A 72,089-nucleotide genomic window follows, 5' to 3' on the forward strand; every position below is an offset into this window, starting at 1 on the left:
AACTCTATTTTACATTTTATTTATAACATGTTATATATTATTTACCGTGCTTGATCCCACGCGAGTTTTTAAATATTAAATAAATAAGTATACCTAGTGCAATTTTAAAATACGCAACAATATACCTATACACATATATTTTATATACCATCACAATCCGTTCTTCCCGTTTCAATTATATATTATTTAATATTCGGCGTATCGATTTCAGTTCCATCATCGCGTTGACACAGTTTCTATTTTGGGGTATGCAGTACTTATACCAATACATATTATAATAGGCTATATGCCCATATGGCATTCTTTCATGACTACAAAATATAATACACATATTATTATATAGGTACATGTATCTTGACGCCGTGTTTTTGCGCTCTACAACCGAATTAAAATCGAGTAAACGAATTCTTTGGAATCATGATAGATGACGACGAGTTTCAAGAGGTAGGTATAATAGTTATCGATAATATCGACTAAACGACATCATCATTTACTACAGACGATTACTGACGTCTTCCGGTCAAAACGTAATGTTAGTATATATGTATATCGCCATTTTTGTGTTGGAACCTAATACCTTACCACACTACAACCGCAGTTATATTATTTTAGATAAAACATTTAAAAAATGGTGGTATGTCCAGTGCTCCAATGTACGGTGGGTCAACCATTAAACCCAACGAGAAAGCGCACATTTGCAGCACGGCACGTTGTCCTATATTGTATAATAGTATGTATAATACTACATAGCTGCTATTATAATAGTATAATTGAAAGTCTGGGCACGAATATAAAACGAATTGGATAAACTTGTTAGATAGTATATATAGGGCTAAAATGGTAATCTAACCAGAAACTCAATTAGACGGAGTTTAAAAAAAAAAGTAAATTAAAATTCGACCTTTTTCCCCGTGACCCTCGTCAATCGATTATTAACTACAACGCTGTTAATTGCTAAAAGTGTATTTTACTGTCATGTGCGATTATAAGACATAATGTGCGATATAGTATTGGATATCATAATAAGTCATGCGTACTTATAACTCATTATTATTTACAGATGATCGATTCTGTCGTTTGCGATATTATTGATTCTTAAAATGTCGTCGAAAAAAAAGCTGTAAATAACGCTTGAACGGAATAATAAATTCCTAATATACCCACATATACAATATACATACGTATAGAATAATATAGAATATAGTTATAATAAATTGTATGCGAAAATGTGAAACGCAGATCGCCGTGATTGCTATAAAAATATAATCTGCAGTGGCCAGTGCCGTATTAAGGAGTGATAATATAAGTGGGCACTGGACGGTTGTACCGGAAGATGATTTTTGAAAAACAAAAAAGTCTTGTTTTTCTAATTTTTAAGAATATTTCCTAATGTTTGAAAATATTAATTTATTATACTATCCACTAAAATGACATATTGACATATCTAATGATTTAAAAATTTATTAATTGTCAATTATTATCATACTATATTATTATTATCGTTATTATATTATATTGTAAATTGGACATTGTCCGTATAAAATAAATAAATAAATAAATACGATATATAAAATTGTTTAATTGTAAATTCTCATGAAGTAGTTTTTATCTTATATTTTCGCGTAGTACTAAGCCAGTTCGTTGACTTGTTTTAGGTACGTATAGGTAGATACAATAGGGACTCTATTTTATAATTCTAATTTGGTTGATTTCTTATCGGTAATACTGTAATAATATTATGTTTGACGACTGTCGCCTGTCGTGTTCAGACGTTCAGAGTAATATCGTTTTCAAGTCGTGCATAATTTTAGTCATTTTACTTGAACAGACAACTGACAACCAAAAAAAAAATAAAAATCGAAAATTAGATTTTGTATTATAAACTGTAATTTGTAGTTGTTCTTGTTCTGTATTTTTTTTATTGACGACTTGACTCTAGACTTGTGTACTATTTTGTATAATTTTATGTGGGTTATATGTGGTGCTGATTTTTTAAGCATTTGAATAAATTTATCATGAAATATAAAAAAAAATGTATATTGTTTATGCCCTCCCCCTCACAAAAAAAAAATCAAACCCAAAAGCCGCCACTATGGTACGTACTACGCAGTACATACAAAAATCCATATACATATATCGTATCCATGTCTTCAAAACTGTCAAATTAAAATCAATTACCCCTTCCTTGTTGGATAAATCCATTATGATTTAACTTTGTAAAAAAAAAAATAGATTAAATAACACACTTTTGTAATACTGTGTTACACGCAGTTTAGTAATTATTATTATTTTAATATAATAAGTATAGCCAGTATAGGTATAAATAGTAAATGATATAACACGTCAACATATGCGCGCATTTATATATATTATTATATTAATATTTTTGAGCCAAAACTTACTTGTCAATTTAAAGCCAATGTTTGAATGTAACTGCCGAAAGAGTCCGCCTTCGGTTTAATTGATATCATCTCTTGTATCCTATTATGCCTCCATAATATCTACTAGGTATATAAAGACCAAGGCACAACCTGCTGCTCCTCGTGCAGATCGTAGATGTATAATATAGGTAGGTATATAGATTATAGGAGGTAACAACTTATCATTTGACTTACGTCAGACATTTGGTTATAAGTTGTCTCTCGTCTGGTAATTGGTATAATTAATAAATTAAATACCTTAATATAAATATACTATAAATAATTCGTACAAGTTAAAGTCTTCAAAAATAACCAATTAATTTATTACCTTATCGTTAAAACTATCTTAACCAGTAGGTATAATCGGACTAGTATATTTTTTAATAACAACCCGAGAAAGCAGTGACAGTGACAGAAAAATTATTTAAGAATTGAGATTCTCAATCCATATTAATATATTAATTCTACTTTCTTCGACCATAGGCTGATGAGTCGAGGTGCGCAAAAATCTAATAAGTTGTGCTAAAATATTACTTAATACAATAATAAATATAGACTATGTCAATGTACTGGAATCATGAATGCAATAATTTCATTGTTCAGATTTTGAGACATCTTTTATAGATTATACTAACGGTCCAATTCTTGGAACTTTTAGAGAAATGCATGTACCAATTGTAGTTATTCCCAGTTCCCATCTCAACAATAATTCATCTGTAGCTATAATACGTCTTCTGTCGCTCACTAATGAGTTTATAATCATCATCCCATTATAAGTAGAAAGTATATAGCTACTATATTCATTGCAAAGTATATGTGAAAACATTGACTGACGACTCGTCTACCAATAGGTTTATAAAATATACAATAATAATATATAAACTATCCAGTGCTTGAATTGAGAAAAAATTAAAAGTGAGATGCAAAAGTTTATAAAAATATGCGTACCTACTTGAATATTTAAATGTATTATTGAGTAGGATAAAATAATAAGGGGTACGCATAAATATTTTTTAAAAAGAAATGAGTCTCCGCACTCTCCGTCCACACCCTCACATCCTCCCTAAATTCAAGCACTGAATATATAATATTATGTTTAGCTCAGGAAAAATTTAGCTGAACACTCGAAAAAATATTCTTTCGTCGTCGCCAATCGACGGAACACATCAGCGATTTTAACAGTGTCTATTGGACGGAATATGTTTTAATTAATGCACACGAAATAGAATTTTGTAATCTACGATACATTCCCTAATTATTGCCTGCTCTAGTATTTTCCGATCTGTATTAAATGGGCAAATATACAGAATCACTACATTGGTATCTACATTATTATACTAATAAGTAATGATAAACTTTTTATAGATATTTGAAATTCAAATTTGGACGAAATTACATATTTTAACAATGAATAACAATGTAAATTATTTTGTTATTATAATTCAAAAATATTATTCATGATGACTTAAAACAGTTATAATAACTTTTACGTATTTTAGTAAAATAGTATAGTTTATTTTATTATATATTAAAGTAAAATATGCAACGACATTTAAAAAATATGTAGATTAATTTTAAAATAATATTATCTATTTATACCATAAGCCTATTTTTACACTGTTTTACGATTAAGTGGTATATCAACTCAAAAGTTAATAACAATAATATAATAATACGGTATAAATATGCATTATTAAAATAGCTAAATACTAATAGTATAACAAATACAATGTATTCAAAAAAAGTTAGTAAATAACATTAATACCGTCATAATACTATATGAAATATACTCACAATAATTCCTGTACGATATTGGCTGACAGACCGTCTCCGCTTAAAATCGTTTTTTGAAAAGATATATCATTGAATTCAAATTTAACATATCCATTAGCGTGACCTACTCGTCACCTAATATAAGTACAGTAGAGTGGTACCAACTCGCACACCTTTTTTTGTATATTATACACTTGCAAAAATAAATATTTGAAAATTAGGTGGCTTGCAAATGCTTATTTTCAATTTTAAAGTTATTAAAAATTGATACTGAAATTCACTGAATAAAAATAAGTTTGAAGCTTTTAATTTTTATCAAAGAATTGAAAAAAAGTTTTTTACAGAGTTACAACGTTTAAAGTTTCGAAAGTAAAACCTTATTAAAATAATCATATTCATAAACTCATTGACCATTGTTGTTACTTGTTAGACATTCTATAATTTGTTACTTTATTATTTAAGACCGAATATGCAATAGAACGTTTAACTAAAAAAGGGAGGTAAAGAGGAAATTGTAAACCGCTCACCTAAATTCAATTTATATTTCCAGTCCAAAAATTATCACAGAATTTCCCTTATCAAATATTTATCATGAAAAAACAGTTTTAAACAATAAATTATTTTTAGATACATATCTTCGGTAAGTGGTAACCACGGTTTTACAAGGGGGGCGTGCAAAGTTCCTAGGTTCTGTACTACACGTTATACCAGAATACTTTCTAGGCGCAAATAGTGTTTGAAATATGGGGAGGAGGGCTGTAGATCAGGTCTATACTGGATACTATAATAATATACATAACGCTTTTAAATTATCAGTTATCACAAAACATCATTAGTTTTTGGAGAGGGTTATAGAAATTCTATGGGGGCTAAGCCCTCCAGCCCCCTCTATTTGCGCCTATGCGGCTATATAGATACCTACTTATTTTTATGAGTTTAGCCCAGTGTTTCTCAACCTTTTTTAAGTTACCACCCCCTTGAGTAGCAATCAATTTTTAACGCCCCCTCCCCTATGTGAGAATTCTATAATTAAGGGTATGGGCAGAGATATAGGAAGGGAGTTGATGATTTGGAAAATTAAAAAAAAAAAATTGAAATGATCTAATATAACTCATATTTTCATTTATGTTTTATTATAGCGAAGGAAATATACCTATGTGAATTCAATTTAGATGTATTGTTTTAAAAAAAATAATCTACTCCTCTGCGGCTCTGCTGGATAAAAGGGTTTGGAAAATGTTGAGTTAATCAGTCATACTAGTGGCATTTGTCCGTCAGGGAACCGATCGTCAGATCGTTATTCGTTGTAGTCTTGTAGATGTGACCCAAAGTGGCCTAGAAGTCAAAACTATTGTTAACGTAAGTCGTAAATACGTTATCTGCAATCATTATGAAATCACGTACCCCATCCACAAATTTACGCTTATGTGTCCTGTCTGATCTGGTTTTTTTAATATTATTATGTTTATTTTAGTTTTTTTTTTGAGCCACTTCTGGCTTTTGGTTATTAACGCCGTCTTATTTTTATAAATTTCTAGTTACGTTTAATCGGTAATAACCTATTTTTTCCCATTATTAATTCTATTATCAAACATTTTCCATTTAAAGGGCCACTTTGAGCAATATTAATATTATTACAATAATAAAAATTAATTTTATCATGATTATCTATCATAATTGAATACAGATTAAATAAACCAAGTGACCAGTGGCGCCGAACCTATATGCTAGGTACCCCCTACCCTAGCATTGGTAGTTTTTAAGTATAAAAAATTGAACAATTTTTATAATTAAGAAAAGAAGGAGCAATGGGCATATTATTACAAATATGAAATAACGCGAACTGCTCTATTCATAGTCATATAGTGTGTACCACGTGTGATTGCATTAGAAAAAGCAATGAGCAAACGAGTAACAGAATTTAGTAAGCAATGGACATATATTATATTTATGTAAATCGTTTCTATTCGTACTGTATATCTGCATAATAAGATCTAAGTAAAAATATAAAATCTAAATCAGTTTCTTTGTCAATATCCTTTTTTGATGATCATTTTCATGTTTCAAGTTGCAATGTTCTCAGAAAAAAATACACACATGGTTATTATATCAATTAATTTCTAAATCTATCAAGAATTAAAAATGAAATTTCTATAATTTATACTAAGAACTTTTAGTCCACACAGATGAATGAGCAACAATTGTTTATTATTTTTTTTTATGACAGCTATTGGCATTTTAAAGAACTCATGAAATTAATTGTTAAAAAAATAGAAATACGTTTCATATCAATCATAAAAAAACACAAAAATTGTGCATTACACTAACAATTATTACAGAAATAGAAACATTATTCAAGAATTGTTTAAAAAATATCTTTGAAATAATTCAATCCAAATTAAATTGTATCAACTTTAAATAACCTATTAAGCTGGTTCAGTGGCGTCATTTCAACTTTTTTTAATACGCATGGCATATAGGGCAGATCATTTAAGCGCAAACCACTATAAATTATTCCAGCCAATCAATTTATAAAGTGGGCCAAATTACTACAATATTGGATTTTAAATACGCAAATGTATACCCTACAGGTTCAAATGACGCCACCGAGTTGGTTACATTTGAGTTCATAGATTTATATGATCAAAATTGTTTGCTTCTTATTTTAAATTAAAATATTGTAGTATTGTTTATTGAACATTTCAATATTCTTGATTTTTCAAACATATGTTAATTTTCAAAATCAGTATGTCAATAAGTCATATTATATCCAATTAAAAAAATATACGATTAGGTTCATTTTTAATACATATATTTTAATGAAGGTACTAACTACATATAGACAGATGATTATTTATCCACCCATGGGTTACAATTAAGAAAAGATATATAGATGTAAATAATCATATTTAAAACATAATCATTTTTCCCATATAATATTATTACATTTTTGTTTAATTAAACATAAAAAAAATTGTAAAAAAAAATTATTTTAGGTGGGGAGGGGGAGCATATAATACATTTTTCGTTTTGTATAAAATAAACATAAAAAAAAAAAATATTTAACTCAAAATAATAAATTATTACATCTGGTATTTATGATCAAAATGAAACATTACTCAGAAAAAAAAATGATATTTGATACTATTGAATAAACAAAGGGTTTAAGGGCTTAAAAGGAGAAAATGATACGTCTGTATGATCACCTTTCTCCCAATGGGTAATGCTCATTAACGACTATAGACAGGTCGTCAAAGTGTAAATGCACATGACATAAGTCAGTTGGAGTTCCAGTAGGGAGTAGCTCCTTGGCTATAGTTCTGCTTAACATTCACCTTGCTGGCTGTAGGATTTACGGATTGGTTACGACTCATATTGCTTGTTCCGTTGCTTAATTCTTGCTAAAATCATACAAAAACAAAAATAAATAATAAACACCATAATGTATTTAATAATTTTTTTTTTTAACTTACCCCTTGCCTATTCGGAACTCTCATATCAATCTAATTACAACAAATGGAAATTAAAATTAATTTTTAAATTAAAATACAAAATAAAGTAACAGATTTATTTTTTTAATTCAAACCTGATGGTGCAAAGGTGCGATATGATGAGGTTGTGGGTTGCCAGGAGGCAGAGGAGAGATGAATACTGGAGCATAACTACCGGCACTATGATGACCGCCAACTCCACCATTATTTAAAGTTACAGAAAATGGTGGCGGAGATTGAAATGACTGTTGTTGTTTGTCATAAGGCTAAATAAAAAATTGTTTAATTTTTATGGTTTTAATTCAATCAATATAGAATTTACGGAATGATTTATTTATCGAACACACATTATTTTATAATTAATTAATTTTTTTGAAAATATTTGTTATAGTCTTAATTTTTGAGTTTTTATTTTTGAATGACCACATACATCTATAATTTCAGAATATTATAAAACAAAATAGAGTATTTTGATAAATAAAAACCAAAATTTGAACTAGTAGTTTAATTAGAAGTATAAGTATTTAAGGTTTAGGTAAGAGATTAAAAATATTCTGCTTTAGAATATGAAATTAAAAATTTATGTTGTCATTCAATGAAGTAAGAAACAAAAAATTATAATAATAAAAAATATATATTTTTTTTATGTTGTTTTATTTTGAATGGAAATTATGTAAAAAATTTTTTCAAAAACATTAAATATTTAAACAAATGACTGTTTGATAAATGAATTGCTCAGTATATACTTACACTAGCCTTATTTAATGTTGACTTGCTCGAATACATAGCAGCGAGATCAGACGAATTTGTCTTGCCCTGAGCTTGAGATGTCTGTTGACCGGACACACCTACTTTGCTTGAACTTCCATAGTCATTACTTGAACCAGTGACTGAAGATGATCCCAGAGTTTCATAAACATTGTTATAACCAGCAGGTGCAGCTGCAGTCTTACTGTACCCAGACATTGTATTTGTAGCTCCTGTGCCGTGACTGGTTGCACTTGCTGCTGGCGCCATCTGATAACGAACCGCGTCGGTGTGTTTTTTCAGTGTTTCATTTTATTATTTATTTATTTTATATATTAAAATAAACATTCATAAGAGTTTTATACTGATATTATTTTTTTTACTTTTTTTGAATTTGTAACCCAAAAAGAAAAAAAATGATATATTTATGCATAAATATAAATATACATATACTATATAATATGTATATAAAAAATTATACGCAATATGTTTATGTATATATACACTTATTACTGTTTTTGGTTTTATGAAAAAGGATTAAACAAAATGTTTGCTCCCCCAAATCCTGAGAAATTTTTGATTCAATGTTTTTACAACTAATACTAAGGAAAAGGATGTCAAAATAAGTTGAAACTGGATAAGGTGATTTGGATGATTAAACATTCATCAAGTATTTTGTTCGTCCGTTGTGTAGCAATAGATCTAACAAAAAGAAAAAAAGAAAAAATCATACAGAAATATGCTTAAGAACCGAAGTTGCAATAAAATTAAAGTGGTGATTTCAAATACACACCCTTATTTACATCTTAAATCTGTTTCTTAGAATTGAACCTTAAAATGTGTTAATAAATATATTAAGTTAATAACTTCTTATTTGGTAAGTGAATAGTATATGATAAAATTTTAATATACATATAATTTATAATATATTAATACTCGAGAGTTCAATATGAGAAGGAAACTCGTTGACTATAAGTCACACTGTTAAATGGTATTAAATCAGATAGTATACTATACACATTAGCTGCATTTACAGTAATAGGTTGTTGAGGTTCCTTCTTATATTAAACATAATAGATATAATGGTATTTTTCAACTCAATTATTTATGTCTCAACAATGTTTAACTAGGAAATAAAAAAAGAATTTCTGCAAAGTATATAAAATATTACAATATGATAAATAATAAATATTTATCCAAAATAATATATTGAAAACTGAATAATAATTTAAATGATGAAAAAAATTGACAGTAATGAGTTGTACAATCATTTCTGTAAACCTAAATCGATTAACTCGAGAAATTAAGTTTGTTTGAATTTATTCGAATGCATTACTCACTAAAGTAAAAATATTTTGATAACACATATAAAACTGAGTTTAGATATTTCATATTTTGTAAGATCCTTGGAGGACCAGTTTAAAAAAGATTTGTATGATTATAAAGAAGAAATGAAGACTACTTGTTTGTATAATATATATTATTTAATTAAATGTTAGAAATAAAGACACACAAACAACCAAATGTTTAAATAATTATTACACGATATTTTTAAAAACATGACATTAATATTTAAAAAATAATAAAAATGTATTTAAAATATTGAATAATTATCACAAAAAATGAAAATAATAATAAAAATATTTAATTATAAATTCAAAAATGAAAGACTTATTTTTGTTTCCTGCAGATTTTCAGTTATCAAGACTACTGTAAAAATATTCAATAGTTACTTTAAATTATATAAATTTACATGAAATAAAACAATATATTTCCAAACACCCAAATATTACCATGCAATTTGAGGATTAAAAAAAATTATAATATTAAAATTTTAGAACAAAATAACACCATCACATTATTAAAAAATCAAAGTTTGTTTTAAATATTTGAACAAGCATTTTGATTTTACATTTATAGTTAATTTTTGTTTCTTATCAAAACTCAATTAGCATTTATAAAGATAATTTAAATACTGGTAGATGAATTTCATAGCCCCGATATTAACAAACCAACTTAATTAAATGTTTAGTCTTCAAATTAGTTCATATTAGTTTAGAACAAACATAACTCATACATTTATATTATGTTATTGCATTTTATAACTTTTATTAATAGCTAATTTATAACTTTAGATGATGCTATATAAATATAATTAATATATTTTAAGTGCATTTCTTTGCGAATATACTATCAAAACAAATAATATCATAAGATAAATAATTTATATCGAAGAATATTAAAAATGTTCAGTTATATTTAAACAAATTTTTGTTTTTACTATAATTATAAAAAGGTACATAAACAATATTGTTAATAATAATATATTTTTAATTATTCAAATTATAATTTAAGGAAGCAAAATAATTTTGTGATCTTGAAAATTAAATTTATAAATAATAATAAAAAAAATATTCATTATATATAGAATATAGATTAATTAACTTACCGGGTACATTGTACCATACTGGAACGGATTAGCAGGTATAACAGATTGTCCATAATAATATGTATAGCTGGGAGTAATGGGTGGATTCAATAATGTTTGCTGATGAGCCAAAGTTCCAGACTAAAGATAAATTAAAAAACCATTAATGTCATATGTTATTTCATAAATAATTGAAATGAAATAATTCATTCATTCAATGTTAATTATTACAAATAATTGATAATATAAATAATATCAAACATATCAACTCATCCCAAATACAATTAACATCAGTAATTATTAATTAGTTTGTTCATATTTATAGCTTATAAATTTAACAAACAATGGACATTTTGTAAAAACAACTAATAACTATGCTAACATTTAAGTAGTGTAGTTATGTTGATTTATAGTATGATAATTGATATTTTCCAATAAAGACTGAATAATTGAGTAATTTACAAGGGATCTTCAATGAAAACATTATTTTGATTCAGTATCACATTTTTTTAAATTAATAATCGATGTATATAATATATTTATTTTATAAACTATCACACAGTACTTAAAATACGAATTGGTAATAACTAGGGAGTAAATATTTATGTAATAAAAGTCAAAATACATATTAAAGATTAAAACATTAAATATTTAATGCTTTAAAGTTATATTTAATATTACTTTTAAAATATAAAACGTACAATATACAAAAAAAAGTATTGAATAAAAAATCTATTGAACGAATTAAATTAATTATCAAGAATATTTTTTATTACTGATTTTATATTTATATAACACACATATCAATAACAAAAACCATTTACCAATTTAAATCTTATAAATTATGACAGATTTAACATTTTTGCCACAGAATAATGATTATTGGGTTAATATAAAGTTTATACCTAACAATTTATAAACATATCATATTTTATTCAATGTTATGTGTTGTAGTGATAACAAATTCATGATAAGATATATCATAACAGTGATATAAACTCATGTGTTGATAATGCAATAATACAAGAATAAGCAATTTTATGAAAAAAAAAAATTAAAAAATATTGATTAGAACACAATTTGTGTTTTCATTTGTCATAACTTTGTGATGCATCTGAATATTTATATTATTTATTATTTAATCAATATTGTTATATATTTAATTCTAACATATCAAAAAATTGGTTTGAATAATATAATATTATGATTGACACTCAATTATAAATATATTACCTGCTGTGAAAGAGTAGATGAAACTGGTGAAGCATTATTGTCTGTGCGTGCATATCTTGAATCTGTTAGTGATGAATAACCTGCAACGTTGGAAATACCAGTTCCAGCAGTTTCTCTTCCAGTCAGACTTGATGATACATTAGGATACATTGGATCGGGTGAATAAAAGTTAGTCTGAAAATATTAAAATAATATTATTTATATTTCAAGTTCAATATGTTTCTTAGTTGCTATATATTTTACCATATGATGAGGTAACCTTGATTGCACCATTTGTAAATGTTCCTCGCTATACATTACAGGATGAGATTGGTGATAGTATCCAGGAATACCCTGTTGGCTTAATATATACTGAGCACCAACAAGCGGAGCAACACCAGGAGGCATTCCTGATAGTACACCACTTTTATTTGCTAAAATAATTTTTTAAAACATGATTGATTTTAAATTTATAATAAACATTAAAATATTATAAATGAAATTAGTTTCTTGATAGACTATATCTAAAGACATCCTACAATAAAATAAAAAAAGAACAAACTAAAAAAATTAAATTCAATAATTTACTTGTTGGTGTAGTCGTTTTTGAAGTCAATAAAGTACTCTGTGCAAGTCCAATGCTTGACGTTGTACCACTTATATTATTTCCATTTGGATTACTAGCACTCGATGTCAGTGAGTTATTTGAAGGTTGAGACTGATCATACTTAAAAGAACAAAATGATGTTAATCAATATTGAGAAACACTAGTTATATAAAAACATTGTTGTAAGCTGAATAAAATAATTCTTTTTATTACGAAGTATTATTTTTAGTTAAAATATTATAATTACTAGACTATCTATAATGCAGTATTGATAATGGGGGGGGTTTAGATATTACAAATAAACTAATCATTAGTTTAATAGTATTTTAAGCTTTAAAAAGCACTTGTCATTTACTTATTCTAATATAATTTTAAGTATTTTAACAGACCCTGATTATAAGTATTAAAAGTTTAAGAGAACAGAGTAATGAGTCAACATATTTTTGGGCCACTTCACTTCATTCACCTAAATTTTAAATACTTGGCAAATAATAACTATTTGTTCATAAATAGATGAATTGATATTCAATATATTTGAAGTCCCAAAAAATATTTTATTTTGCAAAATATGAAAAATTAACTAAAAATACATGCTACCACTCAAAAACATTCATTAGCTATAACTTTAAAAATAGTGAAAATTACAATATTTTGTTTTAATGTTGTTTTTATATTAATTTTTACTTACCAGACTTTCTTTAGTAGAATTAGTAGTTGAAGTCAAAGACACAGTTGACTTAGACAAGTTTGTATTCCCAGTTTGATGTAAATTTTGGTGTATATAGTTAGAGTATGTTGATGGGGTATACATTGATGCTAAATTTGCAGCTGAAACAATAGGAGGGTAGGAAATTCCAGATGCCTGATATGAGTGAGGATTTGGGTATGAATAAGAAGGAAACTGAGGTTGTGCTGCTGTTTGGGGGTAATTAGCATTTAAAATTGAATGATTAGACTGAGACAATTGAGGAATGTGGGGATTTGTACTATTTACACCAATGTTGGATGCAGTTGTACCATACAAACTTGTGTGACTGGATAAACCCTAAAAAATTGTTTGAATTATTATATTAAAATAAAAACTTAAAAGGATAATTTAAATTGTTTTTAAATTCCATTTGACCCGGTTTAAAACATCAGTTATCAATATTTTCCTGTATTATTAGTTTTAGGTTAAATATATTAACTATAACGTACTGTCATTAGCAATTTAAAGTTTAGTAAAAATTTAAACAAAAAAATAATAATACAAAGAACCAAAAACCAAGATTGAAAATTTTAGATACATACTTGAGGATTATTAGAATAAACTGAAGAGTTATAGATTGATGTTGGTTGTCCAGTATTAATATTTTGGTAAGGATTAGCAGCTGTGGCATTTTGTTTAGTTAGATAATCAGCAGGAGGAGGAACACCTGGGGGTGGCCCAATTTTAGTTGATGGCTGAGGTGTTTGATTTACTTGAGGTGATCTTTGAGTTTGGACTGAAGCTTGATTAGAAATTGTTGAATATTCAGTCTGTGTTAGTACAGAATCTACTTTCTGAGCAACTGAGTCATCATATTTAACAACAGGTGGCAATGAATTTTGATCTTGTGATGGATCACAAAGTTGTGGTACATCACCAGATAGATCAACTGCACCAAATGATACATCTAAGAAGTTGATATTGACACTAGAATCTTCAGGTGGCATTTCAACAGCACTTAATGGTATCTTAGATGGAGGGGGTATGCGAGCACGTAAAGTTGGTTTTTTCCCTGGACCTATTGAATTTTCTTCAAAAGGTGAAGAAACAAATTCCACTAAACCATAACAATTTAAATTTTAGTTTGGTTATTAAATAATAGTTCATTTTTTATATTTTTACCTGGAGGATGAGAATTAAATGTAGTAGCAGCTGGTGGAAGAGTAACTACTTTTTTTTGTTGACTTTCTTGAGTTAATGAGGACAAGTATTGAGACTGTTCAGGAGTCAATGTTTTGCTATTTGCAATTGACGCCGCAAGTTTTTCAGAAGCTACATTCTAGAATTAATAAAAAAAAATTAATTTTCAATATAGTACAAATATGTTTAAATAACTAAAATAACTACATTAGCAGCTGCTGCTTGCTGGTTCGGTGCTTGCACAGCATCATTCCAATCTTCTACTTCTACATAAGCATTTTCATTTGGTTTTGATACTTCAACTTCATTGTTAACAGTACTCTCAGTACCACCACTAGGTGTAAATACTTTAGTGTCAGCTAATGAACCAGTATACTCTTCATTGTCCCAGTCTTCAGGTGATGGAAATGTACCCCAATTTTCTGAAAAATAAATCAATCGATTAGATTTAAAAATAAAAATAAAAAATAGAAATTACTCAATTAGCTAAAGCATATAATTTCATAAGAATATTGTTTTTAACTTGTAAACCAATACGACATATTTTAAAATGGTAGAAATAGATTCATGGAATCAATATGTGTTTAAACTGTTAAAAAGTTCATTAAATCATAATATGATTAAATTATAATGACATCAAGTTTAAAATATTATAAAATAGTTACAATTGTTAAAAAAAGTTTGTTATTTTTTGATTAATTATTAAACTATACCTATATCCAAATTAGATATTCAACTGACTGAAAAACAAAATTGTGCCAATGCATTTTAGGATTTTTTAAAAACTGCATGATTAGAGAAAACCTACAAAACGATTGTACATTTTTATATTGACAATTTTTGATGATGTATTTTTAATATTTCTTAATTTATATAATTAGAATTATAATAAATTATGAAATAATGACACTTGAAACAATTTCAATTGAATGAGGTCATTAATTTAGTAAAATTAGTAATATTAGGAAATGACCAAAATATGTTATAAGTTATAATTAGAACATGGATTTTAATGTTACAAAAATAAGAAAAAATGCCTTTAAAAATATTACTTGATGCACTAATAATAAGACACAGTAAAGAATTCCATGACAAGTGTTTTTAAAATAATGTTAAATAAAAATCTATTTATACTATTCAAATTTAAGTAATTTAGCATTGTCACAATTTTTATTAATCTCAAAAAAAAACTTGTATTATCTGCCTGAATATTACAACAATTTTGTTTGTCAAACCAGTGTACAGTTGCTTTTATCTGGTACTTAGGTAAATTTAAATATTTCCAAGAAATATGTTTTTTTTTTTTAATACAAATTTAAAGTTCTTTGATGTGTAAAATAAATGTTGTACTTGAAAAGCAATATTTTTGGGAAATCAAAAATAGTTATTTTAATCTTCATATATATGTATATGTGCATCCTAGTTGTTGCTGAATATTATTTTTATTAGATAACAAAATTACTGCAAATCATATTTTGATTTAGATACTTGTCTTGTATATAATTGATTTGAAAGTATCTATATAAATATTTTATAAACTGGTCTTATGATATATTAAACAAATAATTTAATGTTATTCAACTTATATATATATATATATAATACATCATTATGATATACTAATTTGTATTTATAGAAAATTTTTTATGATTACCTACTAAAAAAATTAATATTTACATTTAAGTTTTACCAGTAAATGATCATTATTGATAATATAAAGTAAATTAGTTTAATCTTTAACAGTATACATTTTATTGATTGTAGAACACCCACAATTATACAATTATAGAAAATCAAATATTTAACTTATTTAATGGTTTAGTCGTCTAGTCTTCAGTTTAAACAGTTAAACTATAGAAGAAAAATTAAATTAAGAGGATGTCAGCGCACTGTTTGTTTTCACTCTCTAGTCCACGCGCAACATAGACAAAACGCATTTATGCAGTATGAGTAGAACTCAATCAATTTTCGTTCTAGAGTAAATATAACTATTATAAAATTAAATGTTAAAGTTAAAGGTTATTTAAAATTGATGTAATTTATAGCTATTTCTAAACGATATAATTAACGTTGAATTGGGAATAATGGAAAAAACTCATCATCTTATACTCGGAAATATTATCAAAATTTAATTTTATAATAGGTATATTTACTCTAGAACCAAAATTGAGAAAATTCTACTTAGACTGCGTAAATGAGTTTTGTCTATGTTGCGCATGGGGTAGATAGAGAAAACAGTGTGCTGACATCCTCTTCTAAGATTATATGTATTAGTGATGGGTCAAACTGTTCAAATCTCGAACCTAAACCCTTGAAGTTCGGTTCTGTTTGAAATTTGAACTCGGCATGAAAAAAATTCGAACTGAACTATCAAGCATTTTTTACCATTCGAAAATTGAACTTGAAAATATTTGTACAATTCATCAAAAGTTAATTTTTTTCAAAAAAATAAAAATTGATAATGATTATTTAGAAATAATTAGACTATTGGCGATAGAAAGTTATAAGCTGTAACGGTGTATTACCTTTCTTGGATTCTTTAGCAGTAGGATTGTACCAAGTGTCAATTGGTTGACTGAATCCACTATTGTTGCCACCACTTGGTCCTGAATTACCACGTTCACTGTTTTGGAACATACGAGTACCTCTAGATCGACCATTATAACGAGGTCCATTCATGCCTCTTCTCGAACCTCGGCTATCAGAACGGAAGCTACGATTCTCACCACTAGCACCATCTTCAGTTAAATTCTTTTCATTTTCTTTGTTTTCACGTTCTCTCCCTGTAAACATAAAATAAAATAAATGTATTCAAAACAAGAGAAAATTACACTAACATTTACGTGATTCTCCAAATCTCTGACCTCCTTCGGTCGGTCTAGGCCTATTAGTAAAACCTCCTCGGCCTCCACGACCACGACCCCGTCTCTCACTAAATCCACCATTGTTTTGAGCAGTTATACTGGCTGCTTGTGTAATGGTTTCGTCCCATTCAGCATCTAGTTAAATAAAATAATATTTATAATATGAAATTAAATGATAAATTATATTAATAATCACCTCCATCTGCTTCACCGTTTTTCATCAAATCGTCTTTTTCTTTTTTGTTTACACTACTAGCTCGATTTTTTTTCTTCTTGCCTGATGTTGACCATGATTCCTAACAACACATATGGTACATTTAGTTAAATTAAGTTAAGGAAAATACAACAATAATGATATATAATTTGAACTTAAGTATACCTGTGGTCCTTCCAAAAGTGCATCAATAGTTAATGCAATATCTAAAGCATTGTCATGGAGCGCAATAACTATTTCGTCTTCTGTTTTTTGAGTTATTTGCATCACCTAACAATGAAAAACAATTTATAATATATATCTAATGGTTAATGTAATAATTTTATTACTAAAAAAAAATCACACACGCACCTGTTTTATCTTGTTGTTGATTTCTTCATCAGGTTTAAAATCAATAATTTTAGCAATTCTGAGTTGCTCTGCTGTTGGCTAAAACAAAAATGTATAAAAAACAAAGTTATTAGTGCTTGTCAATTATATTTCAGTTACTCAACATAATTTTAAATGTTAAAAGTATCCTTACTAGTTTAACTATTAATTAATTGTTAATAAAAAAAATGAAAAATACAGATTTTTAATAGATATTAAAGATATTGAAAAGTTTGATAATATTTTGACAGATAAACTTTCTTTGCATTTTGTTTATCATATATACAATTACTTGAACATATATTATTTACAGTGTACTTATTTTATGGAGTTGTTTACTGCAAACCAAGTATATTTGACAAATAAAAAAAAGAAATTAAAAATAAAATTAAGAATACAGTTTTTTTATGTTTTGTTTTAAACATTTCAAAAACATCTATGTATTTTCCAAGGTATTTTCTAAGATATTGAATTGTTTTTAATAAAATAAACATATAGGTAGGAACCTATATTATTATTTAATAAATAATAATATTTACTTATTATAATACTACTATATTTAGATTTGTACTAAATTAATTCTTAATTAATTAGATAAAAATATCATTTTAACCATATCATCAATACATATTTTTAGAAAAGTGCAAACAGGTATTTCAACGCATCTTCTTATGTACCTATAACTTAAGCCTATTTCATAAATACCACATACACATACAGATGTGTGAAATGTAATCTTTGCTATCATACAATATGTATATAATTAAACAGAACTTAAGGAAAAGGACAAAAAAAAATATGTTGGATTAAAACTAATGATTGTATCTTAGTCTATAAAGCAATGCTATTACCTAATTTTCTTATAAATAAAAAAATTTAAAAAGCATTTTAATTTTATTGTTGTATTACAACAAAATAGGCAATTATAATTTTAATACTAGATATTGAAGCAGTATAAATATCTCCATTAAACATAAAAACTAAGGTACCTGTCTAAATGTTGTTGTTTCATAACAATACCTGTAGATAAGTATGTCTTACTCGAAGAAAAAAAGAAATGATAATATTTTAATTTACATAATAAAGATACTTTAATGTTACAAATGACCCTAATAATTAAATAACAAACTAAAACGATAAAATAATTTTTAAATAATGTTCAATAAAATAAAATAATTATCTACCTCTAGTTAAATAAAATATGAATTTTGTAAATAACTAACTGTGGATTCAATATTATTTCTTTAAATTCAAAGTTTAACACAATCTAACAAATACTGTAAGATATAAGGTAATCAAAGATAGACACCTAACATATTCATATTATTTAAACACAATATACAATAAATAAAAGAGAATGTAAGCTAAAAATTAAAAATTTACCTGCAATTTTTCTTTTTCATGTGTTTTGTTAGGTACTGCATCCTTTGTGTCGGCGTTCTGTAAAGTTGTATTGGTAGTGCTATTCTTACCAGACGTCTTGGCGTTGCGATTCACAACACCTTTAACGCTGCTCATTATAATGTATTTATATTTTCACTAATGGTTCACCTATTCCTTATGTACAACGATATTTACAGGGTAATCTGAAATCATAAAACAAACTGTTGAATAGATTTGATGCAATTGCTACAAGGTCAAGAATAAAACCCGTGAATAAGCGATATGTTTAAAGAACGACTGATCAAATGACAAACATTGCAAGCACCCCCCTTCTAGCAATCAAGAGCGACAAAAAAGATATATACATGTTATAATAATATAGGTAAAGCAGTGAATATCAATCAACACTACAACTATTACAACAAAAACAACAACAATATTAAAATCATTAATAATAATGTAAACATTTACAGGTATATTGTGGTACAAAACGAAAAACGTGAAAAACCGACCGGACTCCCTTTGTCGCACACGTCCAAAATTCTTTTCTCATATAAATACGTGTGAAACACACCGGCGGCGTCAGCGACAAGGGTGGTGGCGGTGAGGAGCGTTGCGGCAGTGGTATTGGTCAGGGGGTTGGTGGTGGGGGGAGTGGGTAAAAACACGCTAAGGGAGCATATGTGCGGTTTGGCGCGATAATTACGGAATTCCCCAATACAGGGAAAGGGACATAAAATCGCAAACCCGTCGCGGTTTTCCGATGCGGAAACATCTTCATACGACAACGGGTCGGTCGGCGTACCGAGGACATTACGCGACAGCGTTCCGCGCGCGAAACATGTGGTGGGGACTGGCGTGCTGGAGAGACGAACGGCGGACGACGCCATTCCGACGACCGAGAAATCGGCGAAAACCTGCGGTACCGCGTCCGCCGATGTCGCGATCGACGGGCCCAGCGATGGCGGAGCCCGTCGGCAGACAAAATAATATGTTTTGAGACGTACTTACCAAAATACGATACACATTTAAAACTAAACACGGGAACGCGATCGATGCATTTAACCTCGGTATCAGACTAACATTATTTTTGTACACAAAATGTAAATAATGAAATAAAAATACATTGGTGTGTGTGTTTGTGTGCCAGTGGGAGTGCGTGCGTGCGTGTGCGCAACAACGATGCGCATGTGCACGCCGGCTAGAACGAGACGGACCGAACCGGCCGGCCGTCAAGCCGACAGAGACGCGATGAGTCATGGAAGAAACGGCGTAGCTGCCGCCACTGACAGTACTCTTTCCGCCATGCTATAACCGCGACCCGGATACCACCACAGTTCACAATAATATTTTGTATTGTGTTCGGGGAAGACAAAATGTTTTCTTTTCTCTACGGCTAGTACGACTTTACCGGTTGGCGGTTTCCCACGGGGATAAGGAGCATCGGCCGCGGTGTTTCCTATAACTCTTTTCCTAGTATTCTATTATTTCTTCCTTAATATTATTCCTCTGTCGGATAATCGTGAATAGGACGCACAACGGCAGAATCCGTTGGTCCGTGTTTTGATAAGTATTTTCGACGAAATTAATACTTGCACTTCGATTTTTGACGGTAGGGTTTTCGTAGCATTGTCGGTACTCGGTAGTCCGTGCATCCAGCGCCAGATGGAGGTACCGGCGGTACCGCTGCTGCGGACTTGCTGACTTGTCTTGACAGTTGACACCATAGACATTAGACAAGAATACTAACTACATAATGGCTAAAATTATGTATTATGTAACAATATTATATTTGTATATTTTATAATGTACTAAAAACTAAAAATTTATTTTGTACTTTGCTGATATGCTATACCGTAGTAGTAGTCCAGTATACTATTTACTGTACACACATACGACATACCCAGTACTCGTTAAAATAAACACAATCACAACGTGGAAAACTTTGTGAGCTGGAAATAAAAATTTTTACAATGAATACCTTGGAATTCTTCATTAATTGTGTTATACAAACATGCAAAAATGAATTTATAATTGCAGATATTGAATATTTATTATAGTATTTTACATGTTTACCAAAAGTAACTTCAAAAAGTTTAGAACATAATATAAAACAATTAAGAGAAAGAATACTTATATTTTATATCTATAGAAAAAATAATTAATTATTTTCATGATGAAAAACTTGAAATTATTAATTTTTGTATTAAAGAAATTGGAAATGTAATTAATATTCCCAATAGTGTAGATGAATACTTATTAGTTTGTTACGTATGTCAAGTTGGGTGACTAAAGCTAGCCAATCTAGGTGACTGATTTTCAGACGACTAGTGATGACAGTGAAGTAGTGACAAGAAACATCGTATACTCGGTTGCGTTTTAATGAATACCAGGCGCCAAACGTTTATAATGCAAGCCAACAACAAGATAGCGCAATGACTATGAATTTAGTTTATACACTTTCAAACCAAAACCGTCCAATTTGTCGTTAAAAATATCAGAATTTCATTTTTTAACGGAAATAAATTATTAAAATCCATAGCAATCTAAAAAGTGTGTTTGGCATAGTTCGAAACTTTTTAAAATATAATTTGTTTAATAGGTATATAATGAAATTATGTGAAATAATGATTTAGTGTATAGAAGTTAATAGTAATATTATTATTATTACCTAATTCATATTATTTTGCATCAATTAAAAACAGATAATATAATTTATTATTTATATAGTTAAATTTTCAAGTAGGTGACCCTTAAAGTTGTTTAAAGCTGGTTATTTAAGAGTGTTCTAATTGTTACATTGTTTTTGTGAACGATAACTTGCAGTTTCTCCCCACAGTTTATACAATGTTATTACCGGTTCAATGTTATCCTTTAACGATAGACGTGCGCAGACTTCTGAGTCAGCCGAGTTAGGTATGGCTAAATTCAATCTGACCCCCCCTTCACCTGGCATGATCATACAGGAAAAAAATTATAGACATTTTCAAATACAAACTTCGAAGTGACCCTTTTCACATTTTGTTGGTGACTGGAAAATGTAAACAATCTTTTTTCATTATTTTAACACATACAATTCATCAATACCTATTGATTTAATTTTAACCAATTATATAATCTAATAAAACAATTTAAAAACGATCAAAACATAATTTTTTTACTTTATAAGATAATAATTCTGCAATAGTCAACTTAACACATCTCAATAGGCAACCAGTAATCTTTAATCATGCATTTTAATTTATTATGTTATTAATTGTTTACGGCTATAATGCCTTATTACTTTAATAAGTACCAAGTACCCACACACGTATAAAAAAAAAGCTCAGGTGAGACTAAAGTCCAATTAGTTATACCCGTGCGCACGTCTATGGATTTAACATAAATTTAATCCAAAATTTCTCTTTAATTAATATTGATATCAGTAAATACAATTGTCAGTTTTAAAGAATTTAATAAATAATAGTTTGTGAAAAATACATTCCAATTTAGTTTATTGAAAAGTAATTATAACCTTCGTTTGTAAAAAGTAGGTACTAAAAACTGCATCATCTTTTTCAAATGAGTTTTGTTATTTATTATAACTGTATGATTTTAATGATTTCTTTATTTGTATTACAATATTTATTATACAGTTTACCTCTATTAGGGCTAACTTAATTGCTTTCTCTTAAATAAACTTAAACCAGCACTTATAATGTGACTATGTGAAACGTGAATTTAATACTTAAATGGAAAAACTTTTTTTCCCGAATAATATTATTACCTTCTTTAAACTTATATTTTTATATAATATATTAATTTTAACTTAATTGTTTCAGTTAGTTCAAACATCAATCTATTTAATTTAATAATTATAAAATATATTGAACATTTCCATAATAAAATTTAAAAAAAACTATATTTATATACCTAATATTAATAATTATATATTTTTAGTTATTTTACCAATTAAACAATTATACTTACTTATTTTTAGTGATTTTAAATATGTATTAGTATTGGTAAATTACTTTAACTATGTTTTTTTGGTAAATTTAAACATTAAACAATTTAATTAGTATAAAATATAGTAAATATTAATATAAAACAAATATATTTACATAATAATAATAACAACTAGATTATTTAAGTTATTTTTACCTAGTAAATAGCTGTACTTATTTTATTTTATGATTTTGTATCAATAAACTGTATAGGTGAAACATATATTTAATAAAGTATATATTGTATTCATAGAATTACATAGATCTTTAAACAAATAATATTTTGTTACTAACAATATGCATCTTTATTCATTTCAACACTATACTTATAAAATCAATAAGAATATTGCAAAAAAGTTCAACAAATAATATTAATACAATTTTATTCTTTAATAATCTGATTTGGTGTTCATTTATTTTTTAATTTTTAAACAAATATAAATCATATAGGTATTCATTATTATTTGAGTTGTAAATTTCAAACAAGATTATATTATCATGCAGTTTAACGTTCAAATTGGTTGCCACCATTTAAATTCCTCAACCTTATATAATAATGTTAAACAGCAGCATAATTAAAATAAATATAAATTTAAACATAGAAACAGAAGAACTAGATGTTTGATAAGAACAAAAATTGAAAAATGTGGTACCTAACTAATCAATGTATCAACAAAATAAAAAAAAAGAACACTTACAAGATTAGTTCAGTACGATACATGAAATAACAATAAAAAAGTCTATAAATACAATTCAAAAAAATAAATATTATGTACAGTACTACTAAAATTATTATAAAAAAAAAATACATCCTTTCAACAGTTGATTATCAATTGAACTTCTTTTTGCTGCTGCCAAACGTCTTTCGAGTTGAAATACAGCCGACACATTTTCCATCCGCTTTGTGACAAATTCTTCGTCACCGGGTAGTCAATGATCCACACTAATATTCGGTTCCTATAAAAAAAAACTTGTGTAAATATCAAATATAATTTAAACTTATTAAAGACACAATTTTGTTATTTTTAAACTCTGTGTTGGTATTCTTTTATTTTTGAATTTAAAACAATTTTAAATTTTATATTTATTATTTTTTCAGTTATAAAGTTCAAACAAGAAGATTATACTCTACTGCCGTTTAACTTTCTGTTCGGTGGCCATTGTTTAAATTCGTCACTCTCTTTTAAGAACGTTAAACAACACAATAACTATAAAAATATAAATCTAAACATACAAAAAGATGGAATAGCTATGTGATAAGAAAAAAAATTGAAAAATTTTGTAATTTATCAATGTATCATTAAAATTAAAATAATAGAACACTTAAAACCGTAGTACAATACATTATCTGAAAAAAAACCATAAAAATTACATACAATTTAAGTAAATATTTATAATATACTGTACTATACTGTTCAAAAAAATATAGTATTTTAGTATAAAACAAACACTTCCTTGCGACATCACTTGATATTCAGATGAGTTTCTTATTGATGCTGTCAAACGTCATCCGGGTTGAAATTATACAAGGATATAGCGTAATAATTCCAGTTTTTTTGTTTTTCCAATATAATGACAAGATCTGAAATTTTTTATTTTATTTTATTATTTCTATTAACCACCCAAAGTACTAAATAGATCATATTTGCTAAAAGAATAATTCATGTCAAACAGAAAATAATCTACAAAAGACAGAATTGTAAAATCATTATACATTTTTTGTTACGTCCTGGATCTAAGTTGTACTAAATGACTTTATTTTATTCTTGGCAATTTCATGCATGGGACCATTGATCGGTAACCTTTTTGAACTCTCAAGCCACATTCACAAATTAAAAACAGTTTGCGGACCAGATAAAAATAAAAATTTTATATTCTTAAATTATTTACTATGAAAAAAAATATTGTCTAGAACTTTAAAATAATAAATTATAAATAAACAAAAAATTTTTAGCGTTTTGTAATTTAAAACGGTTCGTGTACAATAACCCGCCGGTTGCCGACCACTTCATTGGACGATCGGAAATAAAATATAGGTCTAAGTACTCTAAGTCATCGTGGTAGGCGGGTAGCAGTTAAGCAATTCGTACATTTATTTTATGTAAAAAAAGTAAAATTATTACTACCCTAAAATTATAGGAAAATTAAGCTACATAAGTATCCTTTGACGCTTTTCGGCGAAATCAAGCTATGCCATATTAAAGTTCAAACTTGCACCGCCACCGAAGAAACAGCTAGTTTATTTCTCCATTTGTCTTCTTTAAGCTTCGGAATGGAATTATTGAAATATTTTATAAAAAAGAGAGTACTTGTCATGTACTGAAGGCTGATGTTTGACGACTATTCAATAAAATGATTAGAATTGTTAAAATCGTCTCCTACAAATGACGACCATTGTCGTTTGCCATGGATGATACATATTAAAATAATGATAGATTATACATGTTTTTTTTATAGAACTCTTTGTGATATTATAGGATTTATTTTTATACATTACAGCTGTCTTGCATATGAACATTTTGGTACCTATCTAATTAATTTCATACGTAAAATCATAATAATTGTATATACTGAATTTTATTTTAAATTTAAATTTTATTATTTTAATAGTTGTTTGGTAAAATTTATCACAAAAAAATAAGACCATCTTCGACCAGCATAATTTTACATTGTACACAATGCTTATACATTGAATTCAAATAGTACAGATTCGTTATAGTGACATACTTAACCTAGTCTACATGTAATCACCTACTATAGTAGCTACGTATACAGCAGTTTACGGTTTGGCTGAACTAAATGATTAATCATTTTAAAAATATTTAAAAGTTTAATCATTAAATTAATATTACATACTAAATAGTTAATCGATTATGATCTACGTATAATAAAAAAGGACTTACAAAATCTGCAATAAAATTAATTTCTAAATACAACCAGTTATTCACATTCGACTCGTTATACACATGTGACTATATCATTCCCGTTTCGGTACCATCCTGTTTAGGAATAATAGATACTCATACTATTTTTTACTGATTTTAAAATTAATCGATAGGTTCTAATTAATATTCTCAGATAATTATTGCGATATTAATATATATATATAATAAATGCATCTATTTATGGTATTATGCTATGTTTATTTTATCCTATAAGTGTATAGTCAAAATATTTTGAAAATTATAATATGTATAAGAAATGCTAACATTAACATTTGGTAAAATTTTCAAATAACTACATACAGTTATTTATAGCTTTAATAAAAAAAGAACTACAGTTATTCGTTTTTAAATTACTACAAAAAAACAAAAATGGGTTGAGGAAAAATAGTTATCACAGAAATATAAAATGAATATCAGAATATCCAATGTCATAAAAATTCAAAAATCAGACAATTATAAAATATTAATGTGTTTTTTCGGGAAAATTTTTAGTTTTGTTCGGGATAAAAAAACTTATAATAGTCGTGTACTCGGTCGGTTCAAAATGAAAAATGATTTTAAAAACAATTAATATAAATATAAATTATTATTCTATAAAACTGGTCTGATAATATGACGATATTATGTATTTTCGGTCTCAGTATCTCACGTATTTTATGCATCGCGCTTTCGGGAATAAAATATGCATACGTATACGTATATATACGTCACCCGGCGGGTAGCAGATTGTTCGGTGCAATAAATATGTATTTATTTTATGTCTAAAAAATTAAATTAAAGCTCCAAAAGTATAGAAAATCAAACTCACGTAAACATCGATTTTTTGTAACACTTAGTTGTGTCATATTTAATGTCCAAACGTTCAGTAACCACATCGACGACGCAGGAACAGCTTTCATCGTCCATCTTTATCGCGTTTCGAATTGAAGATATTGAGATATTTCATAAAAATAAACCGAACAGAACGACATATGCGTGTAAATATTATATATATTAAAGTACGGTTTAACGATTTGTACGTCTATTTTTTTTCTCCGTTGAAATCATTACAACCGTCAATCGTCTCCGGCGAATAGCGAACTCTTGCAGATGATTGTCATATATGATAGATTAATATGATAGATCCATAGACCATAATATATTGTATTATATTATATTGTAATATTATTAGATATTAGCCAGACATTTAAACATTTAAACAACAACTAATTACTAACTTATTTAAAAAACAAATCGTATATATTATCTGGTATATAGTTATATTTTAATATTGATTCATGTATTTTTACTAGCTGTTATTAACGTGTAAATCGATGCCATCACCGATCAGTGTTAATAGGTTTATAGCATTAAAAGCTTAAAACTAATCTACATAATATTTTGAATACTTCTCTGTTGGTGTTAAATAATAATACACGAATTGGTGTCTTTAAATAATATTTTTGTAATAAATTACAACAAAATAAATAACTATAATCGTTATTTTTCGTTAAAATATTCAGTTTTGTCAGTATTCAAATTTGGTACGTACCAATATCTTGTACATGTGTATTGTGTAATAATAAGTTATGCAAATATAATTTTTATATTTTAAAATTGTAATAAAAACAACTTATGAGAAACCTTATTTTTAAACAATTTACAAAGAATGTTAATAGTTAAAAATACATTTTTTTAACTTTTAAATTTAATTCACAATATAATACGATAATATATGTTTTTTTATATAATTTGTATAATTTACTTAGTGTTCACCAACACATTTTTAACCATACCTCTTTTGAAACGGACTGTATGAAGTGAGAAGGGATTTGCAGTGTTACAAAATACCGGAGCCGTTTGAGAATTTATTATTTTGTAAAACGGGAGCCGTATTGGCTACGTCCAAGAATAGATGTTTGCGTAAGTTATTATTTCTATTATTATGAGAGATTAAATTAACATTTAATACTAAAAAAATATTAATTATGATGGATAATCTGATAACTGGGAGACATATTGACGCATATTTTATACCCGAGTGTCCAATGCATAAAATTATAATATGATAGAATCATATATATTTTTATATACCTATATTAATATAGTATTACACGGTTCCACGTCATAATATCTTCGAAATAATATCTTTGGTCAAAATAACTCGGTAAAAATATCTTTTGTGAAAATATCTTATGACAAAAATATCTTTGATCAATATATCTTTTAAATTGATTTAAAAAAAAATTTTTATTTATATAATTAATTTAATAAATTGTTACACATAAGTATAAAAAATAGGTAAAAAGTAACATCTCTTCAAAATCCAAAAATATAGGTAAAATTATTATTATCATAAATATTAAAAACTTAATTAATTAAATTAAAATTAGTACCAATTACTTAATACTGAATATTGTAAGATAAACCCCTTAAATATTGAACTGCTGGTATTTCTGAGCAATCGAAAATCCCAACTAATAAACAGATAATGCCTCTACCATTTTTATCTTAATGGCATAATATGAACATATTGTACATTTGTATACGTAGTAAATAGCTCGCAATCAGTAAACTAACGACAATTTTAAAATACTATATATTATAAAATATTAAATGTCGATTTTAGATATAATCATAACGACATATAATAACTAATAAGCTAAAAAAAATCAGTATCAGTAAAAATTAGTATAAAAGATATTTTGTTCAAAGATATTTTTGTTTAAAGATATTTTGACCAAAGACATTATTTCGAAGATATTTTGACTAAAGATATTATTTCGAAGATATTTTTACCGGTCACCGTATTACACTGCACTACATATATTTTACTGAATTGACCGCACTACTTTAATGTATACACAACTGTTGTTCTCATTGTCATTATTGGAAAATAAGTAATATAATTAACCGACATAAAATTTAATATTTTTGCATAACTCTAATGACGTAATTCGTGAATTATATAATAAAATGTAATGATATTGTTATAAAAATGATTAACTAAACATGATATAATTATCGGCAACATAATAACACTGCAGTAATGTACCTATTTTGCCTATACTATACGCCATGTAAGACTTTATTTGGGGCGAGTATAAGTATAAATGGCAATATTATGAATCATAATTTATGGTTATTAATATTTGTATTTTATATACTCATAAATTTAAAAGTATTTGAAATTTTTTAGTGTTAACTATAATGTAGATGGTAGATATTAAATACATTAAATATATCACAGACACCTAATATAAAACGCATCATATCTATTATATATGGTAAAAGGTAATCGTTGATGTACACCTTTGTATACGATGCCTATTTGTTTCGTAAAATAATCATATTTTCATAAAATATCTCATTAGTTCACTTTTCAGTTCAAGATTGCGTTAAATTTGGAAAGAAAACATTTCAATTGTCTACACTCCATTAATGCCAAATAGTTAGCTGTTTAACCGGAGAAGAAGAATAAATGTATGCGTAAGTTTTTATTTTTATTATTTTAGAAAATTAAATGAACATTTAAAACTAAAGAAATATTTATTTACGTAGCTACTTAATCTGTTAACTGGATGGCGTAAACACGCGTATTTAATTTTCAAACTTGCAATAGTTCTTTTATAATAATATTTAATTTACCTAAATGTTTAAAGTCATCAGGTTTATTTTCAACTCTCTGTGTAGAATCAATATTAGAGGGGTCATCATCGTGGTTTGAATCTGAGACACCGATCACATGTTTTTCAAAAATCATTATGCAATTAAAATCTAAAGTAGAGAAATAAATACCATGTATAAATTTAAATAAATTATAAGATAGGTAACAAAAGTCACTATCAACTACTATACCTTTAGATACATAACAAGGAGGGAAACTATTATTTTTTGAAATATTTAATTTTAAATTGTTGCTTTTAGTCTTTTTTTTAAATTGTACATATTAAGAGATAAACTATTGCGTTTTTTTGTTAATCTACTATAATATTCATCTTCAGTACTAGATTAGATATATCTGACTTTTGTATTGCTTTGGGTAGCTTGAATCTATAGCTTAAGCCAAAGAATCTGAAATATTTATTAAACAATTTTAATAAATTATAAATTCAAAATAACATTATTACTTAATAATATAGAATGGTGCTCATTGTATACTTTGTTTTCCAATTTTCTAACATTGAAAAAAGTAGTCATTATTATTAGGTTTAATACGTCTTTCAATATATTTTTTAATTTGTTTAGATTTAGGCCATGCATCTTGTACTGCTTCCACACTATTTTCATTATTAAATATAACTATAATCCAGCCACTTACAAAAGAACATTAGTTGAATAAAACATTTAGGTATATTATTTAGTAGTAGTTTATTACCTAGAAATAGAATTTATATCTGTTTACTATTTACTAGCTTAAGTACCTATATATGCTATACTCATAACTTAGACTATTTTTTTTATATATATATAATTATAAATAAATATATAATATTTACAGGACAAAATTTAATAATACAGATTTACACTTCAGAATGAATAATAATAATAATTGGCATCAAGATATATTTATCATATTATACATAGTTTTAAGTTATTATTTAAAAAATGTCATCGTTAAGTTTCTACTGACTTTAGCAACTACATTTACTACTTTTATTATTTCTGTTTTGTGTAAAAAATTATAATCTTTACTAACTAGAAGGTTTCTAAACAGGTAGGTAAAATTACTAAAATTACATTGATAACGTTACAAATTACATACCTAGTAAAATTTTTTAAACAATAGAAAGAATAAATTCCGCTGAAAACCATATGTGTAAAGAAACAACTTCTTTTAAAAATACTTTATCAACATTATTGTTATTATTTAGGTGGGAACATACTGTATAACACTACCTATACCGCAAACAGTATAAATACAGTTAAAATTAACTACAACCAGAAATTGTTCATTATTTAAATTTAAACAGTTAATATCATAATAATTTATTGTTAACAAAAACTATTAAAAATATTCTATGAGTGTATAGGGAAAAAGTGATTGAGTATGTCAAAAGGTATGAAAAAAAATCTTCTTTAATGGGAACTGATTTTTTTTTTTTAGTTATAGGCAATTTTAAATCTTAACCTAAGTATACTGTATACTGCATATTTTCTGATGCATCTTTAAAACTATTCAACTTTTATCTATGTATTTCTTTATTTTGATGATAATTAATTGCTTATTATTTACCAAATAACTTAAGTACACAAGAGATTTACAATTAATTTTAATTAAATATAAATTAATAAATAAAACTATAAAAGAATAGTCAATATAAAAAGATTTAAATAAACAATTTTGAATTTACACAATTCTTTATTAGATAAAATTATTGTTTGTTAATTTTGCTTTGATTTATGTATATTGTTTGATAGCACAATAAATAAGCTTCAAAATAAAAATAAATTGGTACATAAGGAATTTGAATAGTTTTGAAAATAAATCAGGTTAGGTTAACCAAAAACTTTTATTTTTTTCTTATCATAAAACTGTATCATCAATAATATTGTAATATTTTTGAATGCATGTAAAATATTCAAAATTCAATATTGATTTATATTTTAAATGATTTTAAAAAATTTCAAATACGTGTAGGTATGTGAATATATTGAATATATTATAAAATGTTTAGTTCAAATGAGGGGTTTCCACCGCCAATCGCGATGACTCAACAGTGGGTCATGATTATATTTTTGATGGGTACTGAAGACCTGCATAGCTGAACCAGGCCGGACTTAAATGTAGTTGAAGCTGGGCCGGACCAGGCTTCTATGAAAAACGGAGAATTGTTCATCAAATTTAGTTATAATATATATTATTTAATTTTTCAATCATGTTTAAATAATAAAGTGATATTTGATATTGAAGAATTTCTATATATCAATTATATTATATGATTTTATTATAAATATGTTGTTAAATTAATTATAATTATTAGTTAATGAATAAAATATTACAAAAAAAAAAACCATAAAACATTATGGTACCAGGTCAGGCTTACTTAAAAAAATTACCTGACAAGCCGGGCTAGGCTTAAACACAACAAATGGTTACCGGTCAGGGCTGAGCTTACTCAAAAAATGACTGGGCCAGATTGGGCTGCAAATTAGTGGGTACACATTTATTAAGACTCTATAAATTGTATAAAATTATCATTTTATACTATTTTTAATATATCAGCATATACATTTAGGTTTTGAATTATAAATTTTTTATTATTTTCCTTATAATTCAAAACTAAAATGTATATTCTAATTAACAATATTTGTAAGTATGTGTAATAGGTTATACCTATGTATACCTTCTGTATAACGTATAGCATGCCATTTAAAAATAAATCAGTTTCTCTTATTATGTTAGCAGTCTTGGTATTGAAAATTATACGAAATATATATAATATAAATACTTCACAAACAATATTAAACAATTATAAATTGTATATTTCTCTCCTTCGGATTGTTCTTTTTTTTATTCTGAATAATGGGATGTCAGAAAATCTTGTTCTTAGAGAAATTTCAAATCTCCTTCTCTGTGTTGTGTTTGTATTTAAGATATTTTCTCAATGCATTTAAAATGTATTATTATTATATAATTATTCATTATTATACCTCACCAAAGAATAACAATTTTAAATATATCAAAAAAATTGGTAAAAGAGAATCTATCAAAGTTAGTAAGGTTTATAATAAATATGTAATAGGTTTAAAACAAATTTAATTTAATTAATTAATTAAAACAAAACAAAACAAAAAAAGAAGAGAACAATTTTAATTTATTGTGTTTGAAGTCAATAATTTTAATAAAATACTAAAATGTCATATTATTTGGGTAAACTAAGTACAATATAATAAGTATAATATTATATAAGTTTAATACATTGCTTACTTATAATCAAACGATAACTTGATAAACTCGATAATCAAGCATGTACACCATAGTTCTTCTATTATTATCACCAACATCTTTATTTCCTTCTAGTAATGCAATCATTTTATCCGCCTTAAAATAAAGAAATATAATAATAATTTTATCAAGTTGTTAATTGTATTAATTTATAATATATTATACGTAGTATTACCAAAAATTATAATCAAAACTAAGTTAACAGCATTAATAGATTTTCAAAAACATATAATAGTCTAATAGGTAGGTACTTAACACTATGGTAATTTGATATTGTTAACAGAGAAAAAATGTGGCCTTACAATGAGAATACATTCAGACATCCTTATTAATTTAAATCCATTAAGTTTCATAATCATATATATATTTTTTTTATGGTTGAGTAGGTTTATTTATTACGGCTTCAACATTAAAGTCATTAGCCGGGAACAAAAACATATTTACATGTTATTTACAATCATCATAATATTTAAATAAAGGTAATACAGTATAAAGGAAATTGTAATAATGGTGTAAGTAATAATAATACATAACTATTTAAATTCTATTATATAGATTAGTTATTTTAAGGAATGTTATTAAACAATTAAAATTGTCTATACTTAAAATGTCTTTTAATGTTAGATGTGGAAAAAATTAATCGAAAACATATATTCCCGTAATTAAAGTAAATAATATTGATAAACAAGTTTAAACATTTGTAAATATTTACTGACTTGAACATTCATTTTTGAAGATACATGACTAATATCATTGACATCAGCTTAATTTTCAACTTCTATGTTTGAATTGTTACATTGATTAATTTTGGTCCTAATAAAATAAATAAAATGATTGTTAAATACCTACTTAGTAATACATAAAGTATAATAATTATAAGTGTTCATAGAAAATAAAATCTTACATTAAAATCAGAATTCTAAATAACATTAAAAGAATACATCAAATTGTGCCATAATGGTAATGTTATATTAGTTGATGTTGACTGCTTTGACTCTTTGGCATAATTAATATCTAGATAATTAAAAATAAAATTCCATTATTAATTAATAATAGCTTAAGAAGTATATTATATTATATTAATTAAAAAAAATAATTTTAATTCTAATAACAAATATAATACAAACATCTTTAATTATGTTCGATTTACTTCTAGTTTTACTACAAAATGTAATTATTCTTTCCATTATTAAATTATTTCATTGGAGTATATAATAAGTAGTACCTATATTTGTATGGAATATAATTAAAACATATTATTATTATTAAAAAACTTAGTTTTTACCATAGTTAACAGTTGTTTGGATCTCTCTCGTTTCAATTTTTTTTATTTAAACAAAACGATTTCACTACTTACTACCTACAATAAATAAGGTAATATAAATTCAAAAACATATTAATTTACACTAGCTTATTACCGTTATTAAATATGAACACGATCATGTTAGATTTGTTAGAAATAATAAAAAGTTTATAGTGTTTGTGGTGTTCACCCTTTCCAAACCCAAATGCACGTATAAATAGCATGATAACAGTAACACATGGAACAATATTACAGTACCACCAAATGATGCGGCGTAAAAAATCCTACAAAATTAATGTAAAAACACTAAAAACCTAAAATATCTATATATAGCTGACCCGCCACTACTTCGCCCGTGATTGGATGTTTATTTTTCCTTCGGACCATGATATGTAGAAATTTTTTATTAAAATATTATTGTTTAATGTGATCGGCAAGTAAATATAAAAAACGGTTAATGAAAACGGATTGAAATTTATCTAGCGGTATAAATGATAAATATATTTTTATTAAAAATAAATACAGATAAAAAAGAAATGCTGAGTAATTGGTATGGTTGATAAAGAATTTTATAAGACTTCTGAGTATATGACGTATTTTTGTTTTATCTCCTGTTGAAATTAAAATCATAAGATGATTTGGGTCCGAGAAAATCCAAGAAAATCCCACGTATAATTGTCCATGTGAAAAGCACTCTGTACGAAGATCTAGGCCAACGTACTTGAATGTTTGACCTTGAGCTTTGTTTATCGTAATCGCAAAAGAAACTTTAACCGGGAATTGAAGCCGTTTGGAAGAAAACGGGAAGTCAGAGGGAATCATGGGAATTCTTGGAATAAATGCAATTTCTCCTTTTGCTGGCCTTGTAAAAATTACGGCTTCTATAATATTATTTCGCAACGATTTTATTTGTAATCTTGTACCGTTTCATAAGTTCGGTGGTTGAAGATTACGTAATAATGTAATTGGACCACCAATTTTTAATTTTAGCTTATGAGGAGGAAATCCCGAAGGACAAAGAGAATTCAGAAATTCTTGTGATGTTTGTATTTTTTTTTATTCATTCATTCAAAAAAAAAAAACCGGGCATGCGGCGCCGCGGCGGGACATGGTATTATACACCGATTAATGGCTGATAAGTGATAAGTTATAGAAAAACTGTTAACTTACAAATACGGTAATCGATACAATAATATTATAAATTATAATTATACTCAGACGTGTCTAAAATTACACATTCTGGTAAAATACTGTCGTTGTACCAAGTGAGCGCTCATTAATAACATTTTTATTATTTTTATATACTATCAATATTATTTACATATTTACCTCCTCTATTTTACGGATTGGTAATATAATCATCTTTCTTTCTCTTGTATAATAAAACGTGAAAAATATTTTGTTTACTATATAAAGAATGCGCAGCGGTCGCATAGAAAAAGGCAAAGCTCTATGTCATAAGGGTTATGTGCATTGTGCGCCGTGCGGTAGATTATATCATTGATTATAAATACTAATACTAATACTAAATAGTAAATACTAACTTATAATCAATGTTTCTACTATCGTGATTTTTTGAATATTTTCCACTTTTCCAGAGTTTTTCCAATCCGTTCTTTTCCGTTTTTTTTTTTGAAAGCCGCACGTATATAGGTTTTTTGCCGTTTGCGTTTGTAGCGGTCGCGATTGCGGAAACGAGTACGACTGCCGACGACGGTCCTCCGGACGGTTTTCTTCGCTTTTTATTTTCTCACATAGGATCGCAAACGCCGATCGATGTACGAGGTATTTATTCTATCTTTTTGCTTAAATTTACACGTATACTATATTACGTAGAGCACTGATGTTTGATTCAAAGCCCATTCATCCATTATATCGTATTTATATTGTTTAGTTGTTCTCGGTAGCTTTAACGGGTTGTGCTGTATATCATATAAAAGTGTTTTTCGACGACGTTTGTGTCGCAATGTACTGTATTCGTGTAATTGGATGTATGACAATAATATTTTATGTTTTTGTACACCAAATAACGCAAATGTTATTAAAACATTGATACTGCTGTCAACATTGGGATACATTTCTTTTTGCAACATGTAACATCATGGAAAGATATACAGAGTGTCCCGCCAGGATTTACCCATTGCGATATCTCCTGAAATAATAGAGATATCATAATTCTGTTTTTTTAATAAGATTCACAGGGACAAGAACTACAAATTTTTCATGTTTTAATTTTTTTTTATGTTTTGGTAAAAAAGTTAAAAAATTTATTTTTTTATTTAATTATTTAAAAAAAAATTGAAGATAGCCATTTTGTAGAGTTTTTTTTCTGAAAATATTGACGTTTTAAAATTTTAATTTCATCAATTTCCTGATTTTTAATATTTTTTCTAGTTTCGAAAAAAACTGCGAATTATTTAATACGATAGTGCCATAGTGGTATCATTGTATCAAACATGTGGCCCGCCGCCCGCGTGCTCGTACGGCTGGCGAACGGGTTTCAGTGTGGCTCGCAATAAACGTCATATTTTATTTCTTCAACATTGTTAAATTGTTAAATAAAGTTAATAACTACCTATTGTACAAAATATCAATATGTACATTTTTGTTATACCTAGTATTAAATATTATAATTATAATAAATAGATAAAACAAATGTATTTTGTTTACTTTGAGAATTTAGTAAAAAAAGGTGTTTTGTCCGCCAACGTATAAATACGTAATAGTTAATATTTTATGGCTTGTTGGTAATTTGAGTATGACATAGTCCACAATTTAATACCTAATTTAATGTTTTGATATTATTGTCTTGTCCCATTTTTTGGCAAGACATAAACATAATATTATTAATTTATTGTTGGTCTACAAAATTATGTAATATTTTGATAAAAATGATCATCACTACATAAATTCTAAAATCACATCATTTTGTACTCATATCTATCATATTAATTTATAAAGTAATAAAATGCAGTGTTGGGTAGTAACATAACGTCCGTTACTCGTTACTGTAACGTAGCTACAACTTTCAGTAACGTTATGATAACTTCGTTACTATTATTTTTTTGTAACGACGTTAATTATTTATAAATAATTTACCAGAAGAACGCGTTGCATTATAAATTTAAATATTTAATTATATATTTTTGTTTGTACATCGCGGTGCTATGAAGGCCGAAGCGGCACTTTGCAGGCAGTCCTTCCCCTCGTATCAGCATCAAAAAATTTAGTTATATTTAAAACTCAAGTAGATATAATTACATGTATGTATAATTACAACATTTTCCCAGTATAAATATTAATTTATAATATAATAATATAATATCCATGTATAAATAAACTACAATTTTCAGTTTCAATTTCGAGGAAAACTGAATATAACATTGATAAACAGATTGCAGGAGTAGAGATAGCAATATTAGCAATTGATATATCTTATTTATTTTTAGATAATGTCTGATAAATTATACAACATAAGGTCGTCTTCGGATTACCGCTGTTATTGGTGATTAAGTGAAAACTTAATAAGGTAACATAAGAATAACGTTAAAGTAACGTCATTGTAACTCAATTACTTTAGTACTTGAGATTAAGTAACTAACAAGTAATCTAGTTAAAAAAGTAATTTACCTAACACTTACTATTTTACTAAAATGTATGGTACTTGTTGGTACTTGTGATACTACGTTGTACGAATACGAATTTTACTTTTTGGAAGAAGGAACATAGGGAAATTATTATATACAATAAATATTTTAGAAGGTCATAGCTGAATATATTTTGAGGAGGTTAACATTTTTTTTTTTTACAATACATGTATATATGTATATTACAATTGTGAGTGTTCAAACACTTTGTTTTGTGACTATAATGCAAAACACAGTAAATTTATCTAATAATGTTAATTTAATGTACTAAATTAAATAATAATCTAAATACATAAACATATAATAAGTGGCTTATCTAATTAAAAAAAACAAAAACTGTTCATAAGAACAGGTTGAAATGGATAATGTGTTTTTGAATATAAGATGTACATCATATAAAATTATAAAATTGTTTATGATTATATTAGGTATTATAGCAAGAACTTCAACTGAGTAAAAAAACCAACAAGAAGGTGTTAAATGAAATGATAAACCATAAAGTTGATAAAAAAGTAGACATAAACCTATATTTATTTAATTTTTCTTTAAATAAAATATCATGAGTTATTTATAACTGATAAGATTTATTACTGATGAAGAAAATAACTAAACATAAAATAAAGGTTTATTTAATAAAAAAAACTGTAGACGATTGTTGAGTTCTTTTTTAATTTGTACCTACATATCTCAATCTAAGTAAGAAACTTACTTTTGTCAAATTACTAATTTTAATTCAATAACATTCTGTTATAATTAGGCCTATATGTATTATATTATACATATTATAACCTAAGTTCTTCCACTAATGCTGCTAGTTAATGAATAAAAAAAAATCAACACTTAATAATATAAGTTAACAATCTGTTGACTAAATGTTCAAAACAAATAAAAGTAATATTATAATATGACGTAACGGTTTGCTATTAGCAGAGGATTCATGTATAATACAATAAACTCCTAAGTGTTTCAAACAATTTAACCATCATCATAAGAAAAAATAATGCCACATATGTCATGTAGACAATTTAAAAATATACATATATGAATAATATGTAAATGTAGTCTATTTTTAGAACAATTATTGATTTTGTTATGTTATTTACTTAGATCTGGCAATATGTAAATCTTAAAAGGAATTTGAATTTTACTTTGTATAATATTCTAATATAAGATCTGCAATAATAATTGTATGCATCATTTATAAATTATAATATTTATTCTACAATATAGATTTTTTTTATAATGGAATCAGTGTGCCATCATAAACAATTAGCCATGGGTTGTGACGCTATGTATTTGATATGCCTTTCTTACACTAAAATATATAAAGGGTCTTCAACTTAAAATCATAGTGAAAGATCACAATGAGCTGTAACTCATAATTTTATTTTTCTAAAATTTGTTATGCTTATTCTCTTTAATTGTATATCTCTGTTTGGTAGCATTTCTACATCTGAACATTATATCATATCAAAACCTAATTAATTCGAAACAAAAATTAAATTGACTGATAATCAAAACCTAATTTTGTCAATTATGAAAAAAAACTTAAACAAGCTATTATATTATTAATTTTATAATATTAAAATATATTTTTTTTAATAATGAATATAAATTAAGGAAAATTATTATAGTTTTTATCTTTTTTTCTCAAACTCTGATTAAATTTGAAGACCCTATTTTTAAAAGGTTCATGACAAGTGTGACATTAATTATTCCAACAATTTTAAATCATTAACTTGATTATTTAATGAATTTTTTATTATTAGTAATTAAGTGAACATACTATTATGCTATGAAATATTCAGAGAAATACAACACATTTACTCATTACCCAGGATTTTGCATCTAATATCTATACATATTCAAACCACAATACAAATTACAGGATGCTCTTATTCTTCTGTTAAGTTAATTGTAAGTGGTAATATATGTATAGGTATTTATTAAATTTCTATATTATTAGAGATCTATGAAAATTCTTAATACTCAATACATAAAATGTCTTATTTACTAAATTACTAAATCTATAACATAAATACATAATATTAGGTAGGTACCTGGCTAATACAGCTAACAATATTTTTTTTTATGAACTATAGCCTATAATTTAATAATTAACATTTTTTTTTATATATATATATAAAATCAAACATTTGATTTATGTTGTTTTATATTTGAGATGAACTGGACACAATTATTAGTCTTCTGATGGTTGTATGTACACATACATGTGTATACACTAGGTATGATAGGTATAACTAATGAGTGTTAGTACTATTAAAATAGCAAGGTACCAAGCAATAGTAATATGGTTATTGATTATACATCAAACTTGAAAACAATTCCAACCTCACCAAAAATAATTCAATGTTGACAACTGCTTAGCTTAGACTATCCTTCAATAATAATAAGAATATAATACAATTAGATTGGATAAAAATGAATTTAAAATAAATAATACTCACATTGTAACAAAAATATTGTTTTGCTATTAGATTAAAATCTTCATTATATTTTATTTTGCAAATGTTTCTTGTCAAGCAATTAGAAGTTTTGAGAAATTTAAAATGTTATTTGATGTTTTGTTTTTTGATTTTCTATAGATTTAAAATTACCTATCATATGTTTATAAAAAATGATATCATAATAAAATATAGTTAAATAGGTAATAAAATAATTATAACTCACCAACTAATGATAGGTAGGTACTAGGTAGGTACATTATTGTTCTAACATATTTTCAAGAATATTTTCAATGAAATTGTGTTCAATCTGATAATCCCATGGACATATTACTCATAAATTTAATACAATAAAATTGTCTAACACAATGTGATAGTATAAAGGTTTTAATGTAAAACTGCAAAATGTATTTGATCCATAAAATAATATTAAAACTATTAAATAATTTAATAAGTACTTTTATATGTGCAGAATAGTTAACATTCGAAATTTCAAAGCACACTTTGTAACAAGACTAAAAATAATAATTGTTTAACTTTTTATACGTATTAAAATTTTGGGCAATTAAATATTGATAAATAATTTTAACGGTACTTTAAAAATCAATTGATGATTTAGAATTTATAATAAAACTAAATTTTAGGAAAAATTATTTAATTTATAAATTAATAAATAAAATATATTAAAATATATAAATTAATAATTTAATTATTGACATAATATTATTTTGTAATTGTAATTTTTGATCAATTGAATAATTGTTATCAGACGATAATTTGTTGATCAATAGGTAATTAATTATTTATCAAATTTTATATTTTTAGAAAACGATACAAGATTATACCACAGAATAAAATTATACCAAGGCGCATTTTATGATAAATACACCTTGTCACCTTATCAAAACTTTAAGATAATAATGATATTATGGAATATGGACTATGACCGACCCATACAATAATATTACTCTATTATTAAATATATTATTATTATTATTATGTATTAAATAATCCAAAACTATTCTCTAAACTAAAAAAAAAATATAAAATTACGATATTATTGAAAATAAAATTTTGAAATATTAAACCTTTCAGAAAAATAAACTACAAAATAGCTTTTTTCAATTTTTACTTGGTACTTACATTTAAATTTTCCTATGTTCTTTCTAAAAAGTATGATTTGTATTCGTACCAGGCGCGTAGCCAGGGGGGGGTGTTACAGGTGTAATAACACACCCCCTCAGCCGTGGTATACTTAATATTTTTTTATCAAGATAAAGATGCATCATGTTATCAATTTTGTGTGTGTAATTTTTTCAATTAATTTTGAATAACACCCCCCCTTAGAAATTTCTAGCTACGCGCCTGATTCGTACAACGTAGTATCACAAGTATTAAGTACCATACATTTCACTACTTAAAATTAATATGATAAATATGAGTACAAAATGATGTGATTTTAGAATTTATGTAGTGATGATCATTTTTATCAAAATATTACATAATTTTGTAGACCAACAATAAATTAATAATATTATGTTTATGTCTTGCCAAAAAATGGGACAAGACAATAATATCAAAACTTTAAATTAGGTATTTAAATTGTGGACTATGTCATACTCAAATTACCAACAAGCCATAAAATATTAACTATTACGTATTTATACGTTGGCGGACAAAACACCTTTTTTTACTAAATTCTCAAAGTAAACAAAATACATTTGTTTTATCTATTTATTATAATTATAATATTTAATACTAGGTATAACAAAAATGTACATATTGATATTTTGTACAATAGGTAGTTATTAACTTTATTTAACAATTTAACAATGTTGAAGAAATAAAATATGACGTTTATTGCGAGCCACACTGAAACCCGTTCGCCAGCCGTACGAGCACGCGGGCGGCGGGCCACATGTTTGATACAATGATACCACTATGGCACTATCGTATTAAATAATTCGCAGTTTTTTTCGAAACTAGAAAAAATATTAAAAATCAGGAAATTGATGAAATTAAAATTTTAAAACGTCAATATTTTCAGAAAAAAAACTCTACAAAATGGCTATCTTCAATTTTTTTTTAAATAATTAAATAAAAAAATAAATTTTTTAACTTTTTTACCAAAACATAAAAAAAAATTAAAACATGAAAAATTTGTAGTTCTTGTCCCTGTGAATCTTATTAAAAAAATAGAATTATGATATCTCTACTCTATTATTTCAGGAGATATCGCAATGGGTAAATCCTGGCGGGACACCCTGTATATATTTGATTGTATATTTCACTCATAGTATTATAATTTATAATTTATAATGTAGAATTATAGACGATAAGTGCAGACAAATACCTACATTAAATAATATGTAACATTTTTCTGTGGTAAGATTTATATTAGGTAAATTAATTAGGCTTCTAGAGTGTAATAGTTATCCAACACTCAACTAATAAAAATCAATATATATAAACGTTATAACTTATATTATAATGTATTTTTGTTAATAATATGCAGTATTAAACAATAGTAATCATTAGCTACCACGTGTTTGTTAAATTTTGCTCAAGATTAAATAAATTATTTAATAATTAATAATAATAATGAAATTAATAATCATCATTATGTTTTAATTTATGGCCTCAATTGTTTATTATATTAAATATTCGAGTACAATTTTACAAGTTTTAAATTTAAATAATTATATTCTTATATTGTTGAAAAATAGGTACCGATCATATGAAACACAATATATGTATTAATATTTAAAATATGTTTTTAAATTATACAGATCATGTTTGAGAATTAATATTTAAATCTTTGAATGAATTTGGTACATTCCAATAGTATATTATAATATAATAATATATTAGTCATATAATGAAATATGTATGTAATAATGCACATAAATCGGTAATTGTTGACATATGCATTAAATAGATAATTAATAAGAATATCTGAGTTTCATTAGGTCATTACACACAACTATACGAATCGCATAAGTGAACCAGTTCTGAGGCAACACAATACATAACTTGAATTTACGCAGTACCTAGTCTTAATTTGATGAACGCAGCTGTGATTAATTATAGTCCAAAGAATTTATTTATAGGATGTACGTCTTCAGGACGTCATAAGCATGTAGTATCACTTGGTTCATCGAACGTTTATACGTTGTCATGAATTTGTACGGAGATGCTTGAACCACGGGAGCATGGCGATGCATGTATATTTTGACCAGAAACGTTACGACCAAGAACGGTGAGGAGAGCTCGATTAGACCCTTTTCAGACGTAATTCATAAAAGTCAGAACGACCATCTTTTCACCGGTCTATGTCAGGATTTAATTATCTAGACTTAAAAATATTTTAAATAAAAATAAAAATTTGTGTGCTAATCAATATATTTTAATAATTCTTTTTTTTAAATAAATAAATATTTGAGTTATTGTAGTAATCAAAAATCAAAAATTGTTAGTCACAATTGTTGTTTATAATCATTAAAAGTTCAAATGTTTACAAAATATGTCATAATCGCGAAAAATTGCAAGGATTTTTGAAGTTGAAAATTCATAAAATTATTGTGATTTATACTTAAGGTTGAAAAACCCAATACAAGGTTCTCTGTAAATTTTTCTTCAAATAACTATAAAAAAAATTCTTGCGTCGATATTGAAAAAATTTAATGAGCGTATGAAATTTAATTTTTTATGGAATCGTGTAAACTAACGATATAATATTACAATTTAAGTATCTCCAATATAGGAATAATATAATATATTCTAATAATTATCCTAGATTGACAAATCATATCCGCTTAGAATCGTTTTTCGTAAAGAATGATACCTATTATTGCATAAATAAATTCTTAAGACTATAATTAAGCACAGATGCGTTCATCAAATTAAGACTACTGCGTAAATTCAAGTATGTGTCATGTTGCCTCATACTCGTATAAAAATACATTTTGTAAAATTAGTTACAATTTATAATGGTAACATAAAAGTAATTTTGCAATTTTATTCCGATGAACCTTTTAATATGTCATATGTGTGCCTATCGTACTTTGGTATATCTATATTCTCAAGTATAGAAATAAAATCCACACACAATTTTTAATAGATAATATTCTAACACAGAAATCCGTATGTTGCTTTAAATTTAATATAACACTATAAAATAAAATTGAAATAAAAAATTTTGATTTCATACTACATAATTGTTGTGATTTAGAATGTGTTTGTTTACAATTTATATTTACTGATTGCTATTTATATGCCTTATGTAGAAAAATCGCTTTTATGTTTGAACAGAGGGATTGGTCTTTGTCGGCAACATTACATTAAAAGTAAATTTATAAAAAAATAACAATAACATATTGACAGAACTTAGAAAAAAAATACATAATGTGAACTTGTGACCACCTTTAGTAAATGTTTGGTAGATGACAGCTGGTGTAAAAGAATATATACAACGGTTTTGAAATATTAAAATACAGCTGACAACAGTATATATTATACTATTGTTAATCATAATTTTGTACTATTCTTTTTTTATCTGATTCAACTCAGTTAAAATTTTTCAAATTTTTGTACCTACATAGATACTCACAAACATGGTGAAAAATATTAATATTTTAACTATTTTTTTTTATATTTTATTTAATTGATGGCACTGTGAATGATGGCGGTGGTAAAGGTGAATATATTTTCGTCTAATTAAACACGATAAATCATGCCATACTATTTATTTTTTATCATATAAAATAATTAATGTTTCAATCCATATCAACAGATCACAAGTGTTAAATTAATAATCAAATAATCATAATACTAATCAAACGTTAATAAAATTGTCGTATTAATTATTAAGATGAAACCACATAAATATGTGAAATTATTGTCTTACGAAGTTACAAAGATGGACACACTAGCTAATTTGAATTAGTTTAATTAGTGTGCACGTCTGTGCTTTTGTGTTTGAATTCATCGTTGGTGGCTGTGGCCAGCTAATCGCACACGCGGCTGTCATTTTTTTATTGTATTAAATTATTATTACGTAACCGGTGCGCGCATTACCTGACATATGTGAGTATTGGACATTGGTCGACCATTAATTGTGTTATATTATATATTTAATTTTTCTGTATAGCCGACGGGCTGTTACTTATTATTCAACATCAAAAAATTGTATTGTTCCCTCATTACCTGAGCCATTGTGGGGCCTGATATTATTAATTTTTACACTCTATTTACATTTATTTAATTAATTATACACTTTCACTGTCAAAACTCAATTATTATTATACATATTATATTATATTATTACTTTTCACAATTCGAATTGCTTCCCAAATTTAAGTAGGTAATCTTATTTCACCCGAACTATATTATTTATTTATACTATGCAGTGGCCACGCCCGATGTCGATATTTACGTTTTGTCGTTTTATATAATAAGGTTTCTATATAGTATAATGATTTACCTTGTTCTAAATAGTTCTAAAATAATCTAATTCTAACCTATTCTAATAAATTGAATATATTTTTTGTATTATACAGATCATGACGTTAATGGTAAAGTATTTTTAATTATATTTATTGTTTATTGTTATTATTATTTATGAATTTACATTAAAATGTATATAGCGCGCATTTTTTTTGCCATTGCTGAAATATACACTTCCTACCATTTATCTTTATCCATTGCTACCTACTTGTAATTTTCAACTTATCACGAATTATTATAATGCACATTAATAAAAATATTATATATTTTATTATTAAGAGGACAACCGCACCCGCACGAGAAATGATTGTCTAACATATCTAAATATAGATATGCAATAGTAAATTTTAGCTCAGAAGAACCAATTTTTTTTTTTTTGTTAACACAAAACCTTCTTGAATATTATATAAATATACAAAAGACTGAATTATGATATTATTAAATTGAAATTTGATAATAATTCAATTCTTTATGCCTTGTGTTAATAAAATGAAAAATATGAAATTGTTTTCGTTAAACATAAATTTAGCATGCTTTATCCGTTTGTAACCCGGTGTGACACTCGTTCTCTAAAAGTTACCTATCTTGTTATCATATTTTTTGTATAATAACATATTTTTTTATTATTTACTATTTACCTGTAGAGTCTATACACAGAATTACACTCTTTAAAAGGCAATGTCAAACATAATTTTATACTATTCATACATAATCCAGTATCCTATTCAACTCGGTTGATGTTTTTCACATTATTATATTTATTGTACCTACCTAATACCTATTTATAAATACGTTCAAGAATATTAATACCTTGAATATTTGTTTTTATATTTCATTTGATTGGCGGTATTACAAATAAAGGCAGTGAAGAAGGAGACGGTGAGTCTCATTACACATGATTAGGGCAGAGGACTTGTAGCATTTGCATATTTGTTTTGCACAGTCGCAAAAATAGCAGAATACGAAATAAATACGTTTCATGCTTTCATAGAGCTAGTTTTGAAATTTAATTTTGCATATAAATGCATATTTTGATACTTTTTAATTTTTAAGGTATATTTTATACTTTTATACGCTATTTTATACTTTTTGAGACATATTTAACTTAATTGAAACTTAATGTAATTTTTAAGGTAAAAGTAGTATTAGTATTAATTAAATATTTATTGGCTAAAATGGTTTTTACTAAAATATGAAAATTATTTTTTTTTTTTTTTAGTGTCAGGAGAAGATATATAAAATTTAAAAAAGTAAAGCAATAAGAATAAAAGTTACAGTTTAATTACATTTTGACAATATAGTATATTGTAATTGAAATAAAGTGTATTAAAATTGTTTTGACTTATTTTAAAGCCTATTTATTTTATTAATATTTTTAAATTAAACTGTAAAAAAATAATTTTAGTGCATATTATAGGATTTTTAAGCGCATAAGTGCTTACATATTTAGTGTTTTTTAGAGCTTCAAGTCCTCTGCCCTACACATGATAAATAACACAATAATATTTATGAATAATTTTAGGTAGAAAATATCTTTTTGTCATTTATATTTATAGTATGACTGTTATTTTAATGAAATAATCATATTAATCATTAATTATAAATTCATATCACTGCAGGATTACAATTTTTAAGTATTAAATGTAATTAAATATTTCCCTATGTGTTTTACAGATGTTTGTAAGTATTTTCCGTTCAGAGGAATTGATGTTAAGATCAGGGCCGGCTTTAGATACGATCGACGTGTGTGATGGTACGGGGGCGCCAAAATCAAGGGGGCGCGCGAGAGGCGTTAAAATTAGAACATCCTCAACACTGTCCTGCCAGACCGTACAAATCGTCTCTTATGCAGACGGATGGTGGCGCGGTGGCGGTACATAGGTGCTAGGTTTAGGAATTAGTAGGTAGAAGTGAATTACATGACACATTACCAACAACTAGGCAATTTCTTATCTCGTCGTCGTCGTTCGGGATCTACATGTTAGTCGTAAAAGATTATTAGTGTGAGTGGAGTTTAATGCGGGTACATCTTCACTCCGCATCAACAGTACAGGTAGTCGTAAATTATTATCGCAATAATAGTTCGTTGAATATTGTTCCAATAGCTTTGACTGATGGGTCAGAAAGTGATATTGAAGCAGTTTTCCTTTGTGACGAATTAATTAGCATACACCACTTCACCAAAATCAATAATTGCAATTCATCCCTCGATGTACTTAACTTAATTAAAAATAATCATTTAGAGGACCCTAATATATGGATTTCATTAAGAATTTTGTTTACCATACCGGTCAGAGTCGCCAGCGGAGAAAGAAGTTTCTCTAAACTTAGTTAATAAAAACCTACCCAAGATCAACTATTGCACAAGCCACATTGACATCCCTAGCTACACTAAGTATTGAAAATGCTATTGCTCAAAATTTGGACTTCTCAGAACTAATTAGTATTTGCAGATAAAAAAGCAAGAAAGGTGAACTTTAATTAGATTTTTTTTTATATTTAGTACCGCTGTAACAAAGTATTTTACGAATAATAAAGTATATTTTATGTTGATAATTACTATACAATAATAATAAAACTAAGGAAATATAGTTTTTTGAATTTGACTAATCCCCAAATTTTTCCTGTTTAATGATTAAAAAGAGGGTGAAGTACGCCGAAATAATTCTTGCACTAGGCGCTGAAAAAGCTAGAGCCGGCCCTGGTTAAGATGTATAGGTATAATACATCTATGTAACTAAACTATATTACAATTTTACAAATGTATTACATATTACTGTGATAATTAGACGTTAGTATAAATGTCGTATTATTTATTAAATAATGCCATAACCACCACATGTGATTGCATTATTTTATAATCGCTTAGATACCTACCCAAACTGTTTTTTATCTTTAATTGACTTATCAAATTTAATGGTTAGAATATGAAGTAGAAGTGTAGTATATACAATATAAATGTTAAATAAACAACAGTAGCAACTGTGTAATGTAATACAATTTAACCTAATCTTCTTTTTAAATAAATATATTTAAATAATCGTATGATATTCTTATCTTAAAATTTGATACAAGTCAATTTACTCTTATATAAGAGCTAAAAAATTGTAGATTTGTAGATTAATATTTAAATTGAATGTTAATCTATATAAGGAAAATTCTTTTACATGGATTTTTAATAAATTAAAAAATTCAGATATGATTATTTAAAATGTTTAAATACTTATTATATTTAGATTCATGTTAGTAATACAATCGTATTCTTTGTTATTAGTTGTATTATAGCATAATATATCTACAATTAACAAAATCGATAATACCAATACTGGCAATTTTTCATGTGATGTGTATTAAACTTTGTTTTTATTTTTTTAATCTATTTAAAAATATAACAAATTAATTTGAATATTTCTGTGATGTTTTACAGATTGTAAGTATTTTTGTTTCATAAGAATTTATAATAAATACAATAGTATAATATACAATATTATATTACTGACATAGTACCTAACGTAAAGAAAATAATATGTTACTGTAATAATAACGTTACTTTATTTGTAAGCTACAAATATAGTTTCGTTAGCATTGTTTTGATGTAATGGATATTTTATTTTATAAGCAATATTCCTATAATACGAGTATAATGATTTATCTTATTTTGAATACTTCGATAATGTATCTTATTCTAATCTATTCTAATAAATTGAATATATTTTTGGTATTTTACAGTTGATGGTAATGTATTTTCAAATAAATTGATTGTTTATTATTATTTATGAATTTATGTTAAAATGTATACAAAGCACAAAATAAAAAAAAAACAAATTCATTATTAAGAGAACAACTACACCCGCATATGAATAGCTTGTCTTACATAATATCTAAACCAGTGGTTCCCAACCTTTTTACCACCACGGACCACTTCGACAATATTTTATAGGTCGCGGACCACCTCAATTTTTACGTAAACTAGGAAGACCTTTTTTTTTTTTTTTTTTACAAGAATACAAAAAATTTAAATTTTTATCATTTTACTTTACTTTTTATTAACACACGAACTATCAAAAAGAGGCAGAAACACAGACGTCGACTACGGAGTACGAATACAGAGCAACTAACAATAATTAATATTAAACTTTGTACATAGCTTGTTGTATTCTACCAATAATCTAATCTTGTTTGTACAGCAAGATTAGATTATCGGTTGAAATAAACGATTCGGTGGAAAAATGAAATATTTTTAAATTTTGTAGTATGGCTCGCGGACCACTTCACGATGTCTCGCGGACCACCGGTGGTCCGCGGACCATAGGTTGGGAACCACTGATCTAAACGTAGATGCATTAGTACATTTTAGCTCAGCAGAACTAATATTTTTGTTGTTTACAAAAAACTCTCTAATTATACAAATGTACAAAAGACTATGAATTCAGAATTAAGATATTATTACATTGAAATTTGATAATAATTCAATTCTCTATGATATTAAAACTTAAATTTGGGATGGTTTCGCTAAATATAAATTTAGTATACTATATAATAGGTATATATACGTTAGAAATTGGGTATGTGGTGTGTCATCCGTCCTATAAAAGCAACCCATCTTGTTCTTATCATATTTTTAAAATAAAATATTTTTAATTTATTATTAATTACCTCTTTAGGCTTAAAAAAAGTATATTGCGATGGTAAGTTATTATATTCTTTATTAGGTTAAGTTCTGCCTAATGTAATTACTTTTCTACTATATCATTATTAAGTTAGTATTATCTTAGATTTAATCCATGGAAAATAGAATACGTGATGTCAAGTGAATACATTTGGTATAAAACTATAGTCTATTCTATTTAAGTTTACTCGATAGAGCTACGAAAACTGGTAGCCGTTCACGCTGTTTTTCCCAGGTACGATGGACGCTAGCGTCGAATAGCATAGAACCACGTACACACCGTGCTGATGTGTAATGAACTGTAAACAAACACATTTATTATAAAAAACAACGTTTTCAACACATTTCCGCGTGTGTTTACGGTTTTTTCTATGTTTACCTACGTGTTATTATGTATTTTGTTCGGAATTTATTTTTTATCATTAAATTTTAAATTTTATGTGTAAATGTTCAAGTTTTATAGTTTTTTTACTACAAAATAGCCTAAGAATTTTCTTGATTTCGATAAATTTTCAATTTCATAAACATATAAAATAAAATTGTGCAGACCTTATCTGGGATGCTGTTTTCATTTTTGGTTGAAATAAAAACTAAAAAAATTATAATTATAATATATTCTAATAATAATAATAATATTTATTTGGCACCGAATTAAAAATAATAAAAAAAAAATTTATGAGTTGTAAAAGATAATACATTTCGTACATTGGTTTACTTTCAAAAGCGGAGCTTGGGATGAAAAGAGAGAGCTGTGACATAGTTTTTGATTTGAGAGGAACGAAGTAGATTAATATTCACACACTACGTCTTGATGTGTACCTATATAGTGAACTAAGTAACTGTAAATAAAAACATGTATTACAAAAAACAAAACGTTTTCACCACATTTCGGTGTGTGTTTACGGTTTTTTAAGTTTACATGATATTGTATTTTGTTCGGTATTATAATATTTAATTTATAACTTTAAAATGTTAACTATAAAAGTTGAAAATTTTAGAATTTTTTGGCTTGTAGCATGAACATTTTTGCGATTTTAATAAATTTTAAATTTCATAATCATATAAAATAAATGTATTTTTATATATTTATAAGAAAAACTTATCTGAAATCCTACGTTTTGGAGTAGTAATAATGCTTTAATTTTTGATTTCAGCTCCTCTTTGAAAAGGAAAATTTATCTAGTTGGTAATTTGGGGGGGAGGGGGTGTCAAAAGTAAAAAATTTCCAGTTGTTTTTAAAAGCGTCAGGAAAAACCCTGAAAAAAATAATGGAGAAACGTGCATTTTTACACATAACTACTTTTCGACAAATCGATTTTTTTATTTTGCTGTAACTCAAAAACGAATCATTGTTAATACTTGAAATTTTCACCAAATGTTTATATCAGCGTTATTTATTTACGATTAAATTTTAAAAATATTTACAATTTTTTTAAACTATTTATAAACCATTGAGATTTTCGATTTTTCTAAATTTTTTTTCATAAAATGCCGATAAAAAAAATCTGGCTTTTTAGAAAATCTTTAAAATTTATTACAAGGTTTATTATAAGTTTTACTTATCGTAGTAAAAAAAATCGTTAATCACAATTTTTGTTTATAAGTATTTAATGTTCAAATGTTTACGAAATATATCACAATCGCGAAAATTTGCAAGGAATTTTGAAGTTGAAAATTCATAAAATTTTTGACATTTATACCTAAGGTTATAAAACCCAATACAACGTTAGGTATACATAAGTTTTCTTTCAAGTAAGTGTAAAAAAAAATTCTAGCATCAATATAGAAAAAATTTTATGAGCGTATGAAATGAAAATTTTTTTCGAAGTCAAGTAAAATAACGATATATTACAATTTAAATATAGGTAATAATATAATACATCCTACTAATTATCATTGACTGAAAAATCATCTCCGTTCAGAATTGTTTTTCGTATACAATGATACCCGTCATTGCATTCAAATTCAATACATATGTTATAGTGACCAAGTGACCTACTCTCCATCTCTACTATACAGCAGAGCGATAGCCCACCTTTTTTAAAATTTTTTTTTCATATTTTATGAGTTAATGAAAAATATGATTTTCATAAATATTAAGTACAAGATTTAATAAATCTAGTTCATCACTTAAGTCAACCACTTGCTGATTTACTCGTCGTGTCCCCCGGAACAAAGGCACGCCTATGCGTGTAACTTGGCCGTCTGTACCGATCTCATTTTGAAAAGACTATAGATAGTATCACACTTGCAAACGTATAAAACCGTAACACTTTATGACTGGTATCCCATCCTCACCCTGCTAAAATAAGTGGTACATGCGGGAATGCAATTTCAGTTTTGGGTGTATTCCAGGCATCAACTTGTTCCGCAAACGTTGCTCGTAAATGAAATAGCTCAGTTCCTATACCATTGCCACATAACATACTTTTACATAATATGATATAAATATTTTGTGTTATTTAAAAGCTAATATTTTACAGAAGTTATGAAACAAGCGGGATTAATGAAAAAAAACTCCTGTAAGTAGGTCCATGAGAGCACTGAATAAATGCATTTATAACTTACGACGGCGGAACACAATATTATTATATATATATAAATGTATACAGATAATAAAAAAGATTACTTTTCGGACACACCGAGTCATCGATAGCATATTATGTTACATATATGGTATCTTTCCCTTATATAATTTAATTTTAGTACAAAAAATGAACTTATACACTGGTTTATTGCTTAATTTAACCATCTCTGAAAATTTGAGTTTGACATTTTTAATTACGTCTATTCCATTTAAAACACAATATTTACTATTATTGTTTACGGAATTAATAAATTTTTTTTCAAGAAATTTTGCAATCCAAACTACAACTATTATACAATTTAAAAACATTTAATTTCCAGTTCAAATACAATTTATCTAACCAAGATTGGTCTAATAAAACTTTTTTTACGGAATTATCCGTTAAAATTAAATATACATTAATGTTTTTTCGTTTCTACACATCGACATTTTGTAATTTTATGGTTTATAACCTTGATTGGTTCACAATTTACAGAACTTAATTTAATATGTTTTTTTTTCTAAATTACACGAATTATTGAAATACAATAAACATATTAAAATATTTAATAAGCATAATTGATACTGACACTCCGCTATCTACCTCAAACAGAATAACTTTATTAACTTTGATTTTAATCACAAGTGGATTTTCTCCACTATTCTTAGACACATTATTTACTAAATTAATTGACTCTAAATTATATAATTATAATAAAATATTTTTTTTAGTATTTAAGCCCCCCTCACCAAACCCATCATATTTATTAATTAGGTTAATTAATGGTAATTATTATAATTCACAACATATTTTCAGCACTTTTCATTAGTTAATTCTTGTTTTATTTAATTTATTACATTCCTATTCATCCTAGCTTGCATCAGTGTCTCGTAATTGATTATCTCGAGGCTGGCACTTACACAGATATAAAATAAAAAGTTTTAGTGAATTTTTAACTAGGTTAGGTTAGGTTATGTTAATGCCAACAGCAGTCCTTCTTCCGGTCGTCGATACCACGGAAAAAAGGTATAAAATAGTTTGCGATTTTTTTCTATTTTATGACTCAGCGAATAATTTTGTATCGATATTTATAAAAATCAAAACTAAAAATTTTGGCGTATTTTGAATTTATACCAAATAGAAAATGATAATATAAAAAATTTGTAAAAATTCCAAGTTTCTGTGGTTATTCATTATTCTATTATTACAATATAATGAAGAAATCAATTTGATAAATATCATTAATAACTAAGCATAAAAATTCACGTTTTTCTTTAATTTTTTGTTATTTATAAAAAAGTAAAAAAAAGTACTAGGTATTTTTAATTTCGACCTGTTTAATGAAAATACTAGATCCAGTTTACTATCACAAATCACCCTTAAATATTGAAAACAAATCGAGGCATTTAACCGACAACTTATCGTGTACCTACTTATACGCTCACACAAAAATACACAGACCATTGCAAAATCAATATATCATACAAACCTATAAGTAGTGTAATCAATTGAAAATTTGAAACACATACTTAGTTATTAAGTATGTATACTAGTTTTTATCACTATCCAGTATACAACATAATATTTTAAAATAGCTTTTATAAATCGGTTGGGGTATTGGGTAAATAATACTATTATGGACTATAGCAGTAGTTCTCAACCTTTTTATGCTCATAGCACATTTTTTAAAACAATACATTTTGACGGAGTACTAAGAAAATTAAGTACTGGAAAATTTCTATTCTTAACACATAATAATACTATATGCGTGTACCATAGCCGCGACTCGCGGCACACCTACAGCTAGTTCACGGCACACTTATGTACCGCGGAACATCGGTTGAGAAACACTGGACTATAGTATACCAAAAATGAATTCATTAGCAAATTAATTAATAAAAAATTATTTTCACTTATAAATATTATCGTATTTCATAAACCAGGATTAAACAAATACATACCTAAGGAATATCATTTGAACTTACGATAAGCCTTTATAGATCCCATTATTCGGCCTGTCGCAAAATCAGTTCTTATGTAACTATAAACTACCTATCAATCTGCCAAATTTAAATTAAAATAACTTAACCCTACAACAAGTAGTTTTTTTTAATTTAGCGTTTAATAAATGATTCAGTGACTTCGTTTTTATGTATACAAATTATGGCTACTTTAATATAGATGATTGGGTAAAATTAGTCGAGGAAAATAGTAAGTGTTTATTGATTTTTATTTATAGTGACGCATTGAAATATTTTATTATATATACTGTACAAATGTAATGATAGAATATAACATGAAAAATAGGTAAGAGGTAGATGGGTACTGAATACAAATAGGCGATAACCGTATAATTTTCAATTTGCTACGGTTGCGGATAGAAATATTACGCAACGCGATGACCTATTATACAACTCAACGGTAATCTACAACGGAAAAATGTATTATCAAATAGTTGTTTTACTCACTGAACTAGCGCTTCAAGTGTCCAGACCAGTTACTTTGTGCCAAAGGCCAGAGTACCAGATGGTATTTACTATTTAGTCCGCACGTATTATATATACATATCTGTAATTTAGTTTTAGGCAATCGACAAAAATAGAGATTAATTCTTAATTCGAATTTTAGAGAATATAGGTAAATTATGACTCTTTCAAATTTTCAACTATATAGAGTAGTATAATAACATATTAACTATTATTATTTAATTACAATTTAATATTTACAAGTATATAACTACTCGTTTATTAAAAGTTCATTATTCTGTAGAAAGTCTGCAATGAAAATTTGAAATAGTTAACATCAGTACTAAACTACCGTGAACTACTGAATAATGAATTATAAATATTTATATTATCCAAATAATTTAGTAGAATTACGCTACAATGAGTTTTTAATAATTTCAATGAAACCTTTTGCCGCCACTATATCACACCTTGTTGTGTTCTATTTACAACCGTAATGCAAATAGATATCACATATTTTAAATTTAAAAGCGATCGCCAATCTTAAATTAATTATTAAACTAATGCACCAGGGAACGGGAAAAAAATACACCATAGAATAATGTGTAAAATGTATTTATAATGTTATATTACCTTATTAATATAGGAGCGCAGAAGATAATTCGTGAGTTATTATTTTCAATTATTTTCTATTCCTAACCGTTATTATATTATGTATAATACCGTTATTCGATTAATTATATTTATAAATTGTAAAGAGTTTATTAATAAACTTATTTATAACTTTGTACCTACCGCTAACTGTATAACTTATTACTTATTGGAATTTCGACAGAGCAAGTCGTTTATTACTGTTTTTACTATATTAATAGTAAAGCAAAAACAAGAAAATCAACAGCAAAAACCGAAGTCGTGCTAGTGAAAAAGAAAAAATAAATAATGAAATTATTATTTATTAATTTATTTGTGTTAACACTGATATTAAATGACAATAATTACCCTTAAGGTTAAAAAATCATGCAAAACTCCGGCAGAATGTCAAAGTCAACTGAAATATTTTTTAGTGATCAGTGGAATTTTGATATCTGTCATTTCTATTGTGTTCTATAGACTACGAAATAGATCTTATTGATAATTATGTAATAATAATGCAATATCTAACATAACCTTATTCTAATTGTTTCAGCTCTAGTAAATGTTTTTATAAAAGCATATAACGAAGGAACTATTGGTAATTACATAATTTAACATAATAAATAAATCAGATATTTTATAAAAAACATATTCTGTTTAAATGCATTTTTTATAAATCGGTATTGTTAGTTATATACGAAAAAAGTTAAAAATTTAATAAAATCAAATTGTTATTTTTTAGCTACTTGTCATAATACACCAGGCTTATTTTGTAATGGTTACGCAAGGAATGAATTAAATTATTTATTGACGAATTGATGGGTAGGTATGAGGAAGATTTTAATACTATCATAAAATTATAGATTATAATAATTAAATTAAATTATTAAATTTTGTTGTTTTATTGTTAGTAAGTTTTCTCTATAGTATTTTTTGATTTCCATTAGAATTGTTGTTAAAATGTATACAACATATTTTAATAAATATTTTATATTATATAATAATAATTTATACTTCATTTAATTTCACAAATATACATAATATACATAATATCAATATAACAACAAATTAATGTTGAAATTATGATATCTCCAAAAATCAAAACTTGTGAAGGAGACACTATGTGTTCTATATTAAATATATATACCATGCAAATTATAACTAAAACTTCTTTATAAAAATATACAATGTATAAAAACATAAAAATGTTAGATAAATTACGTAATAATATTTATGGTGCAAATAGATAGCTGTAATTAAAAAAATAAATTATTTAATAGAATAAGATATAAAATAAAACTATCCAGCATACAGAAATCATATAAACATTTTCAATTTTCCATAAGTACCATTTTAATGATACCTATCATAAATTCATATATCACAAGTATAAAATTAAATTGTGTACTTTTGTTAATTAATAATAATTGCTTAACTGGTTACTATACATACATTTTACAAATAGGTAATAGAGTGCATTTTATATAATATATTCATACAAATAGTTGTATTCAACCCAAAATTAAATTTAATCAATTTTTTTTCTTTTTTTTTTAGAAATTAAGAAGAAGTATCTATTTGTTTAGTATGCTGTACTTATATAACTTATATAGAATACAATAAAATTATTGTAAAATAATACATTCACAAATATGTTTTTTTAGCACTTTACAATATATTAATTACTATATCAAGCACTCATAACCAGAAAGTTTCAATGTGGAAAAAATATGCTTTAATAAATTAGACGATGCAATAAGTTTCTATTTATAAACTTATAACAATATGTTTTATTCGATTAAGTACAATTTTTCTATACTAAACTTTAATTTTTGTTTAATTACACGCATACATATATAATAAACATTGTTTTGTCTTCAATACTTTTAGTTTTTATTTTATAATTCATTTTATATTTATGGATACGTACAACCAAATAATATTATCAATTTATTGCTTATATAGCATATCATAAGGTTTTGATTAACTATTTGTAAAGTGCGAAAAATGTATATATACCTATGCATAGTGCATATACTAAAATACGAAATTGAAATCCTTTAGTTAAACACAAGTAGATAATATAATGTGCTTAGTCACTCGATAATTTGAAATTCAGGAGACCGAGCTAAAAATATTTATAATTACGCTCTATATCAAATTCAAGTATGGAACTAATGGTAAACTTTAAGGACCTAGGCAGCGGCGTCAACTTTTATTCAAAAATAAATTACTCAGTTTATACTGTAATGATAAAAACAGGTCAATGCATAACTTAAGTTTATCAAACGAATTTGTGGATCATTCAGAGATCCTTTATCTCTAAAACTTTATTCTCTATCCTTGTTCGCTTGAACATATATCAATCACCGCTTAAAATATACGCATTTTATTATATGTATCATTTTCACGAATGATAGGGACAGAGGTTTATGATATTAGGGTGTATACATATTCATATACTCGCATTATAACCCCTGACTCTAACCTAGTTATAATATTCGTAATTATTGTAAACAATCTTTTACCTAATATTTGGATATAATAACAATAATAATAAAAATAATAATTATTATATACCGTGTTTTTTTTTAATGTGTTTAGTCAGATGAACTTGATGAATGAAGCTTTAGATGTACTTATAGATACCTCACTTTACTTTGATTATATTTCATTTTTCATAATAATTATGTGTATAGCTATATTTTTTGAATAAAATCAGATATTATATTGTCGGAGAGTGCGTAACGTATTCTTAGAAAAACCAGTGAGGGTGACACGCACAAGTCGGTTAAAACAGCTACTGTTCAGGTTTCTTACAATTTTCTCGTTAAAACTACTCATTTTTCTTTAATCAGTCTGAACGTTGTATTGGTGCGATAACACTTCTGTACATTTATTTGAATTCGACGTTAAGTATACTTGAAATCGGTCGTGCCACTTTTTCAGTTTCATTTAATAATATTTGTAAAACACTACTACAACATTTGATATTTTTCAAAAAAATAAAATAAAATTTGTAAAATGTTGAGGTCAAAATTAAAAAATGTAGTCCGATCGATCACATGTAGACATTACGATTACTAAAGATTTTTTACATAAAATGTTCGTCTATAGTTGATCAGTAAATTTATAGTTAGTTTCTAACATAACAACGCTCAACAGTCAACATATTTAAAATATAATACAATAATATTTATCATTGTTTAGTATAATAATTGTATAAAAATAATATAATATATATTTATGGTAACGCATCACGTAACAGAAATAAAGTAGAGCATTAGAGGGGACTTCCTACTAGAAAAAAACATTAATCCTGCAGATCACACTTCTAGTAAATATATCATATCTAAAAATAATTCAATCATAATATTGTTTAAGGAATTTACATGAAAAGAAATCAGATAAAAAAGTTCTAACAAGAATAATATCACCCTGGAACAAAACAAAAATATTTTGATATTAACTACAGATATTAAATAGGTAACAGAACTTGATCCAAATTCAACTACAAAAATTGAAAACGTTATACGTGGAATAGTACCCAATGGAAAAGTTTTAAGCCAAGACAATTTCACTCCGGAAGAGAATAAAAATATTTCGTTACTAAGCGCAGATATTCAACACGTAACGAACTCGATCTAAATACAAATAAACAGGAAACAGTATTGTGGCCGGAAAAGAATTAAATGAAGTTGTTCTGGAGATGGATAATATTACACGTCGGAATCAAATCTAGGGTAATACAATTATATTTGTGAGTGATTCTATCAAATGATGGTAGAAATTTTGAGGCACAAAACTTTTCACTGTCCTGTACGAATAATAAGGAATGATGCAATAGCGATTCATACAATAAAAATATTCTCACCATTAAAGCTACCAAAACTATTTGACGTTACAGGTGTTTGCCAAACATTTATGACTTTTGTTTATTTTTTTATTGAATTTCTATGGGTAACTTACATAATGTCTATCATCTTAATTTGATAGAAAGTTTATTGTAATGAAAATAAATAAGTTAACTGTGTCTATAATACAAAATATACTTTAATAATAAAAATAATTTGTATAATAATATAATAAAAAGGTTCTGTTTTTATATTTTGAGTCTTAGGCTTAACGGCTGCTTTAAAAATGTGGTACATTTTTCAGCCCCTCCACATTCAAAATATTGCAATTTCTTATTAATAAAAATGATATTTTTAAAAGATATAAATATTAGTAATATAATATGGTTTTACATAGTTTGTACAAACTTAAAGGTGTGTTACCCGGCGTATATAATAGGCAAAATAGGTACATTACTGCAACAGTGTTCAATATTGTCCACAATTAATTAATTTTAGCTTATCGCTACTTGTTAGTTAAAAAATATGATTACGCACAGTCTAAAACGCGTTGTACCCGTGTACCTCATAGAAAACACCTAAAACCTTACACCTCAGCACCTACCGTATATTTGTGAAGTATTTTCATTTTTTTGGTGTAGAGAATATTAGTATTATAAAATGTATCTGATGTTGTGTACTCACTATACTTAGTCAAACAAAAAAATATGAACAATTAATAAATAACATGAATTAAAAATATTATCACATGTAAAATATTCTTGAAGTTCCTCTCTTGATATTTTTTCGTCACCTAGAATACTCTATATTATCGTAAGAATTTTGAATCTCGAATTTTTATTTAGTACATCATCAGGTTATTACATTTCGAGATTTCTGATTTAAGAGGACGCATTACCTGCATGACGTGTTGACTGTTGACTTTGTTTTACAAACGTACAACATAGTTAAAATAGTTTCACGCGGGCTAGGCTGTAGCCCAAATTGATCAACCCGATCTTCACACTATAACTAAATACTTTGAATAATTAAAATTTATTTAAGTTCGTTAAACAAAAATAAAGGATTATTAAACGATAAGATCTTTTTTCGTATTATTGATATCAAAAAACTAAAATAGATGTTGCACAACCAATGTTTTAATTTTTATAGCGTGAAAATTGAGTTAACTTGGACTATAGCCCCAGTGGTTCATAACCGCGTGAAACGGTTTTTATTAAATAGAGACGAATTCTGTACGATTCTGTAAGACGAAGACAACACATGCGGATAAAGCGTCCTCTTAAGATATAATAAATTCAAATATTTATTATTTTAACATTTTTTACCACTGTTACTAAATATATTAACTGCAGGATTATTATTAAATTTACGACTATGGTTGGGTTTGCATGCAATATTTGTGCCCATAAATTTAATAAAGATGCCTCGAGGCTTGATGGAAATTTTTGTTCGAATTTTGTAATTCTTTGTAATATTTTGAAAGAAATATCGAAAACAAAATGATTATAGTCTGTTGTCGCTCAACAGCTAGTATACACTTGTAATAAATAAAAAATGGGAACAATGGAAGATATTTTAGAAAAATGTTTTCGTATAATAATATAGTAGGTAACAACTAATAAATAGCATTCGAAAAGAAATATATAATAAATTAATAATGATTATGAGATCCGTGGGCCTTGTGGTTCAACCACACAACAATCACGAAAAAATGGTCCCATTATATAATATTTTAAATTAAATTAAGAGGACATTATACCCACATGTGTTGTCTCTGTCTTACTAATGTAGATCATAGAAAATTTGCGTTAAGCAGAACACATTTTGTGATGTTAGCTTTAATATTAGAGTAAATTTACCTATTATACAATTTAAAGGTAAAGAATATTATCTAGAAAATGTCATATACTTTTATTGATATTATCATTTTGAAGTGAGTTATAACTATGTAAAATATTACAACTTAAAAATATTCATAACTCACTTTAAAATGATAATATTTATAAAAGCATATGAAATTTTCTAGATAATATTCTTTATCTTTAAATTTTATGATAGGTAAATTTATTCAAATATTAAAGCTAACATCACAAAATGTGTTCTGCTGAACGCAAACTTTCTATGATCTATATCAGTAAGACAGAAACAACACATGCGGGTATATCGTCCCCTTAAAGATAAAATGTATTAAATCGGAAAAACACGGTCACGCACAAACAAACGTAGCATGCAGACTCTTCCGGCCTGAAGACTGAATACATTTTTTGTTGAAAATATACAATAGTATATAATTTACACTCGTGAATACTTAATTTTTAGTTATATATACTCATTAATAAACACGCTGTCTGTCGGTCTGTATCCGGTTTACCACCGTTACCGTATACTCGCACCGTAACCGGAAACTGATAGTACTATAAAGACATTTTTATTACAAGGGTACGCTTGTATGCCCTATTCATATTATACTAATATTCATTGTATTAACTATTATTTATAACGATATTGTTATTAATATTATTACTTATGACTTACTAAACACACTATTACTAAATTAACTACATCATTAGTAATATAATCAATCGATTAATAATTTTTATAATACCTATTTCTTTTCATGTATTCTATTTTTTGGAGATATAATATTATACGATGTACCTATATAATTAAATTTCTGTTTATTTTATTCATTATGTGTACAATTGTCATATTATTCTTATTCAAATACAACTGTGGAATGACATGAATCCATAATTCAAAATTAAATTTATTGGTATAAAATTTGATTATTTAAATGCTATGAAAAGTTAATATTGTATTTTATTTAATTACATAAAAATACAATAAAAATATCTACGCGAGTAAAGTATATTTAATTGTTGCTAATTTTATTATCTATTTATTTGTACAATTGTTTAAAATTATCAAATAGTTACTATATTCAAGTACAGCTGCGAGATGGTATAATTTATAAATATCTCGTTATTTATAGGTATTTGACTAATCTAATTCCAAATTAATACCAACAATATTGTGTTTTATGTTATAATTAAATTATATTATTTTGTATGATTTTTAAAAAATAAAATGAAACGTTTTATTACATTACTGATAAATTTTGTTCTACAAAATCAATGGATCACAATCAATGCTGAGCAAGGTAATATTTCTAATAAAATATAAATAGATACCTACTTATATATTATTTATGTTATATGTTATATAAAAATAAAAAATGAATTATTTACTTAATACATACCCATAAACGAAAATCGATAAAATATATCAATAATCATAATTTTTATTATTTTTCAACCAATATTTTTTAGAATCTAACGTACCTAGTTGAGTGAAATAAAAATCATGAAATTCAAGATCAAAGAGGAATCGATAACACGAATGACAGTTAAAAAACCATTTGTAATTTATAGGTATTTTACAGTGATCCACTGACGCTTGCAAAACAAAAAAAACAAAAAAAATATTATTTAATATCTTGATTGTTATATATTTATAATAAATTCCAAGTGATAAAATTACTATTCTATATAAAGAAAAAAATTGAGAGATTAAATATGCTACAGGAAATTTGATTCGATGTTATAAAAGATTACAGTATCAAATTATCTGCTCTAAAATGTTGTAATAGTCACACAAATTAAAAAAAATACGTAATTGTAAAACAAATCTAAAAACGACGCTACACTCTGGATCTAAAATATCAGGTCAAAGTTTTTATTTAAAAAATGTATGAAATTATTATTTTTACTTTTCAGTGCTTGGAATAGCGCCATGTATGTATTCAGGTGATTTTGATGCTAATGGATACTTTTGCCCAGATACACCCATGTCAATTGATAACTTACCATTGGAGGAGTGTACTTCATTAGTTTATGACGGAATAAATATGGCTGCTGATTTAACTGTCAATTTTACTCAACTGGATGAAAGTAAGTAAAAACTATTAGGTATTGAAAACAAATAACCATACATTGTATTTGTAAACAGAAAATATATATTGTGTATACTATATATTATTGGTACTAGTTATCACATATTTATTATATAAATTACGGAAAAATTATGGTGAGCTTTTTAAATTTAAGATTGGAGTGTCACCAATATAGTATTTTGCCACTATCATTCTAATTTTAAACGAGCGTATTGAGCTGGTTGTTAATCCGCATTGTATTGTCTGTTACATAACTTCAATGCTATTGTTTTGTGACTCAAGGCAACTCATATTATTAATTATGTATTATCTATAATTTAAACTACCATATTGAGTTTTTCACACATAATATCGTTTATCATTTTATTATTAAATTGTGTTCTGTGCATCAAGCATCAGCATTCAGAATGTTATAAAACAGTATAGGAATGATTAGATTCCCTTAAAAATAAACATAAGTGCGCTTGTTTCTGCACGGAATACATTATTAGAATTTTATCTTTTGGAATTTATAATACATTAAATAAATATAAGAACCAATAATCGGTCGTTTCTATCAAATCAACAAACATATTACTTAATTAATTAAAACTTAAATGATATTGTTTTCAATACATTTATTGTATAGTTATTATTTATTAAATACTTAAGGTATTCTAGAACAAAAGAAGGGTGTCTAATGCCCATATGATTGTAATATAAATATAATATAATGTAAGTTCGATAATCAAATATCATAGATAGGTAAATGATAAAAACAATATATTTTAAAATACATAATTTTAAAATGGTTTGTTTTGTTTACAGACAATTTAAACGCTCTTGAATCCTCTGATAAACCATTGTATTTATATTACGGTTATGCAACTCTACAAGCTTGGGCACAAGTAGTTGATGCTGAATATGTACCTGTAGAATTGACCAAAATGAGAGAATTTTTAATGGATTCAAAAATATCGGGTTTAGTACTAAAAAATTTAAACTATGATTATAATGATTGTGTAAGTACCAGCCTAACAATAATCGAACAGTTTTAGTATTACACTAGATTTATAATCGTATACTTTTTTTTAAACCGTAAATATTCGTTTAATTGTGTTATAATAACATACATATTAACGTATAACGTCATCGTTGAAAAAAAAGTGTGTTGTGGTACAATATTCTTTTTTCAATTGGATTGTCATTCTAGAATTCTAGATGGGAGCGGATCATGTCTTCGAATGTCATGTGTTCGAAAATCATATTTTCAAATGACAAGTGTTAGAAAAATTATTAATTGTTTGAAAAGGTATATGTTCAAAAGTCGTATGAACGATAATTATTTTTTTAAATTAAAAAGCTATCTAATATTTAAAAAATTAATAAAAAATATATTTGTAAAATTGCGGGGATGTGTCTAGCTAAAATATTAAAATCTGCATCATTTGAGTACTTTATAGATAAACCGACTTTTTGTATTTTTCTATAAATATTTTGGCAGAAATTAAAGAAACATGTGGAACTCATAGCAAATAGTTAAACTTCATTGATTGCGCTTATTGCGCTTATTATCAAAATCGATGATAATTTCAAGATCCGTGTTTTCCGTTACACCGATGTTATTTTCATCGCAATATTGATTAATCAAGTTAAACATTTCACTGTATGTTGATTGACTTTTTCCGACTAATAGACAATACACTAACGGAACGTATATTTTTTCATTACCACGTCTCCGTCTTATACACGTACGACATAGTAAATTTTTGTTCACTAGTTTCAATAGTGTGCTTTAATTTTGATATTAGAGTGACTTGACCTATTTCAGGTAAGAACATTATCCGCGTTGGTTGCTAATCGGATACATTGTAAAAATGTACGTTTAAAAATAAAATAATAATATTTAATATATTATTTCGTTCATACGACTTTTAGAACATTTACCTATTCGAACAAATGACATTCGAAGACATATACCCCACCACAGCTATTAGTCATTTATCTATAATCTTTTTTTATTTGGTCCGTTATGTTACTTTTTTATTATATTGTCCCTATTTTATCTCAATAATCTTAACGGTATAATAACCTCATCTAGTTTTCTGTGCCTATACATTAAATATAATCGATCATTCTTTAAAAGGATAGATATTACCTAATATTTTATGAATAATATGTACTTGGATACCAATGAAATTTTTGTTCAAACATGTTCATTGATTATTTAGCACAACCAAATAAATGTATATATAAGTAGTTCAAATTTTATTGGTACTGATACATTTTTCTTTTTTTTTCTTAGGATTCAGATTTTCATTTTGATTCAAATTTTTTTAAGAATTTAATAGAATACATAACTGAACTAAAAAAAATAAAATCCAATTTGAGTATTGGTTTATATGTGAGCGGAAGCAACATGATATATTATAGTGATAATCAAACTTCTTCAGATTGTAAGTATATGAGTTAACATAAACGAATTAAATAAAAATGTATATATTATGATTTTTTTGAAATATGAACGAAATGGAATTTTTTTAATTTGTTTCAAGTAAAGATTAATTATTACGATTTAACCTATATATATATATATATATATATATATATATATGTATGTATGTATATATATATATTTGTTATATTAAATAATCCATAATAATTGTTCTACGTCGAAGTGACTATAAACAATTGTCAAATTAATAAATTAAAGAGGAGGACTTTTATGTTATTTATAATACAGTAAAATCCCGTTATAACGAACTCTAGGGGACAGATTTTTTTTTCCTTGTAACGGAAATTCGAATAAGCTCTATATAAGCCCTGCTTTTCGGCAGGGGACTTCTATGACTTTCGTTATAACGTGATTTTTCGTTTTATTGGTATTCGTTGTAACGGGAATTTACTGTAAAAGGCAAAACACTTATTTATATCGATTACATTTTAAGGTAGGTATATTTATATAATATATTAATATACTATTATTTTATTTTATCGATAACCTGGTAATAATAATAGGCCGAGCTAGCCTTCATGTTCAGATGGGGGAGGGGAAAAATGTTTGGGGTGAAATTTTAAGAACGAAGTTACTAGAACAGTCATTATTGGTCATAGACTCATAGGCATTTTAAATCAGTATTCATATGAAATGCAAAGCTCATGTCCATTGTTAACTCTGCGTTGATGGTGACATTTATATCAGTGTATGTAAGTATTCATTACCAAAAAAAAAAAGAAAAGAAATACTCACAGAACTCGTGGAAATCAAAATGAACCTAACAGTATAGAAAAGTGGATATTCGAATAATATCTATTAAGGTATATCATCTCTTCAATATCAATATCTATGCGACAAGTGCATTTCAAATAATCTATGATCCATTGTGTTTCTTACTCTTTTAATATTTGTATTTCAATGTATAATCTGTTCATGAGTTTTTGAATTATACCTTAACTATGAAAAATGAATTTAGTACTTTATACAAGTGTTAATACTCGTATTTATAATTAAATGTGTGTATTACCTAAACCTTCTCCGAACTACCTATCACACCAATCAATATTATTGTGGGTATACGTCCTAGTTAACCATACACTAATATATTATATACATATAAAGTTATATTATAATAATACAATTTAAATACTGAAGTTATTCTTTCACGCTAATACACCATAATACATGTATTTATATAATTAGGTCCATCTAATTATTATTTATTATAAATGTTATCTATAAAAATAAAAAAATAATAATGTATTTGTTCTTATGTTTAATAGGGTTTGACTTTGTGGCTTTAAATGATGTTATGGATTATTATATAATTGGCTTTAATAATTTCAATCCGTGTAATGAATTCTTTAAAGGCGGAACTGTTCCAATGGATAATGTTTTAAATCACACCCATTCCTTGGTAAAAATACCAAGCACCCAGATACCGAATTTTACATAAATATTTTTTTATTTTTTAGACAACATTCGAAAAAGCTTTAAGTTGTTCAACAATTGCAAAGGACAAAATTTATCTAGAGTTCTCAGCGAGTCCTACACTTAATACAACCTCCACTGAACAACTACCCACATGCTGCGTGACATATAAAAAAGTAAATAAATAAATTTGATAAATTATTTTGAGCTATCTACTGAAAAAACAAATTGTTACGATTACTATTTAATATTCATTAATAAAAAATGTTCTATACCCTAAATTAATTACAATTTAAACAGCAACATTAATAGTGTTAATAATATTTACCTATACAACCTATTATGTATTAGACATAGACCAATTATTGCGCATAATACAACATTTTTGTTTAAGGTCAGTATACTAATTGCACTCCTTATAATATATTTTAAAGCCAGTGCCCCAATTGCACTCTTTATGACCTAAAATGCAAAAAAAATAATTTTATTTATTTCTATTATATTATGTATTAATAATCACAAAAAATCGGTTAGTGTTTTCATTTATTATAAATAACTAATATATTTTCCTTAGGTATTGTAAAATGTTTAGTGCACAATTGGTAAGCTACCTATTTATTAGGTATACATGATTAAAAGTATTTTAAACGTTATTATATTATATTAGGTGTACTTATATTAGGTAATTAAGAATTTTACTTTCAAAAGTATATAAATTAATACCTATAACATTTTTTTAATATATGTTACGAATAATTTTAGTATTGTGAATCTGACCACTATAATATTTACTTCTGTGCTGACAATGCAGATGCATTTTATAAAAAAGTAATACATATTTTATAAAATATATATTAAATATTATTTATGTGTGAATTTCAATATTATTTTTTTAATTTATAGGGTCAATTTGCTAAAGCTATAGGGGCAAAAGGAATCGTAATAAAGTATATCGATACAATCGACCCCACTGCAAAATGTGATTGTGATAATAAAAATGAGTTTATAACGTTTACGATGATGCTTCGTGGTTTTCAGTGTTTAGAACCTATCACTAACTGTAAGAAGTTAAATAGCATTACTTATTCATAAATATTAATTTTTTCATTTATGATATTTATTTTGTAGCCTTCTAGATTTATTGAACTTTTAAAACTATTATAAGTGGTATATAATATATTATTTATTTTATTTTATTTTAATTTATTTATTGAATATACGGCTGGGCAATTTTGTAAAATATGGACAAAACAAGTACTACGGTTTACAAAAGATACAAAAAAGAAAAAAATACATACTATTATTAGAGAAAGATACATGAAGAAGTCAAAGTGAATAACTAATTAGTAAGAATTAGTTAATTTACAACTTAAGAGTATTTCAATACAGTTAAGTATGATAAGAGCTATCTAAAAGAGAAAGTTGCGGTCAAAATTGGCATTATGCATCATACGTCTAATAGGTTAATTAAGCAAGTAGTCGGTGGAACAAAAAGGAATATGAAATGTAGTACTGGAACGGGTGGTGCGTTGGGGTACTTTAAAATTAATTAAGGATAGTGAAGTCGGGGAATCAACACTACCACCCAACAGTCCTTTTAATAACTTACCACCCATAATGCGCCTGCGCTCTGCCAGTGAGGCTAGATCAAGTTGAATGGCGATTCACATTACTGGAGAGTAATCAAGCGATGGACATTTGATGTCCAAAAAGAAGCTGGTGAATTGCAAGAACCTGCACAGTATCCTTTTGACCTGGCAAGCATTGTCGGCAGTGTGGAGATCCCAAATAATAGCATCATATTCAATATTTGGCCGGACTAATGAACAGTATAAAACTTTTAGTGACGAAGTTAAGTTAAGATCCTTTGACAATCTCATTATTATACCCAAAGCTCTTGCAATCGATGCAAATTCCTACTTATTAATTTTATCAGTTTATCACTATTGTCTATTCAGTGCCGCATTTAGACATTTTGTGCCCCGGTGCAAAAAAAAAAAGCGCCCCCTTAAGGGGCCTACACACGATAAATAGATCTTCACTAACCTTTAAAATGTTGAGCAAAAAAAAGAATGAGTACTTTTTTTAAAAATATTGTTGAATAATTGCAGATCCCCTCTCCTTCTGTAGATACATTGGATTCATTTGAACGTATGTAACTTAAACCCTGCTTATTATTAGGGGCGCCAATTCAGTTTTAAAATAGGGCTGCCAAATTATTGAGCAGTCCAAATGTGTCTACCACATCAGAAGATAGTAAAAATATTGAAATTTATTACTGTTTTAAAAGATAGGGCGCACGATATTCTTTATATATTTTAGCCTATTTGTAGAAGTCTCACAACCAGCCTACACACTCTTACTTTAAATCTTGATTATACTGTTATTGTGTATAAATATAATTCATACATTTAACTTAAGAACCTCAATTTATAATGAGTAATAATGACTATTATCATTCATTCAAATCAAATTTTTGATTATATAAATAAAGCTGTAAGCAATATATTATAAAAAAAAAAATCAATAGTAAATTAAATAGTAGTCACATTAGTATCACTCATAAGTATCTACTACCAGTACTAACCACTGTAGTCAGTGGTTAGAAACGCTGAGTTCGTTGACAAATAAGTAATAAATAATAATTGTATTTTTGTAAGAAAAAGTCACGCCGCACCGGTACAAAATATGCTGTATTATTATAAATAACCCATGTCTATTGACATAATCACAACAAATTTGGGATATTAATAACTCTCGATCGCTGATAGCTATATTGCTATAAATACATTAGTTGTTTAAACTTCTAACACCATAATACACTAACAATTAACATTATAAATATTATGTATTATATAATACTGTAATTAAAATAATTTCAATTGTAAAAGTTTTAATTTTTACAAATGAACAAATTTCTGACTAAAAAATGTTGGCCTTCCCAACATACTGGCGCCCGGGGCAATTGTTGCCAGTACCCCCCCCCCCCCCCTAAATGCGGCCCTGTGTCTATTACTGACTACAGTACCTATTATAATCCACTCTACATTCTAGTCTTGTTAATAAAACGGCTATAGGCGAGTAACAGCCAGTGCCGCAACTAGACATCATGAAGTAGGTGTGCAAACCTTAATTTAGGGCCTAAATATAATTTTCAAAAATGTATTTGGCGTATTTGCTGTAAATTAGATATGAATATAATTATATACATTATGATGACCGGCATTTGTACTATAAAAGATAGTAAATTACCTATCTTTAACTACCTATATTTAAATTGTTAAGAGACAACATTACACATCATTCTGATATTTTTCACATTATTATAAAATGAAGCATGATTACTACTATTACTACTGCATGGACAAAAATTTTTTTTTTTAATTTATCAAGTAGTTTAACTTAAACAGACTTTTGATATATTTTTTAGTATATTAATTTGAAATGTTACAAAATATAATTAATATTATGGATAAAGTACATATGTACAACAACTGTGAACATGACATAATAATTTTCTTGTAGATATAATTTTAATTAAACTATATAAGCCTATAAAATATAAATAAATTATTATATTAATAGATACAACTACTTATTAATTAATTAAAAAAAAATTGAATTATATAAATAATATAATTGTTATAATCATTATTCAAATATTACTATACTATAATTTCAATACATTTGTTACAATTTTAAAAAAATTGTTTTTTTCTTGCTTTTGCGTTTGAAAAGTTGTCAATGATCTTCTCTATGTCTATCTCAGAAGTTCTTCCCTTTTCTATGTTCAGAATAGAAATGCCACTGAGACGCTCTTGCTTCATAGAATTACGCAAATAATTTTTAATAAGTTTAAGCTTA

The 72,089-nt window shown here is 26.3% G+C and overlaps 3 protein-coding genes and 3 long non-coding RNA genes across 14 annotated transcripts in view; 2 read left to right on the forward strand and 4 right to left on the reverse strand.

The window, feature by feature from the left end:
- Positions 1 to 6,988: 6,988 nt before the first annotated feature.
- Positions 6,989 to 20,565, reverse strand: LOC132928491 (protein lingerer). 6 transcript variants are annotated; one of them, XM_060993195.1, is made up of 19 exons: positions 20,408 to 20,564; positions 19,397 to 19,599; positions 17,996 to 18,073; positions 17,810 to 17,914; positions 17,627 to 17,726; positions 17,410 to 17,565; positions 17,092 to 17,349; positions 14,774 to 14,988; positions 14,549 to 14,705; positions 13,969 to 14,483; positions 13,367 to 13,723; positions 12,660 to 12,798; positions 12,336 to 12,505; positions 12,093 to 12,266; positions 10,881 to 11,000; positions 8,435 to 8,701; positions 7,780 to 7,950; positions 7,667 to 7,696; positions 6,989 to 7,594 (listed from the first exon to the last, which is right to left on the reverse strand). In XM_060993195.1, the coding sequence occupies exons 2-19, from the start codon at positions 19,529 to 19,531 to the stop codon at positions 7,472 to 7,474; spliced, it is 3,270 nt and encodes a 1,089-aa protein (XP_060849178.1). In that variant the 5' UTR covers positions 19,532 to 19,599; positions 20,408 to 20,564; the 3' UTR covers positions 6,989 to 7,471. The 6 variants fall into 6 exon arrangements, with proteins under 6 accessions (XP_060849178.1, XP_060849176.1, XP_060849177.1 ...); XM_060993193.1 differs by having other exon boundaries at positions 17,404 to 17,565; XM_060993194.1 differs by lacking the exon at positions 20,408 to 20,564 and adding an exon at positions 19,868 to 20,021 and having other exon boundaries at positions 17,404 to 17,565.
- Positions 20,566 to 23,703: 3,138 nt separating this feature from the next.
- Positions 23,704 to 34,747, reverse strand: LOC132929755 (uncharacterized). Of its 3 annotated transcripts, XR_009662147.1 has the most exons (7): positions 34,541 to 34,747; positions 34,160 to 34,269; positions 33,972 to 34,068; positions 33,238 to 33,351; positions 30,165 to 30,380; positions 29,955 to 30,083; positions 23,704 to 24,964 (listed from the first exon to the last, which is right to left on the reverse strand). It is a non-coding gene; the product is annotated as an uncharacterized LOC132929755 (long non-coding RNA). The 3 variants fall into 3 exon arrangements; XR_009662149.1 differs by lacking the exons at positions 23,704 to 24,964; positions 29,955 to 30,083; positions 30,165 to 30,380 and adding exons at positions 31,990 to 32,121; positions 32,354 to 32,451; XR_009662148.1 differs by lacking the exons at positions 29,955 to 30,083; positions 30,165 to 30,380.
- Positions 34,748 to 40,258: 5,511 nt separating this feature from the next.
- On the reverse strand, positions 40,259 to 41,264 carry LOC132929466 (uncharacterized). 2 transcript variants are annotated; one of them, XR_009662104.1, is made up of 3 exons: positions 40,897 to 41,264; positions 40,674 to 40,805; positions 40,259 to 40,604 (listed from the first exon to the last, which is right to left on the reverse strand). It is a non-coding gene; the product is annotated as an uncharacterized LOC132929466 (long non-coding RNA). The 2 variants fall into 2 exon arrangements; XR_009662103.1 differs by having other exon boundaries at positions 40,674 to 40,823; positions 40,897 to 41,263.
- Positions 41,265 to 56,447: 15,183 nt separating this feature from the next.
- On the forward strand, positions 56,448 to 58,261 carry LOC132928489 (uncharacterized). Its single transcript, XR_009662027.1, has 4 exons — positions 56,448 to 56,540; positions 57,063 to 57,107; positions 57,252 to 57,331; positions 58,067 to 58,261. It is a non-coding gene; the product is annotated as an uncharacterized LOC132928489 (long non-coding RNA).
- Positions 58,262 to 63,389: 5,128 nt separating this feature from the next.
- On the forward strand, positions 63,390 to 69,317 carry LOC132931012 (uncharacterized). The gene is made up of 8 exons (XM_060997187.1): positions 63,390 to 63,526; positions 64,143 to 64,316; positions 65,126 to 65,319; positions 66,603 to 66,753; positions 68,078 to 68,211; positions 68,270 to 68,401; positions 68,988 to 69,053; positions 69,129 to 69,317. The coding sequence occupies exons 1-8, from the start codon at positions 63,454 to 63,456 to the stop codon at positions 69,315 to 69,317; spliced, it is 1,113 nt and encodes a 370-aa protein (XP_060853170.1). The 5' UTR covers positions 63,390 to 63,453.
- A 2,320-nt stretch (positions 69,318 to 71,637) lies between these two features.
- The window catches only part of LOC132930931 (zinc finger MYM-type protein 1-like), a 4,149-nt gene continuing 3,697 nt past the window's right edge, over positions 71,638 to 72,089 (reverse strand). The window contains exon 5 of the mRNA XM_060997050.1: positions 71,638 to 72,089. This exon is cut by the window's right edge and continues 2,089 nt beyond it. Coding sequence (XP_060853033.1) covers positions 71,924 to 72,089 — 166 coding nt within the window. The 3' untranslated portion in view covers positions 71,638 to 71,923.

This window comes from Rhopalosiphum padi, chromosome 4 (genome assembly GCF_020882245.1).
Source record: "Rhopalosiphum padi isolate XX-2018 chromosome 4, ASM2088224v1, whole genome shotgun sequence".
NCBI classification, from domain to species: domain Eukaryota; kingdom Metazoa; phylum Arthropoda; class Insecta; order Hemiptera; family Aphididae; genus Rhopalosiphum; species Rhopalosiphum padi.

What these genes read in the sequence shown, in the direction of transcription:
- LOC132928491 (XM_060993193.1), bottom strand. Translation starts at nt 19,531, where the DNA reads ATGAGCAGCGTTAAAGGTGTTGTGAATCGCAACGCCAAGACGTCTGGT. An exon ending in ATTTAATTCTCATCCTCCAG is followed by an intron (nt 14,484 to 14,548) that starts GTAAAAATATAA and finishes GTTATGGTTTAG; the next exon opens with TGGAATTTGTTTCTTCACCT. An exon ending in CAAGGTTACCTCATCATATG is followed by an intron (nt 12,267 to 12,335) that starts GTAAAATATATA and finishes TAATATTTTCAG; the next exon opens with ACTAACTTTTATTCACCCGA.
- LOC132931012 (XM_060997187.1), top strand. Translation starts at nt 63,454, where the DNA reads ATGAAACGTTTTATTACATTACTGATAAATTTTGTTCTACAAAATCAA. An exon ending in CACAATCAATGCTGAGCAAG is followed by an intron (nt 63,527 to 64,142) that starts GTAATATTTCTA and finishes TTTACTTTTCAG; the next exon opens with TGCTTGGAATAGCGCCATGT. An exon ending in TAAATCACACCCATTCCTTG is followed by an intron (nt 68,212 to 68,269) that starts GTAAAAATACCA and finishes TTTATTTTTTAG; the next exon opens with ACAACATTCGAAAAAGCTTT.